Raw genomic sequence first — 71,399 nt, 5'->3', positions numbered from 1 at the left:
CAGTGTCAACTTTTTCCTCTGAATCCCGATGGCATCTTCATGACTGAGCGAGGAGGGAAGAAGTTCATTTCTTCTGATAATGGAGCAATAAATTCTCTTTCTTTTGGACTTCTTTTAGATTTAGATGTCCTGTGGCTGCTATCTGGTTCAAGTACTTCATACATTCCTTTCTTTCAAAAAATATCCCACTTACATAGTTCCTATTTTAATTACAAAAGTTACATTTTACTACAAAACTACATTTACCATACTATTAAAATGTTAATACTAATATATACAACATAATACACATAGTAAATATCTGCATAGGGCCATATAAAATGCACTTTTCACAAAAAAGATCATATCCAAACATGCCAAAATCGGCCTATGTGAGAAGTGCATATTATATGGCTCTATGCAGGTATTTACTATGCAAATGTTGTTGTATTGATTAGTAGTGCTGTATTAACATTTTAATAGTATGGTAAATGCAGTTTTGCAGTTAAAATGTAACTTTTGTAGTTAAAATAGGAACTATGGATATGGGATGCTTTTTTAAAGAAAGGAATGAGGTACTCGCACCAGATAGCAGCCACAGGACACCTAAATCTTTCAGAGAAAAAGAAAGAATTTATTGTTTTCTTATCAGAAGAAACAAACTTTGATCATTGCTCAGGATCAAAGACACCGTTAGAATTAGGAGGAAGAAGCTGACTCTGACCAGACAGAATCCTGCATTTGAATGGAATTTATGCATCATGAATGAGGTGTATGAATGTGCAACAGGCTGTTGTTTTTAAGGGTTAATCCTCTGTTAACGGGTGTCCTTTTTCGTGCTTATGCTGCCCCGAGAAAGGTACCCAGACAGTCCATAACTCTTTGTTTTCATTGTCTCATATTGTCCTAATTCGAATTGTCCAAATTATCATTACTCTAATTATATTACTATTTCTATAACCATTTTATTACCATTAAACTTCTACAATGTTAAAAACGAGTGATTGGCGTTTTTCACAGCCTAAATCAACCCACATCCACCCAGCCCATCACCTCCCAGGACTATCACAATGCTGGGGCTGAAAGATCCGGACACAAAAGCTCTATGCCCCCAGCAGGATGTATAAAAGGGTCTGGGAATTGCGGAGATTTTGGGATGCTCGGGAGCGGGAGGCTCCTGCTGCCGAGCGCGGTGTCCTGCTGCCCTCCTGCGGGCTGAGCCTGCCGCCGCCGCCGGGACAAACCCCGGGAAAAACATCCGGGAAGGCACATTTTCACAAGGAAAATTGACACACAGAACATATCGGATGGTGGGAAGTATTCTCTGCTTTCCTGTGCATTATATAATCTGTATACAATAAGTGAGTTGTCACAGACATCTTTTATGAAAAATCCTTTCCTTAGGATTTTTCCTCCTGAGAAGCTGAGGAGGCCTCAGGAATGAAATGTAAACATTGATTATCTGCTGCTGTGGAATGCAACAGGTGCATCTGGGATTGGCCCATGTTGGATGTTTGTAATTAATGGCCAATCACAGCCCAGCTGGCTCAGACAGAGAGTCCAAACCACAAACCTTTGTTGTCATTATTTCCTTTTCTATTCTTAGCTAGCCTTCTGATGAAATCCTTTCTTCTATTCTTTAAGTATAGTTTTAATGTAATATATATCATAAAATAATAAACTTTCTGAAACATGGAGTCACATCCTCGTCTCTTCCCTCATCCTCAGACCCCTGTGAACACTGTCACAGTGAGTTATGAAAAACAAATTATAAACAAAACAGCCCCCCAAGCCCCCAGCCAAACAAAATATATAATTTAGCTGTGTTCCTGTCTCAGAAATGTTCAAGATCTCCTGTGTCATTGATAGGGAAAAGCTATGCTTTTTGTTTTCACACCTGTTAACAGAGAAGCATCTTTTAAATTAAAAAATCCTAATATTGTAGAGTCCTAGAGGATGGATAATACCCTTAAGATCATCTGGTTAAATGATAACACTGCCAGAGGTTTGGCAGTATTGCGGAAATAAGCATGCCAGACTAAATGTGAGCTAGTGATGTGCTGTTGGGCTACTTGACAAAGTAAACTTAATTGTATCGGCCTCCCTACACACACTTTATATAATAGTCTCTTCTTAGCAAAGCAGAGACCCTGGAGAGAGCTGGAAGAAGAAGAATTAGACCTATGAAACACAGAATAAATTGTTTAAGGCCAAGAGAAGTGCAGAACTGCTAATTTTTTCAGTGTTTTCTGTGTCTCTTTCCTGCTCTGCATGCATTGATACCACCCTGAGTGTCTAATTCTTCCCATGTACCCTAGGAATCCTAAAATTCCAGCTCTGGACTGAGATTTTTCTGGGGGAGACCAGGTGCCCTCATGGTTATATGTAGCACAACCACATACAGTGCAGTCAGATGAACCTTTATGTTTCTAGCTTTAACTTGCTTGAAATCATAATGGAGCTGATGCCTGGAGAGGCTGACCTGGAACAGAGGCTGGACAGAGTTAAAGGAATAAAAGATATATTTAATAACAGGCCTTCAAAGAATACACCAAGAGCCTGGCCAGGGCTCTGCCCAAGATGGATCCAAGCTGGATGACTGGTCATGAGTGAGTTTTCACACTTTTGTAAGTTTTACATACAAGTTTTAATTGTCCTATTACAGCTTCAGGTTATGAAATTCCATCCTCCCAGTTTGCTCTCCTCAATTTCCTGTTGTTTACACTTTTTGTGCCTGAAGTTGCAGCAGTGTCCTTGGCTCTCTCTCTTGGGAAAGGATTGTTTTGTCTAACTAAACTGTGAAGAGAACTTGCTAAAAATTTATATGAAGTTCAGAGACACACACTAAGGCAGTACAGAATCAGGAAAATATGGAAAAAATCTGGAAAATATGAAAGCTAAAATTAAGGTGGTAATAATAGTAATAGTAATAGTAATAGTAATAATAATAATAATAATAACAATGATGATGATGATGACACAAAGAAGAATCCAGGTTTTATTAGATGAACTTATATGGCTAGGGAAGAGAAAGCCAAAAATCCAGATCTTTAGGTTCTCCCAGTCAAATATATTCCTGCTCCTTATAAATATTGATGAATATATTATTAGCAATAGTGCATTTTTTACCAGGAGATTCAGAATGGATCTAAAAAGACATTTATCATTCTTTTTTAAGCAGGGCACAGACAGGTCTTCCCCTAGAACACAGTTTTATCACATTCCTGTATGCTGTAACATATCCTCTCTTATGAGATCTGATACTGGAGAAAAGGCACTTTGCTTTTGCTGTCAGGTACACAATAGTTAATCCTTTCTGCAGAGGTCTTGCATTTCTCTGCAGATTACAATTAACTGAAATTTGCTGCAAGGTAACTCACAGAGCAGAAATTATGTACCTGAATGGCCAGGATGTAATTGAGTTATGTCTACAGCAAGTGAGCAATGCTCAGCCCCAAGAGTGGCATGCTCCAAAAGTACTGCACAGTACAAAATAATTCTGTGTATAGTTTGGATCAAGCTCTGCTTCCATCTGAATCATTTTTGCAATGGTGACATCCTTGCATGAGCACAAGTCAGGCCAGATTCACATATCTTCTGTGAGGTGATCAGTGATAAACAAACTAAGCTGTGCATGACCATCATGCTTTTATTCATCAGATCCCTCTAAAGGAACATTGGCATTCAAGCCAAGATCTTTGCTTGAATGAAAAATTATCCCCACTGGAATCAATCAAGGCTATTTGCCATAAGTACAGAAATCAATTTAGTATCTCCCTCTGCCAAGGGACTCTGGGGCTAAGCCTGCTGCTGTGAGCTCATCAGATAGATAGGGCTCATTATCCTTGTGGGGGATTAAGGACCACTCCTACAGCCCTGCAGAAGGCTTCTAACCAGCACTAAAACCCAAATGTCCCCCTAAGTGACTTGCATTTCTGCACAGGAATAAGGTTGCAAACACTTCTAGTGGTATTTCCAATACCAGAGAAAAATCCTGCCCTCAGACTTTTGGGCTATGGGGTCGTGCTGTGGCTGTATGAGGAGGGTTTATCCTCAGTATGAATTTTTTCTCTTCCCACTGTTTTGGTGAGGAGAAGTTGCAATTAATATACTTCAATTTCAAAAGAGGAAAAAAGTAATTACCAAAATTATAGTAATTGGGGCATTCATCGCCACTTCAAAAGATATTCTTTTCTTAAGCATCCTTGCTGAAAAGTACTTTCAGATTTACTAAAGAAATGTCCTCCCCCCATCATTAGTCTTCTTTAGAAATTAATCCTAAACAAATATTATGGAATGAGTATGAAGTCACTGAAATCAAAGGATACAAGTCAATGAATCTGTTATATTGAAAAGTCCTTGATCTTAAAGGAAAAAAAACCAACAAGGGATTACATAAAATTAAATCCACATAGTTGATAGTGTAAATTAAAATATGTTTGAGTTTTGGAAAATGCTCTCAGGCACATGGTGGGATTCTTGGGCTGTCCTGCATAGGGCCAGGAGTTGGGCTTGTGATCCTGATGGGTCCACTCCAACGCAGGATTTCCTATGGTTCTACTATCTAGATAAAATTGCAGTCATACCATAGAAAGACAAACAAGGACAAAAAGCATGGGCAAAGCCACCTGGTCATTAGAAAGGTTGCTGTTGCATCTAAAATACATGTGAGCTAAGCTCCAGGCAGGCCAAGACAAGTTTAAACTAAGCAAGTCTGGCAAGTCTTCATCCTGAGGTCTTGCAAAATCAGCACAAATCAGTACAAATCCTGTGGCCAGTTACTTGCAGTTTTTACCAAGCTACTACGCCACAGTAAAAACTTTGGTCAGTAAAAACTGAAAACCTTTGTCTTTAGAGAGCAAGGTAAGGTGGAGAAAAAGCAGCAGTCTGCAGCAGTGAAGCAGCAAGGCCAACAGGCTACAAACAACCCTGGCTGGAGCAGACAGAAACCGTGAGAAAGCTGACAGCTCTTTGTGGGAACAGTTCTGCAGTAGCAAAAAGCAACTTGTTTTTCCTGAGAAAGAGTTCTAAGACTGTAGAAAACAACCTAGTTTCCCTGAGAAAGAATTTTAAAACTGTGATAAACACTAACCACCTACATAAACTGTGTTAAACTGTTAGATAAAGAAATAAAAACAATCTCTCACAAACAACTTTTCCCAGCACGTACGCAGCAAGGGTTTGAGTGAGCAATCACAGAGTAAAAACTAGTTACTGATCAATTAAGGATAAACAAGAGCTGTTCTTAAAAAAACTCTAAAAAAGAAAATATGTGAAATAAACCAAAACCAAGCCTTTCTTTTTACACCATAAAACATGTCCTACACCCTCCTTTATCGAGCATCACAACAATGCAGTTAATTTCCTTTGTGAGCTGTCTGTTTTCTTTACCATAGTTCTGTACTTTCATTTGTTCCATATATCTTTCATTTGTAAGTGTCTTCCTGTGGAAAAAAAAAAAAAAAAAAGAAAAAAGAAAAAAAGAAAAAACATAAAAAAAAATAAACTCCAACATTTAAAATGTTGGGTCAGATAGGAAGCCAACATGAGTACAAAAGAGAAAACAATGTCTAACAGAGGTCTCAGAGGCACAGAAATGATGCATAAAGAGCCAGAAGTCACTGCAGCCCTTTTCACTTCTCCTTACATTTAGTGTTTGCAGATTCCCATTCAGCAGTGTTCCTTTGTTTCACCTACAGGTGCTGCTCTCTGTTTTCTCAGAGGTGCCACACAACATTGCAGAGTTCCCATGGGAAATGCAGAACTCACTGGGCCCCCACTCAGCCTAACTTCCCAGATTTATACAAGGAGCAGCTGAGGTCTCTTGGTTTGTTCAACCTGGAGGGGAGAAGATTGAGGGGATACCTCACTGGGGTTTGCAGCTTCCTTACAATGGGAAGAGGAAGGACGGACACTGATCTCTTCTCTCTGGTGATCAGTGACAAGACCCAAGGGAATGGCCTGAAGCTGTGTCAGGGGAGGTTTAGGTTGGATATTAGGAAAAGGTTTTTGGTGGTTGGACACAGGAACAGGCTCCCAGAGGAATGGTCACAGCATCAAACCTGACAGAATTCAAGAAGCTTTTGGAAAATGCTCTCAGCACATGGTGGGACTCTTGGGTCGTCCTGTGCAGGGCCAGGAGCTGAACTTTGGTGATTTTTATGGGTGTCTTCCAACTAAGGATATTCTGTGATTCTATGATCCCATTTTTCACATGCTTCTTTATAACCTGGACCAAATGGGTCATGTCCCAGCCTGAATGACATCCTACATTGCAGAGGGATGCAGGATGACCAGGGAAGAGACAGCAGGAAAAGCCATGAGCTGTCCCTGGAGTGCTTTAGGAGTGCAGGCAGGCTGCTGCAGCCCAGAAAAGTTGTGGGGCTCAGGAGTCCCTAGAGGTGTTTGGAAACACAGCAAAACACTGCAGCACATGCAAGAGCATGCCATGATCACTCTGGAAGGAGAGAAGCAGCAGCTGACCTTCCTCTTCCAGCGTGCCAATGCCCATAACTTCCACGGCCAGTGAGCCTGGCTTTTCTTACACCCAGACACCCAGCTCAGGATGACAATGCCTGAGCTGTGTTTAGCCATTCTGTGGCTGAGCCACTGGCTGCTTTCTGCTCCACATCAGGCAGTGGGATCTTGCCTCTGAAGGACAGAATCATCAAATAGCCTGATTTGGAGGGGACCTCAAAGATCAGCTAGTAACAACCCCCTGCCACTGACAGGAACACCTTCCACTATCCCAGGTTACTCAGAGCCCTGTCCAACCGTACCTTGAACATTTCCAGGGATGGGGCAGCCACAGCTTCTCTGGGAAACCTGTGCCAGGGCCTCACCACCCTCACAGTAAAGAATTTTTTCCTAATATCTGATTTAAACCTACTCTCAGTTTGAAGCCAGTCCCCCTTATCTTGTCACTCCAGGCCCTTGTACATGGTCCCTCTCAATGTCATGGTCCAGCACCTTGGTAGTGCCAGGTGGGTATTCCAAAGGGAGGAACCACCATGCAAAAGACATGGACAGAACTTTCCCCAGAGGATCAGTGTCACAGACATCTTTTATGAAAAATCCTTTCCTTAGGATTTTTCCTCCTGAGAAGCTGAGATGCCTCAGGAACAAAATGTAAACAATGGTTATCTGCTGCTGTGGAATGCAACAGGTGCATCTGTGATTGGCCCATGTTGGATGTTTGTCATTACTGGCCAATCACAGCCCAGCTGGCTCGGACAGAGAGTCTGAGCCACAAACCTTTGTTATCATTCTTTCTTTTCTATTCTTAGCTAGCCTTCTGATGAAATCCTTTCCTTCCATTCTTTTAGTATAGTTTAATGTAATATATATCATAAAATAATAAATCAAGCCTTCTGAAACATGGAGTCAGATTCTTGTCTCTTCCCTCATCCAAGAACCCCTGTGAACACCGTCACAGACCAGCCCTTGAAGAGACCTTTGAATTTGGAGAGAATTGCAACTGCATCCTACTGATCCCATTTCCATGACAGAGAGACAGATGTGTTGGCCCTTAATATGGATTTTTATGCTAATCCTTTGCAAAGACTAAGGCAGTAGCACAAACACTTCAGGGAGATGAGAGCAAGGGAATTGCTCTGTGAGAGATCCCTGGCAGAAAAAAAGCTGTGTGTTTCCTTGGCACTTATTTAATTTCTCACCTGGAATGTATTTAAGGATTAATAAGAAATAAACATAGCTATGGGAAGGAGCAGTTGACTGTGAAAATGCTTAAAAGTAATAGACATGGCTTTCCATGACCTTTTGTGAGATGTGAATAACACTGTTGAGTCTTCCTGCATCCCCAGAAGATCCATTTAAACTAAGAGCAAGCTCCCTGCAGTTTTATGGACTCAAAAACCTCATCTCTGAAACTGGTGAATTACCAATTAAAAGCAGTAATGGCAACTGCAGCAAAGAAGTCAGGACAGGTAGCAATAAGATCTTTTCTGTTTAAAGAAGACAATGAAAAGTGCATTTGCTTTCAAGAAACAGTGATCCTCGTAAGGCATTAAGAAGATCCTCATAAGACATTACTTCAAGCTCTTCATGGAATAGAAGGAAAGAAAAATAACACTTTGGATTTGGGAATGAGTCTCCTGTGGGGCTGGTTCACTGAAAGATCTAGTTCATTATCTGTGGAAATGTAAATGTTATGTCACCACCAGGGGGAAAAATGGAGTGAGCTTCTGTTTTAAAAGACAGAGCCTTGCATTTTCTTTAATTTAGCTGCAGTAAAATTAGTTGCAATCCTAATTCCCTCTTATAAAGGGGTGCTCCAAAATCTGTTTTTTATCTAAACCAGCAGATTACATTTCTGCACCTTTGCTGTGAAGAAGGTCTGCAAAATGTCACCTTACTTAAACCCCATGGACTATCACTCTCCTTAAGCAGCAAATTATTTCAAAAAACAAAGCCTATTTCTGGTTTTACTGATGTTTTTTCACACTGCTGGGGTGTTGTAAAGGTTCCTCAAAGAGCAAGGACATGGTCTGTGCACAGATGATTTCCTGTTTTGACCTCTGCTGATTTCTGCTGACTTTCCCTCCATCACCTGTGTCTGCTGCAGAACTAAAGCACAATAACACAGCTGCTTCCAGGGGTCCACAAGAATTTCTTTAGCAAACAGCTATCACTAACCACACCACTGTCAACATTTCCCATACATAAAACATTAATTGAAATAAGATTTAAATGTTGTTGTCTCTTGCTGCAGTTCTTTGCCCCAAAATTATTTATTACAGTCTGCACTTCAGAATATTTTTAGAACAAAATAAATATTTGCACTGGTCTGTGTACTCTTGTAACTTATGCTACAAATTAGGTTAAGGGGAAGTTAATGACTGATTTTGAAATGCAATAATCACTTCTCCTGTGCTCTTATTTTTGTTCAATCTGTTGTGCATAAAATATGTCTATATGAATTTTTATATATACAAATTTACAATGTATAATTTTCTCAGGTAATTTCATGTAATTTTATCACTGTAAAGTAGAAATTACCAAATAAAATGAATTACTGTATTAAAATTCAGCTCAGAATTTCCTGATGACCATTGACTTTAAATCCCCTTCATAATAAGCTTTTTGTGTTTAATTACAGCTTCTCTAAGTGATGGCACTTAGGCAATTAATTTTCATTTCTCCAAGAAGGCCATGTTCATAAAAGCATGTTCATTACCTCCCTAACCTGGTGTCATGCAGAACTGGAAGAAGACAGTGTGAGTGACAATTGCAGTGTTGTGCTTACAGGAAAACACTATAAATAGAGCAGCTAAACTTAGAGACACACCTGCTGTGCTCTCAGAATTTAATCCTCACACAAGGTGCTGAGTGCCATGAAGAAAAAAAGCTTACAGGAATCACCAGGCATTAAGATGATCCATCCACTGCAGAGTGGGGTATGGGTGACAGAAATGCCACTGTTGCTGCAAAACCCCTGTAATTTGTTATTTTGAAGCTTATTGAAACACAGTGTGCAGAATTTTCATGGCATGGATATATGCTAAAAAAATATAAGACCAGAAGATCATTACTGAGCCACACCATCATCTCCTATGTAATGTAAGAGGAGCATAAATGTGAATTTCTGCCACAGAGCTTCCAAAAGCACCAGGTCTTCCCAAGAGTAACTTCCCTTGGTAACTGCCAGGGAAGAAATTCCCTCAAAACCAACATTTTAAGCCACTATCTAGATCTTTGCAGGAAAATCCCCATCTAGGTATCTTCAGCAGTTCCAAATCTTTTTTTCTTGCCTGCCAGTTTTTCAGTGTAGTGCACTCTTGCTCTTAACAGAGATTTGTAATCCTGCCCTTTAGCTAAAAGAAAAAACAACATCATATACATCTCAGGAATGGGGAATTTAATAAAAATGTCAGGTGGTGTGAAAAAAGGGAAGCTGAAATGTGAAAAACTGGTGAAAGGGAAACATCAATTGCCTGCACTGCAGCTTCATGTGCATTTGTGTGCTGTGTATGTGTACACCATGACACAGAATCATAGAATGGCCTGAGCTGGAAGGGACCTTAAAGATCATCTCATTCCAGCTCCCTGCCAAAGGCAGTGATACCTTCCACCAGACCAGGTGGTTCAGAGCCCCATCCAACCTGGCCTTGAACACTCCCAGGGATGGGGCATTCACAGGTTATGTGGAAAACCTGTGCCAGGGCCTCAGCACCCTCAGAGGGAAGAATTTCTTCCTAATCTCTAGTCTAAACCTACTTTCTGTCGTTTTTGAAGCCATTTCCCCTTGTCCTGTCACTCCAGATCCTTGTAAATGTCTCTCTCCATTTCTCTTGTGGGCTCCCTTCAGGTTCTGGAAGGCCACAATTAGATTACCCCAAAGCCTTCTCTGTTCTAGGCTGAACAATCCCAGTTCTCTCAGCCTTTCCTCCCGGCAGAGCTGCTCCAGCAGGTCTTTGTGTCATTATTATTATTATTATTACTACTACTACTACTACTACTACTACTACTACTACTACTACTACTACTACTGCTATTATTACTGATGCCTTAATTTTAGTGTTCATATTTTCCTGATTCTGTACTGGCTTAGTATGTGACTCTGAACTTCATGTAAAGTGTTAGCAAGTTCTCTTCACAGTTTAGTTAAACAAAACCATCCTTTCCCAAGAGAGAGAGCCAAGGACACTGCTGCAGCTTCAGGCACAAAAAGTGTAAACAACAGGAAATTGAGGAGGATGGAATTTCATAAACTGAAGGTATAATAAGACAATTACCCCCATTATGTAAAACTTACAGAAGTGTGAAAACTCACTCATGACCAGTCCTCCAGCTTGGATCCATCTTGGACAGAGCCCTGGCCAGGCTCTTGTGCTGCCCAAGGTGTGTCCTTTGAAGGCCTTTTAATAAATATCTACTTTATTTCTCTGATCACCTTGGTGCCTCCTCTGGCCTGGCTCCAGCAGGTCCCTGTCCTTCCATGATGATATTAAAGACAAAGGACCTCAGAATTAAGACAAGAATGGAAAATTTCAGCCCCTTAGTCCAACATGGTGCTCTCACAGATATTAATTAAACTATTAAAGTTTAGAAACTCCCATATGAAAGCTGTCTAGATTTCTCATCACACTGCTCCAAGAACCTTTTCTCCTGATTACTAGATCATTTTGGTAGGTTTCAAGATGAACTGTGGCAGCTTATACACATTTGTTTCTATATCCCCACCATTCTTCAGAGCTTTTTCCATCCCACTCATTTGCTCAGAGTACTAAAACAGAACAATCATATTCCTTCAGGCCTTCCTGCTACAAGCTGAACAGAACAAAAGCTTACCTTCATATTTTTAGAGAAAGGACAATATAATTAATGGGAAAAGAGATGCATAGGGAAAAATCACAATTCTGCCTAGAAAAACGACAAAACTCTTTTTTATTTATCCATCACAGTCAGAGCAGTGGTCCATAAATCACTTCTAGGTCACATAATCAAAGAGGGACAAACCAGAGCAAATGTCAAACACAATGTAACATCTTAGTCCTATTATGAGGTTGTGTTTAGTCATTTCTAGGTGTATGAAAGAGGACTTTACCTACTTTTCCACTAAGTCAGAAGCTAAAAAACTGCATGAACCACAAAAATTGAGGGGGCTGTGAATGCTTTGTATCCTTTTTTCCCAGGATGGAAGCATGGTTGCAACTGTTTTATTTTCAAAAGAAGATAAGGGAAGGATACAGGTGGTTCTGTATGGAAAACATGGATTGCTGACAAGTGTGGGACGCACAACAATTACAGTCTTAGGTTCTGCTGAAGCTTGAGCAACAGGCAATGTAAATGCACTGAGCCCATGACCAGTTCCAAATACTTGCTTTATTTTCTGTTATTTTTATTTTAAAAGCACACAATTTTCAATGCCTTATAATTTTTGCTTTGCAAAATAAAAAGAACAGCTAAAAAAACATGTCTTACATCTGCCATAAACAGAGGCACACTCCAAGTAGCTGAAGAATTACAGCATGCAATCAGTCCATAAATAATCATGGCAGGTTTCCAAATCTAGTTTCCTTTTCTTCCAGTTCCATTGGTCTTTATTGCAGTAATGGAGATTGTCACTAGGAGCTGTAAATTCACTCAGGAGCTAAAGAGTGTTTGAGAGTTTTGCAGCATTGACTGGAGGGATGCTGTGTGGCAATCACTAGTACATCAACCCAAACAGCTATTACCCCTTCCATGGGTCCCATGAAACCTACCTGGAAGCTTATGGAGTTCTCATTTCCTACAATGGAAGAAATTGCATTTAGAAGACACTCTCAAGGGACTTCCAAAAGTCAAGAAAACGGCACCAGTCAGGCAGTTAAAAAATAGAGCAGGAAAAGGTGGCCATAAATAAAAAGCTGCAGGCAGACCTGGGTGCTCTGGTGCTCCACTGAGGGCTTCCCAGGGAGAGATAATTCTGCAGGGCAGGTCAGAGTTGAAGGAGGAAGACAAGGCAGGTTCCTGAAGCTGTCATCCCACGAGTGGGCACGTGTCGTTTCAATTCAAAATTAACATCATTTGGGGAGATTAACTTGTAAGTTACACAGTGCTTTATACCAATCAAAATATGGGAAGTAAATTAACACAAAGCCTTCAGTTCTTCTCAAGGGAAACACTCTCTAGCATTGTTTCCAGTTGATTTAGCCTTTAAATGAGCAAGGTTATAATTGGTAATTAAGCTTGCTGCATTTTGGGCATACAAATGAAGACAAAAAGTGAAGTTGCAGCTTCTGAGGGGAAAATGAGAGTAAGCATATGGGAAGCAAATGAGGCTAATATGACACAATTCACAACTCCATTTACATCAGCATGCAAGTCAGGCAGGCTCCTTTGGATTAGTTAACACTTCACTTGCTGAAATTCAGCATCAGGTGCTCTGTAACTAGCCCAAAGACAGCAAAGAGAAAAACATAGTTATGAGATGAGAAAGTGATGAAACACAAAATACGCTCAAGCCTCACTCATATTAAATGTTACATACATTTAGTATATGTAACATATCTTACATATCTTAAATGTAAAGATATGCCAAAAATGGCACTACTGGGTGTGGAAGAGGCTCTGGAGCTCAGCCTAACTTAGAAAATATATCTATATGGCTGCTAAAGCCATAAAGCAGCTTTGGATATCACTATTCATTGTATCTTGTACAATTTTCAGCTTTCTGGATTTGGCCAAGCTTTCTACATTAGCACATTGGTTGAGTATCCCACTGATTTGCAGCAAGAAACAGGAAGTTTCCATACATCCAAGTGAGAGACCTTATGGAAAACTGAGAGGGACAACAACTGAATGGACAACTACCCTTTGAGCCAAAACCCACTGAAATTAATTCGTTGAATTAATGAAGTTTTATGTGAGTGAACTCTATAACTACATGATTGCAACAAAATTTGGGATACTCATGAGAGAAATCACTTCCCAATAGCAGACTGTGATTTGCACTTTCTTCCAGATGTATCTCACTAGTCCTTCCAACCATGTTCTAATAATTTTGGTTGCTTCTGCCTCTATTCAGCCAGGCAGCTCCCTCCAGATTTTGGATAAATCAATTTCTCTTGGATGCTTTTCCCAATGTGAGCAGTCAGAGGCAGCTGCATTCAGGATCATGTTATGTACAAAACCTGCTGCAATTCAAAAGAGAAACATGCTACCTTGGCATCTCCTACACTCAGCAATAATTTAATTCTACTTATGAAAGAGATTTCTAAATGCTTATGATCCAGAAAACCTCTAGGTCAACAATCTTTCTCTGCTAGGATTTTTATAGCTGGTACAAAAGTGTGCCTTTGATAAATATATCAGGAAGGATAGAGAATGAGTGAACCAGTTTTTTTAAAAACACTAACCAAAATATTAAAAGCTGACGGAGCATTTGGCAGACTTGTGAAATGTTAGTTCTAAATCCTGTATGTCTTCTGAATATAAACAGGATCTAAGCAAACCTGCACTGAAAAGAAGTTTCGTTCAGACTTTGCTCAAGATTTCATCAAGACAGTTGTTATCTTTTCCTCAAAAAACAAGTAGCAGTGTTATTTAACATACCTGTTCACAAGTTCACTTTGCCAAGAACCATCCTAAGGAATGAATTTTTAAGTTTCTCATAGTGAGACCATTCCTTATGGCCACAATACTTCATTTCTTTTTTTTCCTTCCCAAAGAAGATGTGCTTTAAGGGTTTTTTATGTGTGGGCAGATGGGAGAAAGAAAGACTGGCAAAGAGAGATGGCAGGTAAAGTGAGGGAGTCAGAGGAAGAAATAATGATAATATCTTGCCTCTGCACACATTTGTGCCTGCTTTTTGTAGCCTTGGCTGTGTCCTTGGCTGGCAGAAAATTGACTTTCAATTAGTAGGCATTGCATCACTGTGATGTAAAAGGAGGCCTTGTGGGCTGGAGATAAAGTCAAAAGTTAATAAGTTCATGGCCAAAAGATATGTCTAGTCATTTAATGTTTCAAATTACATTCCAGTTTGGGAGGTCACACACTGTTTTGCTGAAACAGAGCCAGAGCTGCATGCTGGTTGCTGCACAGCCTGCTCAAGTAGGTCAGCACTGCCTCTGCAGTGTGTCTGTCCTCTCTCTGCTCTGCTCCATGGAGTGCAGCTCCTCTGTACTGAAACAGGACTTTATACATGTGAAAAAGGAGTATTTTATGATTGGCTTTTTGCAAATATTAAAATTAATATTATATGTGTTATGTTAGAAACTTATGCTGTATTAATTATCTCAAGTAGTGAGTTAAATATAGTTTTAGGTTATAACAAAATGTTAAAATAGAAACTATACTATGTAAGATACTTTTTTTAAAGAAAGGACTCACAGCAAGATAGCAGCCACAGGACACCTCAGTCTTTCAGAGAAAGAGAATTTATTGCTCCATTATCAGGAGAAACTAACTTCTTCCCACCTCACTCAGCCATGAAGACACCCTTAGGATTAAGAAGAAGAAGCTGACACTGACCAGACAGATTTAAATACAATTTATGCATCATGTATGAGGTGTATGAATATGCAACAGGCTATTGCTTTTAAGGGTTAATCCTCTGTTAATGTGTGTCCTTTTTCGGGCTTGTGCTGCCCAGACTGACTCCATGTTTCAGAAGGCTTGTCCGTAACTCTTTGTTTCTATTGTCTCATATTGTCCTAAATTCAAATTGTCCAAATTATTATTACTCTAATTATATTGCTATTTTTGTAACCATTTTATTACTATTAAACTTCTAAAATTTTAAAAACAAGTGATTGGCGTTTTTCACATACATTTACAGGTGGAAATCTCCTCTAGTTCCAGCCATTTCTAAGGCTTCCGATAACCATGACAGCCCATCATTTGCAAACTTGTGTTCTTTTCTCAGTGTTATGACACGTATCATAGCAAAAAGCAAGAATTGCTAAGCTTTTGTTTCTTCTATCCGAAAATACATTTTTTCCTTTAAGCTGCTGCACAGAAGAAGGAAGAATCATTCAAACAACATGGAAAATTAGCAAAGATTTGGGATAATGATAAATACCCGTATGCAAGTCACTGATCCCAAGATGCAAAGTCTGAAATGCATGAAAAATATAAAAATTGGTCAGCTGACAATTGTATGCTGAAGTGATTGAATGCACTGGCCTTTTTACCTGATTTTTAATGTCACAAGCCTCCTATTCATGACAACAGGTATTTTGTAAATATGCTGCTACAAGTATTTTGCTATTGAGGGAAATCTTTAGGCTGCTTGTATACATGAATAGGCTGCCCTGGCTTTAAAAGTAAACAAATAAGCCAACAGAAGATGATGAAGATGTCTAGGCTGAAAAGAACTGAACAAATTATTACTACAGGCATTCCTTTACACAGACATATGTATATGTATATGTATATGTATATGTATATGTATATGTATATGTATATGTATACATATATGTATATGTATATGTATATGTATATGTATATATGTATATGTATATATGTATATTTATATGTATTTTTAATTAAGTCTCTACCCCTCTTAACATGTTCTATATTATTTTAACAAATTTCTAGACATCATCCAAGATAAAGATATTTTGAAGAATGAAGATTTTTTTTCCCCAAGAATTATGAAGCAGACAAAAAATAAATATAGTAGATGTTGAGAGACTAAACAGTACTAGGATAATAGCTGATGTCTACATTGAATAATAAAATTTACATAAATGTACTTTTATTTCCCCTAATATCACAATATAGCTATGAGAATAATACCAAGCTAATATTGACAATCAATAGAATTGGATCATTATTTCTTCATTATCCTGGACTCTGGGCAAGCATTGCTATCAAGGGATATAAACAGTGCTGAATTTAAATGGTACATGACACACTCACTCATTCTGCTGATATGGTCTTTGGTAGAGGGGAATGAAAAATGCCCCTCCTTAACCCCTGTTAATAGGTTTTAGATCTTTCTCCAATATTAGGCTTATTTGGTAGTCAGACAAAAGTCACAATATATTTTTGCAAATTTAATGAAAGTGGGCATGTCGGGTGAGGAGATCTTGACAGAGCACATCCACAGAGAAAGAGTAGAGTGTGAGGGAATAAAATATTTATTGAGTACTAAAGCTATGTGAAGAGAAAGTTGTTTTTAGTATCTCAGCTCAAAGACAATCTCCCAGAACTTTACCTCTTCCTGCACACCAGAGTTTACTCAAAATGTACACATCTGTAGGAAATATCATCAGTACTAATGCTCACAAGCCCCTGTGCCAATTCCATTTTCTGGGTATTTCCATATGAATGAAGTTCAGAGTGTGGTTTGGCAGTGAAGATGGTAGTTAGCAATCCATCTTTGGTCCAGCTATAGAAGCAAATACCTTAACAGAATTGATAAAAATATATATTTTTTTAAAGCAGAATGTTATGATATGAATTAAGATATTTTAGGGTTAAAAAAGAAACAGACATAATGCTCATTAAATAGAACCAGCAGGCATCTGATTTGAAATGGGATTAGCTCCCCAATCCTGCTGTGCTGTTTTCATGTACATGGATGGATTAACAAAACAGGTTGGGTTTGAGCTTTTTTTCTTCCTCCCTTATTTCAGATCAGGACTATCAGCCACCACTTTTTCCTGACTTTGCAGACTAAAACTTTAAATGACTCCATCAATGGAAACTAGGCCACTGTCAATAGTGAGCCTAATACTAAGTGGCGCTCTCTGGAGATGAAGGCTGCCCAGCACATGGAGTGACATGTCATTTTAATGTTAATTGAGTAAAAAGACACAGCTAAACACAGCCTTTGCTTCTCATTAAGTTTATTGGGGACAACATGTGTGTTGGGCAGCTGCATGGAGCACCACCTGCACTTTCCAGAGGCTGATAAATGGAACCAAGATGGTCAAGAACCTGGTATGTCCAGGGATAGGGCCAGGAAACCCAACCAACAACAGGTTGTTGAGTCTAGTGAGGGATGTGGAGGGCAACAAGAGGTTCTTCATGAAAAAATGTGAGCTCACTACTTAACAGAACAAGGGATCTGGTGACACAGGGCATGGAAAAGGCCATGGTATGGAATGCCTGTGACTGCCTGTAAAAACCAGCCTGCAGAAATCACAGGCCCATGAGACCTGGGACCTAATGGGAAAGTCTGGAGCAATGAGGGCTGTCACAGATATCTTTTATGAAAAATTCTTTCCTTAGGACTTTTCCTCCTGAGAAGCTGAGATGCCTCAGGAACAAAATGGAAACAATGATTGTCTGCTGCTGTGGAATGCAACAGGTGCATCTGTGATTGGTCTCATGTGGTTGTTTGTAATTAATGGCCAATCACAGTCAGCTGGCTCAGACTCTGTGTCCAAGCCACAAACCTTTGTTGTCATTCCTTCTTTTTCTATTCTTAGCTAGCCTTCTGATGAAACCTTTCCTTCTATTCTTTTAGTATAGTTTTAATGTAATATATATCATAAAATAATAAATCAAGCCTTCTGAAACATGGAGTCAGATCCTCATCTCTTCCCTCATCCTTGGACCCCTGTGAACACCGTCAGAGAGGGCTTAACCCTCACTGGGGGAGAATCAGATAGGGAGTACATAAACAACCTGGCCATACCCAAAGCCCTGATACCTGATGGGACCCACCCATGACTGCTGATGGAGCTGGACAATGTCACTGTGAGGACAAACTCCATCATCATTGAAAGGCCATGGCAGCCAGGAGGGGTTTCTGAGGACTGGAACAAAGCAAACATCACCTCTATCCTCAAGAAGGGCCATAATGTATATGAAGGAGAGCTACAGGCTGGTCAGCCTTGCCTTGATATCTGGGGAGAGGATGAGACCTATAATCCTGGAAATCATTTCCAAACACATGAATGACAAGAAAGTGACTAGGAGCAGCAAGGATTTATGAAAGAAGAATCATGCCTCATGGCCTGAAAGCCTTCTTCCATAAAATAAGTAGTTGAGAGGATGAGGTACAAGCAGTACCTCATTATCTTGACTTTAACAAGGCTTTCAACACTGTCTCTGATAACATCCTTGCAGAGAAACTGGTGGTATATGGACTAGATAAAAGTACATGAGGTGGACTGAAAACTGATGCAACTGGGCTCAAAAAGTTGTGATCAGCAGCTGTTAGTTCAGCTGGAAACCAGTCCCTAAAGGTGCAGCCCAGGGGCTGATGCAGAGCCAAGACTGTTTAACATCCTCACCAGTCCAGATGATGGGACAGTGTGTCTTCAGCCAGTGCTATTGGCACAAAACTGGGAGGGGTGAGCTGCCCTTCAAATGGTCCCTGACAGGCTGGAGAAATGACCTGGAGTTCAAAGTTTGACACAGAAGTGCCAAGTCCTGAACTCCAGGAGGAATAACCCCATGCACCAGGGCAAGCTGGAACCATCTGGCTGGAACAGCTTTGCAGAAAAGGAGCTGAGGTCTCTGGTGGGCAGGTGGGACATAATCCAGAAAAGTGCCCTTGCTGTACAGAAGGCCAACAGCCTCCTGAGCTGGATTAAGCAGAGTGCTGCCAGCAGGTGAAGGAGGGTAATCCTTTCCCTTTCCTCAGCCCTGGTGAGAATATCCACACTTTGCAGGGCTGGCTCAGACACTGAGAGAGGTGCAGTGTCACTGCAGGCAGCCTGGGAGTCTTCAGGGACTGAAGGCTCTCACAGACACATTTTATGAAAAATCCTTTCCTTAGGATTTTTCCTCCTGAGAAGCTGAGACGCCTCAGGAACAAAATGGAAACATTGATTATCTGCTGCTGTGGAATGCAACAGGTGCATCTGTGATTGGTCTCATGTGGTTGTTTGTAAGTAATGGCCAATCCCAGTCAGCTGACTCGGACTCTCTACCCAAGACACAAGCTTTTGTTTTTCATTCTTTTTCTATTCTTAGCTAGCCTTCTGATGAAATCCTTTCTTCTATTCTTTTAGTATAGTTTTAATATAATATATATCCTAAAATAATAAATCAAGCCTTCTGAAACATGGAGTCAGATCCTTGTCTCTTCCCTCATCCTTGGACCCCTGTGAACACCACCACAGAAGGCATTTGTCCCACAGGTAGACACAGAGAGCGGAGAGTGCCCAGCCTGGAGCAGAGAATGCTCAGAGGGATGTCTTCAGTATGTAAAAAAGAACTCATGAAGGGATTGAAGAGGAGGGAGCCAGGCTGCTCATAGTGGTATCCAGGAACAAGACAAGAGGCAATGGGTACTGAGTGAAATATGGGAAATTTCACTGAAACCTTTTGACTGCGAGGGTGGTTGGACACTGGCACAAGGTGCCCTGAGGCCAAGCAGTCTGCAACCTTGAAGGCATTGAAAATCCAGGCAGACACAAGCAAGATGCTCTGGCTGACCTGCTGAGCAGGGTTGAAGGAGGCAATCTCCTGAGGTCCCTTCCAGCCTCAGCCAGCCCCAGCTGAGCGTGTGATTGCAAATATTGCAGTGTGTCATGCCCAGGTGATTCTAAAATTGACAGGCTACATTCTGCCTCGTTTTTCATTTTCTCCAGTGCTTAGGCATCCAGGCTGGATTAGTAATGGTCTCTTTGAACTCCCTGGTATGGCACTAACTCTTCCTTTTGCTGATGTGGGCAGTTTCTGGATGTACAATTGGTGCAAATACACCCAAATACACCCACCAGGGCTGGAAGGCAGGGCTAAGCCAATAGCCTGCATACAACATCCATGCTTACAGAGAAACTCTCTCCACATAAACACACAGGAAAAGCATTTGCAACAGGGAAAATCAGTGGCCAGAGTATTATGGTGGGTTCAGCATCCACACAAGAGCAAATTCATATTGCTGCTTGCTTCTGCAAGTGCATCCCCTCTGATGCCCTACTGACTCATTTCCTTAAATGTGTGTGTGTATAAATAGATCAACAGTGACAGCAATAAGAGGCATAAGTAGCAGCAGTGTCACTGGTTAGATGAGTTTCCAAAGAGGATGATTGTGTTGCAGCATAACTGGAGTTGGCTTTGTAGTGAAAAAGTCACACACTTCAAGCAGGTATGTGTTTCTTGAGGCAAGCCTTTCCATCACAGAGGAATCCTACCACTTGGAGGATCATTATCCCAAAAATACAGAGGATAGAGAAGAAATAATTCAAATAACATTTTTGAAAGAGAAGGTGGTACTTATTTTTGACAACCTTCACTAAAGGTTTTTAGTTTGTCATAGTTTGTATAATTTTACATTGGCATCTGATTTTTCCTTTTTTTACTGAAATTTTACTCTGGGAAATGAAAAGGGGAGGGAACCATGTAATGGATTAGCCCCTTCTGATATCCTGTTAAAGAACAGTTTAGGATAAAAAGAAATTGTTGGGACAGTTGTATTAGGATTCTGTTTTCCTTGCATTTGCTTCTACAGAAGATTAATATGAGGACAGCACACTCAGTATTCCAATAGCACAGGTGATGCTGCCAGTTTTCTAGGAAAATATAGAGCATTTGCCAAGATACCGAAACACCAGCATGCTTCAGAAGCCACTCCTCAATATGTATATTAGGCAGTGATACACTTCTCTCTGCTCTCTCAGACAGATAACTCCCTTATTGTGTCCTTTTCTTGTTGACATTTCAACATGTGGAAAGCCATTAAAAACCACAGAACTTTCATCATGCTGCAGGTGTGTATGGAGGTTTCATAATGCTCTATTGATGTTGTTACAACATATTATTACAAAGATTCTCCTTATCAAAAATCAGGACTTTCTGTGCTACTCAGTGGCCCTCACATTTAAGGAGTCACTTTGGCTCTTCCCAAAATTTCTCACATAATAATATTTACCAATTAGCCAAAACTTTCACAAAAGTTTTACTCAAACAGAATGAGACTAGCAGACTACCTTAGATGATTTTCAGAAGACCACAGTTATGTTGCTGCAAGGCTTGTTAGGAGCTGCATTAGTGTTTGTAATAAAAAGAAGACTAGAACTTGTGGGTTGCAAAAATAGGAGGAGTAAAACTGGTGAAGAGAATGGGGGTACAGAGCACAATGACTGCATTTTACACATTCTGCTCTGGGCAACGATGCAGAAATAAGTCTTGGGTGAGACAACAGCACGAACTAATTCCTTTGAAGTTTGTGAGGAACTTCCAGCAAAGGACGAGGCCAGAGGTGGCTGTGTGAGAAAAAACTAATGAGACAGTGAGGACAAGTGTTACTGACAGAGAGCTGCGCTCAGTGTGACAATAATGCTGAGCCATTGCAGAGTCAATTGTTCAGAAACTCTGAAGAGGACAATGAGCTTGCCTTTCATGCTGATGAACCAGAAAGCCAGAAGAGAGCCACAGACATGATGTCAGCAAGGAAGGTAATCCTCACAGGGCAGTTGTGAATGAGCTTTCGGAGAACACAGTGGAAGTCGCAGGAGACGCACAGAGGAGCTGGGAACAGCAGAGGTGTGAGGTGACACTGGGACAGTCAACAGGGCTGAATCTCTTAACTGACATTTCAGAAAGAAACAAAATGCTATCAGCTCATTGTTCAGGTATAGCTCCACAGAGACTGCAAGATTTGATACCTTGAGAGGCTGTGTAGAACAGAGGCTGGACAGAGTTAAAGGAATAAAGGAGGTATTTATTAAAAGGCCTTTAAAGGATACACCTTGGGCAGTACAAGAGCCTGGCCAAAGCCATAGCCCAGATGGATGACAGGTCACATGTTTTCACAATTTTGTCAGTTTTGGTCCATTTACACATTGGGATTAATTGTCCAATTGCAGCTTCAGATAAAGAAGTCCCATGTCACCATGTTCACAGGGGTCTCAGGCTGAGGGAAGAGACGAGGATCTGACTCCATGTTTCAGAAGGCTTGATTTATTATTTTATTATATATATTATATTAAAACTATACTAAAAGAATAGAAGAAAAGGTTTCATCAGAAGGCTAGCTAAGAATAGAAAAAGAAAGAATGATGACAAAGGTTTGTGGCTTGGACTCTCTGTCGAAGCCAGCTGGGCTGTGATTGGCCATTAATTAGAAACATCCAACATGGGCCAATCACAGATGCACCTGTTGCATTCCACAGCAGCAGATAATCAATGTTTACATTTTGTTCCTGAGGCCTGTCAGCTTCTCAGGAGGAAAAATCCGAAGGAAAGGATTTTTCATAAAAGATGTCTACCACAGTCCCATCCTCCCAGATTGCTCTCCTCAGTTTGCTGGTTTTTCTATTTTTTGGGCCTGAAGCTGCAGCAGTGGCCTTGGTTGTCAGGCTGGAAAAGGATTGTTTTGTCTAACTAGACTGTGAAGAGAACTTGCTAACACTTCATATGAAGTTCAGAGTTATATACTAATGCAGTTCAGAATCTGGAAAATATGAAAGCTAGAACTTAAGGCATCATTGTATTCGATTTAAAGACCTAGATGGCTGGAAGGGCAGTGAGACATGTACAGTACAAAGATGGAGAAAGAGAGGTTTATGACAGCAAAAAAAACAGGACCTGAATGTACTGTGCCAAGTATAAGCTGTGGTAGCTGCCCTCAAGGAGGTGGCGCAAAGGTACTGATTTAACTGGGCATGAAAAGACAGGCCAGCAATAGAGGGGAAGAGCCATGAATCACCACAGATATGTGCCAATGCCAAATTAATGGATAAGAGACCTAGAGAGAGGCTCACAGCCATGAGGACTTCAGGGGATGTGTTACAGATCCTGATTACAAGCTGATTAACAAGAACCAGCTGCTTTAAGAGAAACAGCCAAGAATTAGAAGGCACAATGGACAAAACACAAAAGCCAATATGAAATCCTGATTTTGGAAGTGATGGAATGACTTGAATTGTCAGATGACACTGAGAGGGCAAGGGAGATTCAGGTGGAATTGGAGGGCTGAGATCTGGGCAGGAGGAGGGTATGCTCAGCTTGGGACAGCACTTTCTGTGACTTGCAAACATCCAAAACTTTGTAGATTGTTGTGATGATCAAGAAGGAAAATGAGGCTGTGCCAAAAACAAGGCTGTGGCAGTGGACAATACATCCCGTTAACTTTGGGGAAAAAAAAAAGTCAAAAGAGCTTTAAAGAGCACAGTCGATCATTAAAGGAGCAAGAGGCATTGTAAAGGATATCTAAATCTATGGATGAAAAAGGAATGTATAAACATCACTTAGAAATTAAGTGCTATTTCATCATTACAATTAATCAATGAGATCTTGCTAGGATTAGGAAATCTTGTGTGTGTTCATCTGACTAGAAAATCAGGATAAACTAGTTACTAGAAAGCCTTTTACCAGAGTGTGAAGACATAGCAGTCACTCCCCTCCTCTGTCTCTCATTCATGACTTGTTTGAATACACACACACTCATCTATCACATTTCTGATCCATTGCAGCCAGCAACCTGCTCCAAGCCTTTCTTTATAAGACACAAATTGTTGCTCCAACCTTGTTTGCTGTGACTTTCGTGTAATTTTAGGTTGGCTCAGCTTCCTTCATTTTGTGGCCTATTAGATGAGAGGCAGATTTGTTTTTCTAACCTCAAAAAATACAGTACATGACTTTCCAAAAAGTATTCCACACTAGCTTGGTATTTAATTTCAGAGGCCAACCATGAAGCCAAAAACCAATGAGTAATGACCCATCCTTTCCTCACTGCTTTGCTGAGATGACATCTGTGAATCAGACCAGTGGTATTATGGTAAGCTTTTGAAATTTCACTTTGCTGAGTTTAGTTAACATTCTGAACAGCCTTGTATCTTCTGCCACTGATTAATGAACAGAATTAAACATGCACAGGAGGACACCTTAATGAAGGCATGCAGTTCAGTGAGCTTGGGAAGAAAAAGAGAGACAAGAGATATAGTCTGGTGGTGTGCTAAAGCACAGACAGAGGTGTTTTACAGAAAGAGAAGTGGAGAAACTGTCTGGTTTCATATGACAGAACCAGAGTGATGTGGAGGAAAGGGACAGGAGAAAAACGGTCACAAGGGGAAGAAGGTAAAAACAGAAAAAGGCAGGAGAAGAAAGACTCTGGTCTTTCTCTGGGTGTCTTTTTACCCAGGGAATTGGCTTAAATTGACTCTACTATCATTCTCTTGAGGGTTTGGGCAGTCATGTAGGAAACTGGACAGGAATCTGACAGATGCTGGTTACTTTTCAGCACATATCCCTGAAAAACCCCAAAAATTCCAGGGTAGAAAATGGGTAGAAGCAGTGAATAAATACTTCAGCCAGCACTGCTGCCAAAAAAGAGGATCATGAGATCAGGGCCTGGAGGAGAGATGAAGCAAAGGGGGCAGATGAAGGAACAGAAGGACTAGGAGCAAGTGATCAAACTGGTGGTTACATCAAGTCTGATGAAATTTCAAGCTGCTGAAAGGTCAGTTGCATTCCCACCCCAAAAACCCTTACACCACATCCAGCACTGATATAGCTGAACACAGAGACATTTCAATGAGCTGGTGAAAAAAGGCTTTGATTTTTCTCTTTAATTTTGTTTTCTTCTCTTTTGTACCTCCTCAGTGACTCATTTCACCTTGCAGCAGCCATGGGATCACCAGATCCAACACAAAGGAAGAAAAAGGGATAGGGAATGTGGAGCTACCCCTTTTCAATTAGGTTTTATGCCACACACTAAGGGGGCAAAGACCAGTCAATAAAGATTTTAAACAGGACATTATAGTAAAGGTTGCACACTGAATAAAGTTGAAAGAGGACTGGGAGAATAAGGAGATATAACAGATCACAAAATAGACGAGTGAGGGGTACAGCAAATCATTCCTATCCATACTTGTCTTCCAGAGGTGAAAGATAAAGTAAACTAGGAAAGGTCAGAGAACACAAGAACAAAAGATCTGTAAAAAAATGGACAGCAACAAGTAAAAGAAACTAGGAAAAAAAATCCATCAGAACGCAAAAAGAAGGAAAAACAAAAAAAAGGCAAAACAGATGAGTTGGAGAAAATGCATGTTTATTAACTGCAGACAGAAATGCCTGAGGAACATGGAGATCTGCCAGAGTCCCTGGAAAAGCCACAGTCGCCTGACCTACCGAGGGGAAAAATATCCCCAAGCCCAGGGGAGAGCAGAAGGGAGAAAGCAGAGAGGACAGACAAAGAAGTCAGGCTGATTTCAATGTTACTTCTTAATTTTCAGGGAGGCAGACCTACGTCATCTAGTCTGAGTTTAACATTCATATTTTTGACAAACTTTTTTCTTTTAATATGCAAACCCACACAGATACTTTCATTTGGGAAGTGTCAATATTATTTGTGGTCTCCACTGGGAATCTCCACTGCAGTATTTTGTCCCACCTCCCCCTGGATTCCTGTTTAACCCCTTATTTTTCAGTAAAAATGCCATTTAGCTTTAGAACTCCTAAATCTTCTCTCACAAAACTGGAACTCAGTATGTTTTATAAAACACTGCCACAGGCTTTCCTTTCCAAAATTTTGGTATTTGGAGGGAAGACCCTTGATGGAGCTCAAGCCATGATTTTATGATTCAGTGTCCAGAGTACTCGTCATCCATGCATTACCCCTTCAGCTGCCTTCCCCCAGTGCTTGTAGGCTGCACTGTGAACCAGAGTGAATCAGCCTGAAGCAGCATTAACTCTCTTCCTTTAAACCAGCAATCCAGTCCCTTGTGTCACCTCACAAACACAGAAACACCGAGAGAAAACAGTGTGGGAACACGACCAAGCAGCTGGGGGAAGGTGAAGCAGTGGGAATTAGTGGAACACTATCACTGCCAAAGCCTCCCTGTTAAGAAAATGCAAACTCAGTAGGGAAAAAGAAATATAGAAAGACAGAACAGATTTGTTTCCCACTAAAATAATTTCCCGGTGTAAGTAAACTGTTAGCTAGAATCACATTCACTGATAAACCAAGGGAGGAAATACAAATGCGTATGAATAAATATAAACCACACCACGGGCAGCAGCTACGATTTCACAATCTTCATCTTGGTTTGCTAGCTTTTCAGAAATTTGAGCCTGAAATATTAGTTCTCCTTCACTATTTTTACTGCAATGACTTCTATATTTTAGAGCAATATTTGACAAGAAAAGCAGCTCAGTTACTGAGAGCCATACGGTCTCCCACGTCATTTATTAACAAGATTCATGACTTTTTTGCCCTTGGATTTCACAGCAGCTGCTGCTGCACTGTGGCAGTGAGCTGTTGAGACTCAATAGACATCAGAATCTAGAGGGGAAAATACTTCAATAATTATAGATTGTATAAAGCTCCACCATCACTTGTCCAGTCTTCCTTTCTGTTTCATAATCTTCCAACCCAAGCTGATGTGCCTTTTTCTGTCTTATTTTTTCTTCTGCAATGAAGCCAAGGTGCTGCTGCTTTGCTACCCTTCATCAGAAAAGCAGATGACAAGGAGAGAAGGAAATGCATCCCCTCCCCCAGATCCAGTTCTCAGCTTGTGGCAGAAACAATTTGAGGAAGATTCCAGCGAGGTCTGTGATGGAATCTGTTAGCTCCATCATCCTCCAGCAGAAGCAAATCTAAAGTCAACTTGCTGCCTAAGAGCAGTAAAGGATGGAACCCCAGCACAGTGCAGGATTTCTTTTCCTTCAGGAAATCATAGAAGCATAGAATGGCCTGGCTTGGAAGGGACCTTAATGATATTGTAGTTCCAGCCATGCAGGGACACACCACACTAGACCAGGTTGCTCAAACACCAATCCAAACTGGCCTTAAACATTCCAGGGATGAGGCAGCCACAGCTTCTCCAGGAAACTTGTTCAGTGTCACACCACTCTCACAGTATTTTTCCTAATATCTAATCTAAACCTACTCTCTGTCAGTTTGAAGCCATTCCCCCTTATCCTGTCACTCCAGACCCTTGTAAAGAGTCTCTCTCCATCTTTATTGTAGGCTCCCTTTGGGAAAACTGCAATTAGGTCATCCCAAAGCCCTCTCCGTTCCAACCTGAACAATCCCAGTTCTCCCAGCCTTTCCTCCCAGCAGAGCTGCTCCACCCCTCTGATGCCCTTGGTGCCTGCTCTGGGCTGGCTGCAGCAGGTCCCTGTCCTTGCTGTGCTGGGAGCCCAGAGCTGGATGCAGCCCTGCAGGTGGGCTCTCAGCACAGGGGGCAGAGGGGCAGAATCCCCTCCCTGCCCTGCTGCCCATGGGCTCTGGGTGAGCCCAGCACACGGGGGGCTCTGGGCTCCCAATGGCCAGGCCAGGGCCAGCCTCTCACCCACAGCACCCCCAGGGCCTTCTCACAGGGCTGCTCTGGGTCTGCTCATCCCCAGCCTGGATTGGTGCTGGGGCTGCCCTGACCCAGGTGCAGCAGCTTGGACTTGGTCTGTTAAACCTCATGAGATTCCCAAGGGCCACTTCTTGAGCTTGTCCAGGTCCCTCTGGATGGCATGCTGTGCATTTGTCTTTTTTTATAAAATCAAATAAAAGCCCAAGAAAACACAATGAAAGAAACAATCAAAACTGCAGGGATGTGTTTCAACACAGGAGCCTCTGGGAGATCACTTAGCTCTCCCATAAATAATCCCACTTTGACGTGTAGGAATGTGCTGTACGTAATTTCCATCAATTGTGGAAATTCCCCAGACGAAGGGATCGACCTCTTCCCGGTGTTGCCAACCAACAGAAAAAGAGGGAACAGGCACAAATTGGTGCACAGGAAGTTCCACCTAAACTTGAGGAACAACTTTACTGCACAAGTGAAGAGATGCCACAACAGGTAGCCCAGAGAGGGTGTGGAGTCCCCCACACTGGAGATATTCCAGAAGCATCTGGATGCAATCCTGTACCATGTGCTCTGAATGACCCTGCTTGGGCAGGGAGCTGGGACCAGTGACCCTCTGGTTCCTTCCAAACATACCCAGAATCTGTGATTCTGTGACCAGCTCTGATTCAGTTGTGGCTTTCTTTGGAGAGCCAGCAGAGCCCTGGCTGGGTTTTAATATCGTTTCCTGATTGGAATCTACATTCCACCACTGCACCTTTCTTGTTTTTAGCCCCCACCTCTAACAAAACCTACTCGCCCCGGCTGCCAGGCGTGCCCAGCATCAGTGTGTGAAAAATGCATGTATTTTATGATTGGCTTTTCGCGAATATTAAAATTAATATTATGTGTGTTGGCTTAGAAAGTAATGTTGTATTAATTCTCTTAAGTAGTGTGTTAAATATAGTTTTAGGTTATAACAAAATGTTAAAATAGAAACTATGCTATGTAAGATACTTTTTTTTAAAGAAAAGACTCACAGCAAGATAGCAGTCACAGGACACCTAAATCTTTCAGAGAAAAAGAATTTATTGCCTTCTTATCAGAAGAAACAAACTTCTTCCCACCTCGAAGGTGCTGTTAGGATTCGGACAAAGAAGTTGACACTGACCAGACAGAATCCTGTGTTTGAATGGAATTTATGCATCATGTATGAGCTGTATGGATATGCAACAGGCTATTGTTTTTAAGGGTTAATCCTCTATTAACGTGTGTCCTTTTCCGGGCTCGCGCTGCCCAGAAAGAGGTACCCGGACCGTCCGTAACTCTTTGTCTCTATTGTCTCATATTCTCCTTATTCAAATTGTCCAAACTATTATTACTCTAATTGTATTACTATTTTTATAACCACTTTATCACTATTAAACTTTTAAAATTTTAAAAACAAGTGATTGGCATTTTTCACAAGTGCCAGTGGTGCAGCCGCGCTCCGGGTGAGTCACGCCGGGCAGCGCCAGTCGTGACAGGAGCCCCGCCCGCCCGCCGCCCGCGCGGCGCAGACCAACTGCTGCGGGGGGAGCGCGGCCTCTCTCCGCCGCCCTGCCCGCCCGGAGACCCGGGGAGAACGGGAGCTCCTGGCTCACCGCGTTTCGCTGCCCAGGTCCGAGGCCACTCCAGCCGCCCGGGTGCGGCGGGACGCGGTCCGAGCTCCCCGGTGTCCCCCCGTGCCGCCGGGCGGTGGTGCCGGCCCGAAGCGGCGGGCGGTGCCCGGCGCCGAGAGCGGCGGCGGCGGCGCGGGAGGGCGGACAAAGCGGAGCGCGGCCGGGGCGGGCGGCGGTGAGAGGGGACGGGGCTGGCGTTGAGGATCGGGGCTGGGATACGGGACCGGGGTAGGATTAGCGGTAGGGGTTAGGGCAGAGCCGGGGGTATCGCGGTACGGGCGGCGGAGGGGCGCCCGCGCCGCTGGTGCGCGGAGGGAGGGAGGGAGGAGTGGAGGGAGGGAAGGGGCAGCGCTGATGGAGCTGGTGATGGAGTTGCTGGGGATCAGGACGGGACGGGGCAGCCTTCGGGCGAGGGAAGGGGGAATCTCGGTCCGTGCGGCCTGGCCTCCGTTTCTCTGAAGGGAAACTTTGCCGGGACGCTCCCGCCCCGCTGCGGGCCCTCCCCTCGGCGGCGCGGCCCGGGTGGCCCCGCAGTGACCCCGCCGTGCCGTGCCCCCCTCCGCAGGGCACTATGAACGAGGAGCAGTTCGTGAGCATCGACTTGGACGATGACAACATCTGCAGCGTCTGCAAGCTGGGCACCGAGAAGGAAACGCTCTCCTTCTGCCACGTCTGTTTCGAGCTGAACATCGAAGGTGAGAGATTCCGTGGGAGCTGGAGCCTTGCTGGGCCGGCCCGGCCGGGGCTGAGCGCACAGACGGCTCCTCCAAAGCTTCCGTCGGGTTTGGAAACGCCTGTCCGTACATAAAGTTTTATATCAGTTTGTTTTCTAGCTCTAAAGGTGGGTGCTGCTCCTCCAGATGTGAAGATGAGCCCTCTCTTTCCAGAGCCTCTGGAATGCCCTGATGTTTTTATTCCATCTCCTAGCATTAGACCGCTGATGTTGGATTTGGGGTCTGAATCATGTTCTGCCTTTATTTGCTCAATAATTAGAGGGGGTCTGTGTATAAAGCAAGCTTAAGTTGCAAATTTTATAGCATGATATTCAGGGTTTTTGGAAGCAGATCACTTTGCTTTCACTAGATCTGCTCAGGGGAATGGAATTATTGTTTTCATATTTTCTTTTTGACATTATGATACAAATTTTGAAATTCGTTTTCATAAAGTGTTGGTATGTGTAGTGTGATAAAACACGATTCATTATCAAAGCTTCCTAAAGCCAGCAGATTGCAAAGTAGGAATTTTTGCCATCTTTTAAAACACTAATCTTGTAGAGCCATTTTGGTCTCCAGAATAGTATTTTCAAAATTTTAAACCAGTTTTGGTAAAGAATTTCCCCATCTTGTTGCTTTTCTTCATGCAAGAATGAGCAGTAGATTATTTTTGTCCCTTTTTAAGTCAAATTGCTTGTCTTGGGAGCAGCAAAGTAACTTCTTCCCCTTACACAGAGTGATCTTTGCCAATTATATGTAGATATGACTACCCAGAGTAATTTATGTTGCTGTGAGGCAATTGAATACGAGGATCTCAACAGTGTTATGTGATTAGTCCCATCATTTCTGTTCTCATTTCTTGATAACAGGTAGTAGACTTTTGTTGCTAGTAGAGGCAGTGTATTTCAATGTGAACACTACTCTGATACTTCAGAGGTAATTGACATGTTTTTCCTTTTGTTTAGAAGAGACGTGCCTGTGTACTTGTAGTTTTTGTTGAAACTCAAGAGCAGCTGTCTAACCTAAGTCAGTTTCTTTGAGTTTTCTTACTGCTTTGGAATGTTAGGTTTAGACTTGTCAATATGGAGAGAGGATGTTTCTCTCCATAGGCTTTGAAAACATACCAGCACACTGAGAATTAAGTGCTTCCATTACACTGCTAATCTAGTTTTGTTTTGAAAGTGTTGAAAGTGATAGAACACATTAAAAAATTGCTGGATGGTTTCTGTGCTCTGTTGTTTGAGATAAGCTGTGGATTTGTCAAAGCTGCTTGTTATGGCTGTGACTTTACAAAGTGATCATGTGTTTTAAGTGGAATAGGTTTGGGATTTTTTGCTCTAAATAGCCTTGGTGCTAGGAAAGACTAATCTGTGGAAACCTTTACATAATCTTCTAAATTTCCAGTTAATTTTAAAAGGAGGCTGCATGGAATAGAATAGTGATAAAAGCTTCCCTGAAGTTATAGGCCGTTCTTTTATTTTGCATAATAAAAGTATACATATCTTTGATCATGTTAACATCAAAATGCCTCAATTTCTGATAGTCTCTCTTTTGTGTGCCACTTTGAAAAGATGTTCTGTTACTGCTCATAGGGAGGAGAGGCTTGAAAGTGGCAGAGGATGTGTCAGTGACTTTTTATATAGAGTCATTATAAGGCTTTTTAGCTGAACTACTGCATGAGTCAGCTCTTTACCATACCTCTGGTCACACTTTTCCTACTTTTGACCTATCTCTACATTCCTGTATTTTTTTGTGACAAAGTCTGATTTTTCTAAGTCTTTTTGCAGCCCTGGGTACAGCACGAACTGTAATTCACTAAAGCACAATGTTATGCTGGATGTTTTCACTCTGACCTCCTGGTTATGTTTTAATGGAGTTCAGCTGCATTAAACCTTGTTGAACAGAATCAGCTGCAAGTTGCACCAACTCCTGTGGATGTGTTATCCCACACTTCCAAACGAGTGTCAATCTCGCTGGTCGTTTGTCTTTTTATGCAGCATCATATTTAAAACTGCCAGCAATTAAAACCCATACATAAATTAAATATTTCAGGAAGTGAAGTAGGCAATTCTAAAAAAGATACTCATGCAACAGCTAACTCAGGCTTGCTCATTTTTGGTGTGGAGCTGCTCCCTCGGAGAAGCAGGAAATAGCTGCTGTTGGAGAGCAGGCAGGCTATTAGTCACAGCTCAGCATCTTGCAGGATGCTTGAGTACTCCCACAGTTTGCAGCACCCTGTTAGCTTCCATGTGGTAAGTGCTGTCTGACTTAATTGGAATGTGTGGCACCTCTTCCATCTTTCCTGACCATGCAGTCTGCACCAGCAGCTGAGTTGGGATAGAAAGGAGAATTACAGATGGATGTGCAAGGACCAGCAGTGGGTTTGGCAATACTAGGTTTGCAGTTGGACTCGGTGATCTTGAAGGTCTTTTCTGACCTAAATATCTGAGTCTAGGTATGAAATTCTGGCAGTAGGCTTTTTTCTTTTTTTAGCAGGGCATCATATTAACAAAAGTGCCGAAGACAGTTCTGTTTCCCCTCATGCCAGCAGCATGTGACTGCTTAAGCCTGGAGATGGCAAATCCATGTACTGGGAACTGATGCAGCTGAACCCTTGAAACAGACTTTCTCAAGTGTCTGTGAACAAAATACTACAGAAATATAATTTACTTAGCTGCACTTAATTACAGTGTAATCTGGTGGTGGTGAATCTCTGCAGCTCCTGGCATCTGTGAGTTCAGCAGCTGGAAAGGTTTGCCTGTGTCTCGATGGTTGAGATTGGCTGATTGTTGTTGATTGGCTTGGGTCAGTAAGAAGAGGAATTAGAAATGGGGAATTGGAGACCATCCCCATCTCTAATAATGATTCAAGTCTGGATTAATATTACGACATGGCTCAGCCCTTACTTTCCTGACTTTGGAGTGTTTATTTGTAACCTTTATTATGTTTGGACGGTATCTTGGTAGTGTTACATAACTGGGGGAAAATTGTGTTTCTTTTATAGTCCTTTATAGAGAATACTGCTATACAGAAAGCTTAATCTGTCTTCTGTCTTGATTAAACAACTGTTGAATTTCTATTTAAGGAAGTCAGTTACTGTGCCATAAAACCTATCATTTTTATCAGATATCAGGTCTCCATCATTATTTTTATAATAATAGATTTTTAGTATTTAAGTGAAATAAACTGTGATTATGCTTTTTACTAAGTTCTGTTAATTCACAGAAGCTGCTGGTTTGAGTGTAACTGGAAGATCAGCTGTGGTGTCAATCCCAGAATTTATTCAGGAGGGATACATATGGATTATAGGATCTATTTCTCTGAAGCTGACTGACAGAGTGATAGCAAGGGGGGAAGAAAAGAGAACGTGGGCATTGGAATAACCAAAGCCAACATGCAGGTTTAAACTGAACCCTGTTAAATGTCATCTATCTTTCTTGAGTAAGGAAAGAGCAACATGCTCAGCAGAGTTTAGTGGTTCTGGTGTTCAGCCTAGAAGGGGTGAGAGCAGTGTTGTCTCTGCAAAGGGCAGTATTTTTTTCCAGTTGTACTGGCTCATCCAGCTCACTCAGTTTGAGGATTCACACTCAGGGAAGCTGAGTGTACTAAGCTGCACCTAAATACTTCTGTTGCCAAACTGGCTTTTGTGTCTGAAGGTTCACAGTCAGATGATACAACAGAATATTAATGTGCTTCTTAAGGTTTAAAATATGCAAAGCACTTACATGTGAAATACTAAACATATTGAAAAATGAAGCTGATTGTGGGCAGTGTTTTTAAAGTTGTACATGGGGTTTAGAATATCCTGGTGGGCAGGATCTGCTGGGCTTCAAGTTGGGCTTTGTTTGCCTTGTACAGATGAAGGGAGCATCAGAGAGGGTGCATTGTTTGCTTTTCTGAGTGGGTGTCACAGTAGTAATCAGTGGATTGAAACAGGAAATGTTTTAAATTCATCTGTGACTGGTTTGCATAAGCCAGGAAATCACGTGTTGTGTGTTAGTGGAAACAAAGTTCTTCTTTATAATTTCATTAGCATATGAGAAAATACTGAACTCTGCTAGCAGAGATGCAGTACTAACAAATCTCAGTGATACCAAGGATGGGGAGAAATGCCTGAAAACTGAAAAATACATGCTTGTGTGTGTATAAAAACTGTCTGTAAATGTATACATCAACAAAACAAAATCCTCTGCCTGAATATGGTGTTTTGAAACTCTGGTTGTAGCATTTCCAAGTTGTGGATGCTCCCATCCCTAGCAGTGTTTTTAGGACAGGTGAGATGGAGCTCTGAGCACCCTGCTCTAGTGGAAGGTGTTGCAATGAGATGATCTTTAGGGTTCCTTCCAGCCCAAGCCAGTCTGTGGCTCTGTGTGATTGTGTGTCCCCTGTCTCACCCCTCACACAGCAGCAGCCAGAGCTTCCTGACTGTGGGGCTGCTTGGAGGTTCAGGTGTCTTCCCATGGGAGGGCATTGCACAAGGCAGCTGTGTCCTGGGATCCTCTGGACACCTGTGGAAATTCCAGCTTCTAGATATTGAACACCAAACTTAGAAGTCTACCACAATTATGACTTACCTTTACATTACTTTACATAGTGTATCTGGCTTTAATTTGGTTTATGCTGGTATTTCTTAATGAAGAATTATTTAAAAACCTGCATTTCCTCACATTCAAGAGTTGTAATGAAGGCAAATCGTAATAGAAGTGGAAAATGTGATTGTTTGAGATGATTTTTTACTCTTTTGCTTGTCCAGTGCTGCTAGCAACAATAATATCTTGGAGAGTGCTGGCTGACAAGCAAACTGGCTCACTTCCATTTCTGTTTAGAGCCGAGCAGCTGAATAGCAAATGACAGCTCCCATCCCAGGTCCTGTAATATAAGAGACAGTGAAAGTACTGGGCATCCATTCCCCTGATTTATGTTGAGGTAGTTAGGTTTCCATGGTCCTTTCAAGTGCTGATAGACTCAGCTTTTGAGGCAATTTCAGCATCAGGTTAGTGCATCTGAGTCTCCAGTTTGAGACAAGGATGTTATAAATAAATCTGTCTTGCCACACAGCTTTTTTCCTGTTAAGGTCTATAAAATCTTGTATAATTTTCTCATTCTGTGTTCATTAAAAAAAAAAAAAAAAAAAAACGAGGGGGTGGGTTTAGTTGTTGCAAACGTGTAAGCATTTGAATTTCAGGGTTTTTTCTCCTTTTTCTCCTTTTTACACCCTACAGAAGAATATCTCACTGAACTAAATGTGTTGTAAGGTATAGTTGAAACAAGTGGAAATCACTGATTTAATTCTGTTCCAGAATATTACACATCCCTATTTTTTCAGTGTTAATGAAATGATAAACAGTAAAATAGATTATTCTGGCAATAAAAGATAAAAATTTCCATCGTTGCTCTTTAAACTAGACAGATGAGAACTTGTTTCAAGGTAGCATTTGCAGGCCAGGGGTATGACTCATTTCTGCAAAGTTGAATGGACATGTGAAATTAGCTGCAGTTTACACTGAAGCTCTTAACTACAAATTCAAGTCAGAGCATGATTGGAGATGCTGTTCTTACTCTGAATGCTGTACAAGTACCACCGAGTAATGCTAAGATGTGGAGCTGGTTCAATAAAAGCATTTTTGCATTCTTCATGTGCAGATTTGGGAGGTTTGTCCATGCCAACAAGATAATTGAGTATTTATGTTACCTGGCATCATCCAGATTGCAGAAATACCAGTTTATGATTTCCACTCTCTTCTAGGTCTATTTAACTGATTATTCTTGCAAACTATGTGATATAATATTTTCAGTAGTGAAATTTTCGTCAGTCATTGCTTTGTTTAATACAAATTCTTCTTAGTAAAGTAGTTTATAAGGAACATGATTTTTGAAAATATATTTAAGGGGCCAGCTGGATTTCTGTTCTGTCTGATATCTTTGCTCTGTGCTAAAATACAAATGAGCTGATAGGAATGAAGTGGGAGGTGATTTGTGTGCACACTTGATGTATGGAAAGTACTAGCATTATCATATGAAAGCAAGGAGAGAACTTTAATTTATGAACAAGATAATATCTAGTATTTGCAAAGTGTCTGGTTTTAGAAGTTAATGAATGGCACTGGCATCTTCCTTCTAGCCAGTCTAATAAATCATAAGATTTAACTCTCAAATGAGATTGCATGTAAACCCTTAAAAATAGCAGTTGGCTTTACATCTTGTCAAGCAGATGTACTGGAGATGCACATCTCTAATGATCCTGCTTTTCAGTGTTGGCACAATTGTACAGCTGAAGAGTATCAGGTTTTTGTCATTTAGACATGTGGATAACTTGTTGTCTTAGGTTATCATGGGCTGCTTCTGTCTCATGCATTTTGAACAGGTCTTGGGATCTGCTTTTCTGGGAGCCCCCCTCTTTCAGCACTCTTGGTAAGCAGCAGTGGCTTAAAATAAACAGGCATGAGCATTGAATGTCTTGTGAAGCCTTTGTGTCTGCACACAAGGTAAACCACACTGGGGCTCATCTGACCTTTGTGCTTCCAGTGGACACTCACAGATGTCCAGGAGCTGTTCCATGAGCTGGCTGAACATCCCTGTGTACAGAGTGCTGCTGAGGGGAGCAGCAGCTGGAACATCTGGGAGCACACAGTGAGGACCAGGGCTCTGAAAGTGAGCAGCCACAGGCAAGGGTTCTTGCTTGCTCTAGGGTGAAAGGAGAAGGGCAGAGGTGTCTGTCACAAATCTCTTTGCAGTTCAGTGTTTCAGATGAGGTGAATTTTGCCTGACAAGCATTTCTTCACTGCCTGTGAAGGAATTACCTGTTACCTGTTAGGTCTCCACTGCCAACTCAAACTGGAGGCAGGAAAGATGCTCAGGTATAAATCTTACCCATAAGTATTTGTAAATTCTTTAAGGAGGCTTTAAATAACTAATGGCATACTACAAACTTTTCATTGACTAATCATGTGTCTACAAATATTCCTGTTAATTTTAGTTCATCTTAGATTCAGGGAGGATTTTCTACTTCAGCTGCTATTCACCATTGCAAAAAATAAATTAGTTTACAGCAGCACATTAGAAAATGCTAAGAGGGGAATGTAAGCTTATTTCCAACTGATGGATCTGAAAGAACAAATAAGTTTGGTTGTTATTTTGTTGGGGTTTTTTTAAGAGAATAGCAGACAAATGAAAAAAAACTCACTGTTGAAGATAAGCAGGCTAATGATCACTGATTTATTTTTTTCTATGGAAACATTTGTGAAGGGATGTGGAGTAATCTTGTTATTCAAGAACATTCCTTTTGAATTTGACTTATTGATTAGTATTATAATCTCCAAATAGAACAACTCTGCTAGCCAGCTTTATATAAACAAACATTTCATTTGCCCATATGAGCAATGATTTCACTTTTAGTTCTGTGTCTTTATAATGAAGAAGGTTCTCAGTGAATCAGTTGCAAAGGCAGAAATTGTCTTTGTAGGTTTCTTACCCTCAAAAGAGACAGAAAGCAAAAAACTTTAATGATCAAAACTCATTTACTTTCAAGTACAAATGCCTTAAAATGGGGTAGAATTTGTTGAGTAGTGATTGCTCACCTGGTTATCTTGTAAATATTCTCTCTCCTCAGCTTCTTTACAGTTAGGAATAAATAGAAGTTTAAAAAAATATGTATTAAACTGCCTGATTGCTAGTCATGCATTTACAAAATTACCTTGTAGGAGTGGATTAGGAATCATGTTGACTGGCTGCCTTGCATGGCTTATAAATTAAAAGCCAGGGTTTGGTTGAGGTTTTTTTTTCCCCTAAGCATTAGGCACTTATGGAGGAAGTCCTGTTCTTCAAGTCAGTATGCAAAGATATTGTGAGTGAAGTGATATGTTCATATTTCATCTAGGACACATGAGGTACTAGAATCAGAAACAAACAATGGATTGTAAGCAGTTATGTTGTTTTATGATTTGTCTGGAGGTTTGGCATCAGCCTGTGAATCATGTGCACTTGAGGAATGATCTCTGGCATGAGCTTGTTTCCTAATAGCATCTGTTCTGTCTTAAGTTTGTTAGATATGGTCTTCTAGATATTAGTGAATTCTGTGGGATTTTTTTTTTTGCCCTGCAAATTAAACTTTTCTTCTCTGCATGGTTGGTGGGTGGGGTATTTTTGTCGGTTTTTGAGGGTTTTTTTCCTTCTCTGAAAAAGTAAACATGAAAATTAGAGTGTACTTGGACATAGTCTGCAGTCTTGTTCTTGGAAAGTAAGACAAGGAGCAAATATACATACCTGCAAGTGGGGGAGTGGGGAGGGGAAGTTGATGGTTTCATGATTGCAGATTTGAAGAACCAGACAAAAAGTAACAAAGATTGAGGCTGATATTGGCAAACAGAAATGTGGAGACAGAACTGAAACCCTGTGAAAGTCCCCAAAACTCACAATAGCTGTTTATCAAAATTACAGTGTTGCTTCTTGTTTTGTACAGAAGTCTTGTCATGCTTTATTAATCTGTTTTGAATAAAGCAATAAAACTGAATGATTTATATATATATCACTCTGTCCATGCCAGCTCACCAGATTGTAGCTTTTTCTGCAGTTATGATGAAGGGAAAAATATGAAGTAGCCTGAGTGGAGCATGAAATCTTCCCAAAAAGAAATGGACATCTTTTCTGCCTCATGAGGCTGATGGTATTGCCCACAACAGAAGGATTTGTTCCAGAGAACCATCCCTTAACTTGCTGTGATTCTGGTGTGTGGTTGTTAGTTTGTGCTGGCACTGCAGCTGCTGTCCCTGCTCAGCTCTTCCAGAAGGTTATGGCTGATGTTCTCTGCATGGGAAAGGACTAATTGTCACCTTAGGACAAAAGAGAGGTGGATGGTTGTTTTAGTTTTGTGTGTGATTGTCACAGTAAAAATCCAAACCAGTTCTGTGAAAGCTGAAGCAGGTCTGTTAGCAGTTCTCTGCAAAACCGGTTTGGATTTGCACATTTTCAGTTCCTTACTTTATTCAAGATTCCTTAGATAGGACCCCTTTGAGGGTTTTGTGGTGGAATAAGAGAAGGGGTAGGATGTAAATTCTGTGTACGGGAATGTTTTGCAATAACCTGCCCTGTGCTCAGAAAGAGGGACATTATGGCATATAAATAGCAAAGCCTAAACTCTTGAAGTAGCTTTTTTTTTCTTCTGTAATAATTGCTCATTTCAGGCACTCTATTACTGAGTTCAGATAAAACAGATCTCTTTGAGCAGCGTGCCTTTAGAATGGGGAAGTTAGCAATGTTCAGAACTCTTAAAAGATAAATTCATCAGAAGGAAATACTTGAATAACCTTGAGCTTAAGACTTGGACATAATTCATTTGGGGCTTCATGAGGTCATGCTGCACTCGTTCTTTCTTTGTGTAACAATTTATGTACTGGCTATTTTGTGTGGTCTTATGCTCCTCTCCTACTGGACAAGTAACATTAATTCTCATTGAAATAATGAAGCAGCCTCAAAGGAATTTCTTTTTATAAATGATACCATCAGTATTCTGTCATTTATTGTGCAGGTGTGTTTGTTAAGTGGGTTCCTGAGCATTATTGTGTGGAAAATTGTGCAAAGCATGTTTTTCAGCCCATTGATTATTTTCTATAAGTAAAAGAAAGCACTATGAGCAGCAGCAAAGTAGAATATTGAAGAATCACTTGGGTAAAGCAAGTAACATTCAACAAATCACTCTAGTTTTCTAGGGTTTGTAGTGCTGTGAATATATTTGCCTTATAATTTCACTTGACAGTGTTTGCTTTCCCTTGATGGCTTAAAGACTTAAGGTTTCCATCATGCTACTTGAGTTAAGCAGGCTTGCTTTATTTAAATGGTGCTGATAAGCCATGAAAACAAATGACTTGTCTTTCTTGTTTTTAATAGAAATGTTTGTTGGGGTTTTTTAAGTCTCCATAAAGAGGTAAAATAGCATTGCAAGTAGGCAGCAGATTATGCAGAGTTTAAGAAAAGTTGTTATTTGTTTGCTGAAAGTGGTTGATAAGTATTTTGAGATGTGGAGAATCTTGACTGCCCACTGAAAGGAGGAATAAAGTGCCCCCTTACTCTTACCTCTGGAGTAAAGAGTGTATCTGAGTTTTGTTTCTTCTAATAGTTACCTCATGAGCAGAAGGAACATCTGTTTTCATGATTTTACCTTTTCCTCTGCTCCTAAGAACAAAATTAATTCCACTGCTGTTTTCTTTTATTTTCCAGTTTTTTAGATATTTTTGCCCCATAAATTGTGTGCGCTCTCAGGAACTCAGCCAGAAAATAAATGCACTTAAATTTCAGTGCTGCCCAAAGAGTGGAAAATCAACAATTTGTGATGGCTACTCTAGATGTTTGAACTCCCCAACTTCAAACAGCAGATACCAGCAAGTGAGATAATCAAAATGAAGTGCTTAGGTTTGTTTTCAGTTTCATGTTAAAAATTTTACCTTTTCAGATTAATTTTGAGAGTAGGGTGCGATTTTGTGAGATTCAGTAACTTAACAAAAACATTGTATCATTTGTTAATTGTATGGGTGGGGTGATTACAATTTACCACAAGAATTTAAGAGGGTAAATCAACTGGAACTGAGACTTGTTGTAACATGTAGCATTGTTCTGACTGTCTGTAAATGTCTCTGTTACCAGATTTTGTTACCTGTTGTATTTCATGGATTTTCTTATATTTTAGTCACTTTTAATAGCTAAAATATAGGATTGCTGCAGGTTGGTTCATGTTGTCTAGATTCAGAGATCCAGTTACATTGTTTGTTGTTTTAAGTACTTCAAAATACTACTTTTAAATTAAGCACTTTCAACCTATGGTTCACAGGTATGTTATTGTTATTTGCAGTGACAAACTTGTTTGACAGAATTGGTTTTCATTGTATTGAGACCCTTCCAAGTAATATATGGGGCACTGAGATAAATGACAAACTGTTTATTATTCTGGACTTGGATTCTGAATCTGCTGTGTATGTGAAGAAAAATAAATATCCACTGAAGTAGCAGAAAGTAATTTTGTAGTGGGGCACTATTAACTTTCTGGAATAGTCATTTCTCATACCATCTGTGTTCACTCACCAAGTGCAGATCCTCACAGATTGTGTTCCTTTTTAACCTGTCAATCACTAGCTGTTACTTAGAGGTTTGAGTTACCTGCTGTAGCTATTTGAACAGTCTTTGAGGGAGGATGAGCAGAGAGGAGAATAAACATCCATCTTGTGTGATGTCATGGTTTGACCCCAGTGGGATGGGAGAGAATTTCTGCTTGTGGGCTGAGACAAAGACAGTTTTAAAGGGAGAGCAAAAGCTGCCTGTACAAGCAAAGCAAAATAAGGAATTCATTCACTGTTTCCCATGGTTGTGCAGGTGTTCAGCCATCCCCAGGAGAGCAGGGCTCTGTCATGCACAACGGTGACTTGGGATGACAAATGCCATCACTCCAAACATTCCTCCCTTCCACCTTGTTCCCCAGCTTTATACACTGAGCATGATGCCATCTGGTGTGGAATGTCCCTTGGGGCAGTTGGGATCAGCTGTTCCACCTGTGTCCTTCCCCAGCTCCTTGCATGCCCCCAGCCTCTGTCAGCGTGGTGAGAGAGGCAGAAAGGGCCTTGACTGTGTAAGCCCTGCTCAATGATAATGAAAACACTGCAGTGCAAACCCAAAACACAGCCCCATATTACACTGAGATAAAAATTAACTCTATCCTAGCCAAAACCAACACACCTCAAATGAATTTCAGGACAGTTTAATGTTGGCAAGGATTGACAGTGTTGGAGCTTGCTTCCCTAGCTAGGCTGCAGGCCTGTACCAGTGCAAAATAATAAACTATTATTATAGTTTATATATAAACTATTATTATAGTTTATATATTATGAGATCTGACTTATGTTTGACCACTTGAATGAGACAAGCCTGCACCCTGCAGTATTTGAGCAGATGGCTCATAACATTATGCATAAAGATGGGAGCTTTGTATGAGTGCTGTCAGACTGCTCTTCAGGATCATTCTATAGAACTTGCTGGAGCACAGTTGGGTTTATTTTACCTCTGCAGCTTATACACTTGTGTGTAGGGGGGATGCAGCATGTGTGGAGTTGTCAGTTTGCTTCATCTCTGTCACCATGCAAGAGGCACACGCTGAAGTCCTGCTCCAGAGATTGTGATGTGCAGAACACTTTGTGTGACAAGGACTCAAGCCTGAGGGAAACTTCACAAATTTTGGACTGTGATGTACCCTTGTTTGCTTCAGTGATAAGACTGATCACTAAAGTTTTTGTTTTCTTGGTTGCTTGTGTGTTAAGATATTAAAAAATTATCAGTAAGTGAACTTCTTTCTGTTGTGTCTTTACAGGAGTACCAAAGTCAGACCTTCTACATACAAGATCTTTAAGGGGGCACAGAGACTGCTTTGAAAAATTCCACTTAATAGCAAATCAGGACTGTCCACGATCAAAGCTCTCTAGAAGTCCTTATGCAGAAGTAAAAAATATCTTGAGCAAAAAAATTAACTGGATCATACAATATGCACAAAACAAGGATTTAGACTCTGATTCTGAAAGCTCAAAACCATCCCAACACCAGCTTTTTAGCTTCAGACATCAGACTGATAGAAAGTTACTCCCACAGTTTGAGTCCCCAGTACCTAGATACTCTGCAAAATGGATAGATGGGAAATCTGGAGGCATCTCAAGCTGCTCACAGACTCTGCTGGAACCAAGAGAATCCACGGATTTCAGACTCGGTGCTACCTTCTGCTGCAGCAGCGTTTTGTGGCCCAACCGCAGCCAGGTCCAGAAAGCTGAAAAAGCTGAAGGGGATTCACTTGCCAGTGTTCATAGGAGACATCCTCAGCACAGCAGGGAGGAACGTGAGTATGCATCCATTTACACACAGCCTAGCAAGCAAGGGCTTTCTTTCAATACCTGTTGACCACTTCATGTCTCCACAGAGCATTAATTCTCAGCCTGAAGTCCAGCATGTAAAAATTATGGCGAAAAAAGAGCTACCTGGCTGAGCAAATAGGGTGGTTTGGCTGGTGGTTTTTGTTTTTATTTTATTTTGTTTATTTTATTTTATTATTTTATTTTACTTTATTTTTATTTTATTTTTATTTTATTTTACTCTTAGCTGTACCCCAGTGTGACACAGGACATGTCTAATGTATGCAGAACATTTAATTTCCATGTCATTCCTGGGAGTTGCACAGCCCTGCCTGTGGAGGTGGAGGTTACTCAGCTCCTGCAAATCTCTCTCTTATTGAACTTGCACAGTGCCCTGAATTCCATTTCACAGAGATCTGCCCTAAACAGCAGGGGAAATTAGAGGTCATGTAGCAGAACAAACTTGTGAAATAACAGCAGACTTTCCAGTGCATTTTACTGGATTTGTTTTTTTCTTGTATTTTTTGAGCTTAAGAAACTGCGAAGGCCCTTTTGCCACTATGTGCTCTTAAAGGCTGTAGCAGAAGACCTGAACTATGTTTTGATGACTGTGGGGATGGTGAAAATAACAGAAAATGAGTTTCCCTAATTCTTTCCTGGGAGAAATCTTTAGAAAAAGCTAGGATATTTTAGTGTCTTTGAAATCAGGGTGCATGAAATGTGTTAGGAATAGATTCCTAGAGGTATGTGCTGTTACCATCCTGCTTTTTAGGCAATGCTTGGTCCTGAACTGGGGAATGTCCACTCTTACATTTGGAGATGAGGCAAGTGATTGGAGAGGGTTTCTGAATTTCAAAAGACCTGAGAAAGAAAACAAAAGCACTGATAAAATATTCCAGGGAAAAACAGGTGACGAAAAACAAGCTAATAATGAAATCAGAAGAGTCAGAGAAAGAGGTACTGTAAGAAGTTGGAATTGGCTTCTTTAGCCTCCCTTTTCTTTTTTGACAAACTGACAACTCTGTCCTTGCAAAGCTGAGTCATTTCTCATTCTTTATGAAAGGATTTTACTTAACTGCTGCATGATGTGTCATGTTGCATTTGTAGTGAATTAGTAGCCTTAAAGCCATAAATCAAAACAGATACACTGGGCTGTTTGACCACCTGTCCACTGGAGTCATAAATTGGGATTACATAAATCAGGACAGCATATAACAGGGGAATTATGGAAGCTTGACCTGGTTTATGGGGTTGTCTAATTGAAGTTAGTGACTGGGAATTTATCCCCAGTCTTTGATTTCAGGATGGGAATCTAAATCTGTATTGAGCACAATAACAGGTTTTTTCTTCTGACTACACAATGCAGCTTTGAGGCATTTTTGCTTGTATTTTGCAGTATTTACCTTTAAAAGACATTCATTTAAAGGCTCTATGATTAAGTTTGTCTGTTAGATGTAAACTTAGACTGCCAGAATTAGGTACCTTCTTACTGCAATACTTTCAGTCTTAACAACATAGCTGTCTACTGAAAAACAGTATTAATGGAAATGTAAATAGCTTGGCCAGTATTTTTTCAGAGTTTGCCTCAGCTGTGGATAGAATAATATTTTACCATTTAAATTCAGTGCTCTGTTCCTTTTCCCTTTCCCTTCTGTATCAGAATAATGTGCCATGAAACAGTCCTGTCCCAAAACACTCACATGAAACATGTGAAACATGTGAACCAGTGTTTGATTCACATGAAACATGTGAACAAGTCTGTCTGCCCAATGGCAAAATGTTAGTGAAAATACTGAAGAAAGGGGGAATTAGCATCCTATCACTGGGTATAAAAAGGGGGGAAATCTTGAAATTTTAAGCTCTTAATTACTATATTAAATTTAGTCAGGGTTTTTATGGTGCTTGAAGAGTGGTAAAGTGTGAGAAGGGACTTTTCAGGTTTATTGATAGCTGAAGGTAGGCAGGAGCACCATTTTACCTGACTGATGGAGGAGAAAGGTGAATCTGTTTTATTCTTAGCTGGGATTATGTCTTGAGTACCAAGTCTTAGCTATTGCCAGCTTCTTTGGCTTGGCAGTACTGTCAGCAGTTTAACATCCCACAACTGCCAGCTCTGAGAAAGTTTGAAAGGGAAGGCTTAGGATAATCAAATAATCCAGTGGGTAGCTAAAACCCATCTTTTTCAGAATTCAGGACTTTAAATTTGCCATGTAGAAACCTTTTGCACAGAGAAATCTCTGGAAAAAAGCTACAGCATCATTTTTTCTCTCAAGTATGCAATGAGAGCTTTGCTAAGCTGCAGCAGAAAGAGCTTTGCTGAAGTTTAAAAGCAGTATTTTGGAATTGCAAGGTCTTAAAGCTTGTGCCAGTGGCCAGTGCCCCCTGTGGTGCTCAGATTGTCACTTTTCACCGTGGTGACAAGGGCATCTCAGCAGCAGCCATGGCACCATGTGTGCCCACTGCAGGGTTCAGGGAACCCTCGGAAGCAGACCAGTGATTCCCTGCTGCTGATCAAGGGCACTGAAGAACGCTTCCACAGTTCCCTCCTCTGTGTGTTTTCTGTGAAGGTGATCAATGCACACAACCTGAAATACAAAAGGGTTTTTGAATGACACAGAGGATCTTATAGTTCTCACCAGGAGCACAGAATGAAACCTATTTTTATATGCTGGTCTTCATATCAAGGCAGGATTGTCCTTCATCATTTGTCACTGAGATACTCAGTGGTAACTGTGCAAGTTATTCTTGTGTGCATAAAGCACAAACCTTGATGACCAAAACAGGGAGCCACATGCTGAAAATTCTGCCAGGAAGCTGCTTCTTGCAGGCTGGGAAACATAGCAGGGCTTAGCTCAGAATTGTCCCCTTTTAATTGTCCACAATTAAACAGATGTGCTTTCATGGGTTACACTGGGGAAGTCATGTTTTGCAGTCAGAGGAGCCAGGTATAGTATTTAAAAGTGCCAAGTATAATATCTAAATGTGCCAAGCAGTTCTGACTCTGGATGCTACTCTTTTCAGGGCTTGATTTTCCACCTTTTTAACACTGAAGAGAGGGTTTTCTAATGGAGTAAGTAAATCCTTGTCTGTGTCAACATTAAAGAGAGATTTTTCAAATTTTCCCCAAATCGCTGATAAGTACTGTTGTGCCTGATTTACTGCCATGCATCTGTTGATTATTAGGATGCAAATAGGAGAAATCTTGAGAAAATAGGAGTCTGCTTAAGGATGCTCGTGTGACTTCGGTAGTAGTAATAACAGATTTTTTGTTGCAGTGACTACAATGACTCTAGGAGAATTAAAGCAACTTAATGAAAAACTGCTCAAGCAAATCCAGGGTGAGAATTTTTCAATACTCTTTGTTTTGTGTTTGTGGTGCTTTGTCATAAAAAAAAGTCTGGTTTTAGAAAAGAAATTTTGATTTCTGTCAGTTATGTTTTCAATGGATGACTCTTGTTTTGCATGGGAATGTGTGATATAGAGAGATTGAATTATGTAATCTGCTTTGGTGCTGCAAATTGTCACAGTATTCTCTTTAAGAATTTGACTAGAACCATAGAATTGTTAAGGTTGAAAATTACCCTTAGGATCATCAAGTGCAGCCATTAACCCAGCACTGCTAAGTCCCCCCCAGAACCAAGTGGTTCCTAAATGCCACATCTCCATGTCTGTTAAATCCCTCCAGGGATGGTGACTCCACCACTTCCTGGGCAGCCTGTTTCAGTGCATGAAGAAATGTTTCCTGATATCCAATCTAACTTTGTGTGGTGCAAACTAAACCATTTCCTCTCATCCTGTCACTTGTTACCTGGGAGAAGAGCCCTATCCCACCTGGCTGCATCCTGGTCAGGCAGTTGTAGAGAATGATAATGTCCCCCCTTGAGCCTCCTTTACCCCAGGCTGAGCCCCCTCAGGTCTGTGACAGTGTTCACAGGGGTTTTTCAATGAGGGAAGAGATGAGGATGACTCCATGTTTCACAAGGCTTGATTTATTATTTTATGATATATATTACATTAAAACTATACTATAAGAATAGAAGAAAGGACTTCTTTAGAAGGCTAGCTAAGAATAAAATAAGAAGGAATGATAACAAGGGCTTGTGGCTCGGCTCTCCATCTGAGCCAGCTGACTGTGATTGGCCATTAATTAGAAACAACTCTATGAGACCAATCCCAGATGCACCTGTTGCATTCCACAGCAGCAGATAACCATTGTTTAAATTTTGTTGCTGAGGCCTCTCAGCTTCTCAGGAGGAAAAATCCTAAGGAAAGGATTTTTCATGAAAGATGTCTGTGACAATCCACCTTGGCTCAGGTTGTCTATGACTAGAAACAAAGTGATGCTGTTCAGTTTGCCGTGCATACAAAGCTGTGCTGGAACCAGGAAAAGCAGAGCTCCTGTGCACGATCCCACTTAAATAAATGTCTGTGCCTCTTCCCTGTCACAGACATCTTTTATGGAAAATCCTTTCCTTAGGATTTTTCCTCCTGAGAAGCTGTGAGGCCTCAGGAACAAAATGGAAACAATGGTTATCTGCTGCTGTGGAATGCAACAGGTGCATCTGGGATTGGTCTCATAGAGTTGTTTCTAATTAATGGCCAATCACAGTCACAGAAGCACAGAATCACAGAATTTTCAAGACTGGAAGAGACCTATAAGATCATCTAGTCCAGCCGATGTTCTAACTGTTCAACTAGATCATGGCAGCAAGTGCCACATCCAGTCTTTTTTTAAATTCTTCAAGGGATGATGCCTCTACCACCTCACTGGGTAAATGATTCCAGTTTCTGACCACTCTTTCTGTGAAGTATTTCCTTCTTACTTCTAACTTACATCTCGCTTGACGCAACTTGAGACTGTGTCCTCTTGTTCTATCCGTTGTCGCCCGGAGAAAGAGGCCGACCCCCAGCTCACTACAGCCACCCTTCAGGAAGTTGTAGAGAGTGATGAGGTCACCCCTTAGTCTCCTTTTCTCCAGGCTGAACAACCCCAGCTCCCTCAGTCGCTCTTCATATGGCTTGTCCAGCCCAGTCAGCTGGCTTAGACTCTCTGTCTGAGACAGAAGCTTTTGTTATCATTCTTTGCTATTCTATTCTTAGCTAGCCCTCTGATGAAACCTTTTCTTCTATTCTTTTAGTATAGTTTTAATGTAATATATATCATAAAATAATAAATCAAGCCTTCTGAAACATGGAGTTAGATCCTCGTCTCTTCCCCAATCCGAAAACGCCTGTGAACACCGTCACACATCCCCAGTGCTGTTTGTCACTGCCTCCTGAGGCTGTGTGAGTGCAGGGCCCCAGTGCACTGACCCCATGCTGTTGTTGCAGATGTGTTTGAGGAGCTGGCCCAGCAGGTGCAGGAGAAGGACTCGCTGGCCTCGGAGCTCAACGTGCGCCACATCGCCATCGAGCAGCTGCTCAAGAACTGCTCCAAGCTGCCCTGCCTGCAGATGGGGAGAGCAGGGACCAAATCCAACGTCCCCATATAAAGGGAAACAACTTCCATCCCCCCTAGAGCAAACTGTCCCTAACAGCATTGATAACCTTGAAGTACACCTGCACCCAGATTTAGAAGCTTTTGAGAAAACTTGGGCAGCTTTCTCTTTGTATTCATAATCCATGGGAAGTCTTATTCCACTTTGGGTTTAACAAAAAGGGCAAATATTTTGGGTATTAAAATCTGCTGTAATAAGGTTTATTCACATTTGGGGATTATTATTTTTTCCCATAACTACGCATGAGCCTTGAAATGAATTCTGTGTTTTGTTTATAATAAAATTGTTTCTAGCAAAGAATGACCTGAAGCCTGTAAACCTGCCTCCTTCATACAGAGGACAAGATAAAAATTTTAATTTGATCAGGTCTGATCCTGTTACATCCAAGAGAGCTTTAAGGGGAGAACAGTATTAATGAAACTCATGTCTTCTTATTTATTATGAGCAATATTTTATTATTGAAATTTTATACTAAATAAATATCACTATTTTAGGTACTTTTCCAGATCTCTTTATAAAATGTCTGAGTTACTCTGTGTAACGTTTATGCCTTGTGTATGATTGTTTATCCTTTTTCAGGTCTGTATCTTTCATGATACAATTTTAAAAAGTATTGTTTCCCAAAGAGATGAATTTCACATGTTGAAGAAAAAACTAGTGGTGTATCAATTATTTTTATCAGCTTTATAACTGAAGAATTTGGTTCGTGAGATGTTTAAAAAAGCACAGCATTTGCTTTAAATTAAAAAAAGAATCCATACTTTGGTTTTAATGCATAGAAGTTGTTTTATATATGTGAAATTTTCAATGCTGAAAAATTACTTTGACAAAACTCAATAAATTTGTAATACTACACTGCCTTGTTATGATTTATTTATGAAGTTGGATCAGACTGATAAAGTGTTTTAATTCTGAAATGCAAGTAGTAATGATACATAATAAATCAGAACAGCCTTTTGTATTTTTTAAACTCATGTCTGTCTACCATGACAAGAAATCTTACTCTCTGCCAAAAATACTGCAGGGCTGCATTTGAGTAGCTGAAAGTTGCTGAGTTGCACTGAAAAAATCTGGGGGAGGATGGGATGAGTGGAAGATACAGACACACACACAAAAAAGTTAAAAGTCTTATGTGGTTTTAGCTCTTGAAGTGACAATGGAGTAACTTCTATAGCTGAGCTGAAGGCATGACCAGCATGAAGAAAGGTTTAGGTTTGATTTTAAACTCAAGCTGAGAAATAAGCCAAAGTTCAGAGCATGTTTATTGATTGGCCTATGTTTAGTGATAACTGGGTGTCATAGGACAGGTTGGGTTTGTGTTTTTATTATTTTTTATTGTTTTCTTCCATATCCTCCAGCTGTTCCAAAGCCCCTCTACAAATGCAGGAGTAGGGGCTTGAGCTTATCTGAGTATTGTATAGTTCAGGAGGGGAAAAAATCAGCAGCATCATTGCTTGTGTAAGTGGGCAGTAGAAAATCCCTGATTCTAGTTGTCAGAAGATGATTAATCTCCAGGTACAAGTGTGTTGGTAAACCTTGTTGATTTGGTACCAAGGTAAGGGTCAGGTAAGAGAAGCCTCTCTGAGAAGGACCTGAGGGTCCTGGTGGAGAACAAACTATCCCTGAGCTTCCTTGTGGCCAAGGAGGCCAGTGGGGATCCTGGGATGATTAGGAACAGCACTGCCAGCAGGTTAGGGAGCAATCCTGCCCCTCTGCTTAGCCCTGGTGAGGCACCTCTGGAGTGCTGTGTCCAGTCCTGGGCCCCTCAGGACAAGAGAGACAGGGAGCTCCTGGAGCAGCTCCAGCAGAGGTTGCAGAGATGATGAAGGGATAGAGCATCTGTCTTACAAGAAAAGGCTGAGGAAGCTGGGGCCATCCCAAACCTCCCTGGCACAACCTGAGGCCAGGGTTTGGGTAGGAAAGTGAGTCCATGGGGATGTGGAGAGGGTGGCTGGAGGGCCAGCAGCCCTGCATCCCCTTCTGAGGAGTCTTTTCCTCAAATGTACAGGGGCACTGTGGGGAGAGGGCTGTGTCCAGCCTGGCTGGGAGGGCTTTGGGATGTTCGTAGGCCCCTCTGCTCCCCTGCCTGACATTGCAGAGCTAGTGGCCACTGTGTGCGTCCAGCATGCAGGGCCACAGCAGCTCTGAGCACTGCTCTGCTCTGGGGTGCATACAATGGGGCTCAGCAGGGCCCTGGGCAAGGGTCCAGGTCCTCTGTGAGCCCAGGGCCTGGTACAGGGGCTCTCAGGATATCTGCCAAGGACATTGTCCTCCCAGAGGTTCCTTTTATCTCCAGGTGGCTGCATGCCAAGCTCCCCAGAGCCCAGACCAGCCCCCAGCTTCCTGCAGCCTCTGCCTGCCTCCCTCTGCCCCAGGGCAGCTGTGGGCAAACAGTCCCTGGCATTTCCCTCCTGGAGAACAGCCAGCCCAGCCTGGCACAGTTGTGGCCAGGCGAGTTGGGCCTTGAGATGTTTGTCTTGGGGTGCTGGACTTTGTCTGCCCTGGTCAGAGGATGCTCTGAGATGGGGAGGGAACTCAGGGGGAGCAATGAGGCTCCAGTGGGAGCCACTGTCTCAGGTCTCTGCAGCAACATCATTGATGTGTCAGTGTTGTCATCTTATTGTAGGGGGTCCACACTGTTTTCTCCTTATTGCAAAAGTTTCACACCTTCTTGCTGTTTCTTATGGTCAGCTCCTCAGAGCACTGACTCTTTCCTCTTCACAAAGCAGCCAATTCCCTATTCAACCAGCCACCCCACTCTTTTACAGCACTCTTCTTCTCATTGCTTACAGCTGTGGCCTGTTAAAGTCAGGCCTGTTCCTGATCTTTGATAATTGGCCCAGCTGCAACTCCTTAGGGGTAAGGTTACTTTCTACACCATCTTTATTTTCTTATATTCTGTCCCCCTACATCTCAACAGTGGATTCCCAGGGCATGGAGCAGCATGAGTACCTGGGCAGAGCCAGGCAGTACAGGTGGGACCTGCACTTCTCCCCTGGGGTGCCCACAGTCCTTCACTGCTGTGTGTGTCCCTGGACAGGTCCCAGGGGTTTTGGCCTGGGGCAGTGAACTCAGCATGTAGAAGAGTTGCCTCATCTCAGAGAGCAGGGTGCAGCCTGCTCAGGGAAGATGTGGGAACCCAGGACATCCCTCTGGCTGTCCAGGATGGCCAAGACCCCTGCCAGGGGGCTCAGAAGCCCTGGCACAGAGCCCAAAACACCTGTGGTTTTGATTATGACCCGTGGAGCAAGTTACCAACCTTATATGAAGATCAGCAAGCCACAACAGTTTAAGTAGAATATTAGTGAAGTTATCACAGGGTAGAAAAGTAGATTTTGGGGGTTTTGGTATGGGGGTTCAGGAGGCAAGATGGAGGGAACTGGCTGTGTCCAGCCTTCCTCCTTCTTCTTGGCCTTCATCTTCTGCTGTGATGTTGGCACTTTTAGATTGGTTTAGAGTAGAAGCTCACTGTCTAACATAGGTGATAGCTATTGGAAAGTGATTGTAAACATTGTATACATAGTTTTTAGTATAAAGACATAACACAGCCCTGGGGGAGGCAGAGTGAGGGGAACTGTCCTGCTGGATGGATCTTGGCAGGACAGGAGAAAATTTTTTATAGATAAGACACAATAAACAACCTTGAGACTGAGAACTGAAGAACTCCAATTCATTCTTCAAGCGCCCGGGCTGGGAAAAGAGACTTTGAAGAATCTTGGGGTCACAGCGACCCAGAAAGGCCCTGAGAAGAAGGCTGATGGCAGTGCAGGCAGCAGAGCCCAGGACAAAGGGCTCCTGTGTTCACCCAGTCCTTGGGCAGATGCTGGGGGGCTGGATGTGGCTGCTTCTGCTTGACAGGTGCCTGTGTGGGAGAGCTGGAAGCTCCCTCACCCTCCTGCTGCAGGGAGTGAAGAGGGCTGGATGCTGGGAGTGCAGCACCACAGCTCTCCCTTTCTCCCTCTGGGGGTGCAGCACCCATCTTCTGGATGTGCCCATGTCTTGGCATGGCACTGATGTTGGCTGCTCTCCCCTCACAGCACACGCCTGGCCATGCTCAGCAACAACCTGACGCACTGGAGAAGCTCCCGCTGCTGCCATCCCTGACTAACCAGCCACACCAAGTGCTCGCCAGTGACCCTGTTCCCTTTGCAGACCTGCAGCAGGTGAGCAGGGCTGGGCTCACCCGAGCCCTTGGGATGCTCCCCAGGGACACATCCTTGTCCTGGGGGAGCAGTAATGCCTTCCTAGCTTGCCCAGAGCCCTGGCATGACTTGGATTTATGAGGATCCCCCAACACAGGAAAGAGGGAAGAATGATGCACAGAACTCCATGATATCAAAAGGCTAATTAATTACTTTATTATACTATATTATACTGTAACTATATCAAAGAAATACATACTATACTACATCATACTTCTCACTAACTACTGAAAATTTGTGCCTGTCTGCTGGCAGTCCCAACACCCACACATGGATCCAATTGGTCAATTAATCAAAAAACCATCACCAGAATCCAATCAAGCAATCCCTTCAGGTAAATAATCTTCCAGCACCTTCCACATGTTCAAAAACACAGGAGCAGCAAATGAGATAAGAATTGTTTTGATCATTCTTTTCTCTGCTTCTCTCGCTGCTTCTCTCTGTTCAGAGGACATGTGAATACCACACATGACTTGTTAGAGCTGAGGGCAAAGCCTAGGTCAGGTTTAAGGCCTTGTTAGATGTGGGGGCAAAGCTCAGGACAGGCTTAGGGACTTGTAAGGGCTGGAGGCTAACCTGCAGCAGTGTCTTTGGGATAACTGGGGGTTTCAGTAGCCACCAGTGACACAGCCATGTCTTCGTGCCTGCAGGTGTCCCGGATAGCTGCCTACGCCTCCAGTGCTCTCTCACAGATCCATGTCAACGCCAAAGAAGAACTGGTTGTACAGTTTGGCATCCCCTGAACCTGCCCTCACCACTGCTGCTTCAATGCTTTGGGTTGTTTTTGCTTTTTTCCTCTTTTTTTTTTTTTTCTCTTTATATCCCTTCCCTCCCCATGCTGCTGCCACAGAACTTGGACAGATACCCTGTTTCCTACTAAATGCCAAGGCGCCCATCATTGGCACGTTGAGCCCACCTGAATTGCTTGAGGCTTTCTCCTCCTCATGGTTGGATGTGTGCGGTGGGGAGCAGGCTGTGTGAGCTGGATGCTGCCTTGCACAGGGACAAGCACAAAGGGAACAGCTGGTGCAAGGAGGCCCTGGTGTGGATCAGCGCCATGTGCCAGGTCACCAGGATGGGTGGGCTGGAGCCAGGCAGATGTGATGCTCTGCATGGGGCCTGGTGGCTCCAACACCATCCCTTCTCCTTTTTACACATTTAGACCTTTATTTTGGTTGTTTGTTTTTGTTTGGTTGTTTTTTTAAATTACTATTATTTTTTTGCCACAGTAGATAATGCCATGTTCATCCAGAGCGTGTCTCCACTCTTCTCTGTCAGACACAGCATGGACAGGATGCAGGAGCCATGCCCTGGTGGGGGGTACACACATGTCTGTCCCTTGTCACCTCTTTGATCATGTCCCATGAGGACAAGGGGACAGAGAAGGTATAATGACCCAGCTAAGGGGAAGGAAGCAGCTAAGATTCATAAATGCTCATGGTCGAAAGGAATGTCAAAACTCAGAGGCTTTGCAAATAATCAGAAAGTTTTGTTACTAAATTACACACTTGGTCTTAATCTCATTCTACACTCACATCCTACAGCGCAGGAACTACAACAAGGTTGTTTTTCCAATGCCGCCCTACAGTTGTTTATTACCTGCAGCCCTGGCTAGACTAAACAGCCAGGATTATCTATGTTTGAGACACACAGTTTATCTCTCGGTGCTGTGGGAACGGGATGCTCAGTGTGTCGCGGTGTCGGGCAGAGCGTGCCCCCTGCAGTCCGCCGTGTGTGCCGGCCCCGGCCCGGGCCGCCCCCGGTCCGCCCCCGACCTGCCCCAGTCCGCCCCTGTCCGGCGGTGCCCAATGGGCCGCAGGGGGGCCGGGCCGGCGCGATCCTTCGAATATCAGCGGTTCGGGATCGGCGCCCGGCTAGAGCTGGAGCCTCGGCAGCGATGCAGGAGATGAAGATGGACACGATTCCCCAGCCACGGTACGGGTAAGGCTGACACGCGGTGGTTCCCTCGGCGGGTCCCCTTCCCTAAGGGCGGGCGTGTGGCTCTTCTTTTCTCGGGAGGCTTCGCCAGCGGCACTCGGCGGCCGCGTTCCTCGCGGGTTCCTTTGCTATTTCCAGCGCAGGTTCGAAAGAACCTTCTCCTTGTGCCCTTCCTGTGCCGTGCTCAGCCTAGCCCATCCTGCGGCCCTGAGCTCCTCAGGCAGCCCGGGCGCTGGGGAGATTCCTTCCGAGGGTCTCCAGAACATCAGCGAGGGGTGAGCGTCCCTTCCTCGCCCGACTCCTCCCTGGTCTAGCTGGTGACCCGTAGGGTCCGGGTTCCGTTCAATCTGTGTGCGTATCGGGGGTAGATTTTCAGGGATCAGCTGCATGCGACTCCACTCAGGTTTAGAAGGAGACGGAGCATCAGGGGCCATTCTCTACCGAGCCCCGGCTTCCCAGAGCTGCGCTGGGGCCGAGAGCGGGTCTGTGCCGGCCCCACTGGCACCCTGTCACCCGGAGTGACTCGGGCAGGGTGACGGCAGTGAGCGCGTCCGGGCTCGGACGATTCCCCTCCCCGTGGCGAGGCGCCGGAGGTTTCTGTGCCGTGCGTCTTTAACGAGTGCGGCCCCGCCGCGGTGACGTGGGGCCAGGAAGGGGAACCGCTACCTGCCGGCCCCGCTGCAGAAAGGCTTAACTTTTCTTTTGTGCGTGGCCGCTGGCTCCCCGGCCCTTCCCGGCTTGCCAGCGCTCGTGGCAGATTAACACCAGCTCCCAGCGTACGGCTCCCGGCCCGACCCCTCGCCAGCCCCCTGGGCCGCGGGTGCCAAGCCAGGCTCGCCAACACCCGGGCGCTCGGGTGGGCGGCTGCTCTTCCCTCTGCCCCGCGCCTCCTGCGGGCCCGTCCGTGCCGGGGGCTGCCGTGGCTCACTCTCCCCGCCTGGGTGCTTCCTTGGCCTGGGACAGCCCCCGGCTCATTGGCCCGTCGGGAGCTCCGGAGCGCGGGCTTGCGTAACGCCGTGTTGTGACCGGAGCGGCGCAGGGAAGGAGGGGAAGGACGATGCCGCCGCGGCCGCCGCCACCTCCGGAGCTCGTTCCCCGGTCCCCGCCGCCCCCCTGCAGCTTCTCTCGGCGGGGATGGAGCTGGAAGGCGCTCCCCGACCGCTTCCCGCCTGCCGTCATGAATGGCACGTCCTCACGGAGGGTCGTGGCGCTGTCTCAGGTGCTCAGGGTGGCCCGTGTCACCAGGCCATGCCCGTGCAGATCCTACACCAGGCACCAGTGCTTTCGCAAACTGGTTCTGGTAAAACCCAGCTCGACGGGTTCTCCTGAGGGTCTGCATCCAGTGCTGCTCGAGTGCTTTGCCCGGTGCCTTTGGGTGGATTTTTAGGGAGAAGTCTTGGCTGTGCCACCGGGGGGAGGGACAGTAGTTGCTGAGTGATCCAGCCATGGGACAAGGAGCTGGGTTTTTGCCAAATTGGGATGCTCAGCAGGACAGGTCCTCCCTCCATTCTTCCCAGCTGGACTGACGGCAGCGGGAGCTCTGTAGTCCCCAAAGCCACCGTGCGTGGTTGGCTGTGCTGTGCTGAGCAGCTGCAGATCCCAGCCAGGCTCCTGGCCCGTCACGGTGCCGGTGTCCAGGTGCAATAATACAGGCTGAGGAGCCCCCTCCTCATCTGGGTGACTTTTTGGCTCCCAGCAGTCCCCTCTCCTGGAAGACTGCCAGGGTGGCACCGGGGGCAGCCAGTGTGGAGGCAAAGGTGGCTGTGAAGGGGAGCTGGCAGTGATCCCAGCTCATCCCCGCTCCCACCCAATGCAGCTGTGAGCTCCCTGTGCCCCCAGCAAGTGGTTCTTTCACTAGCAGCAGTGGAAGGGGAGCTGGCAGCTCTTCAATGGCTTGGCCACTGCCTTGCTGGGCAAGAAATGTTAGTGACATTTGCAGGCGAGGGAGGTAGGCGCTGCAGGAGAATGAGGAGCCCGAGCAGCAGTTTTCCACTGACCCCTTGTCAGAATCCTAATCTGTGGGAGTGGACCTGGCTGCTGCTCAGCATTGCTCCCCACTCTGAGCTTGTGGGGAAGCAGGAGGGTGCTGGCTGCTCCTGCACAGCTGGCCAGATGCAGGGACACATCCTTCCTTGGGGGGCACAAATGCCTTAGGTGCTGGGCCTAAATAATTTAGGAACTTAGTTACTGTACTTTACGTTTTTTGTTGTTTTTAGATGTGGGCAGGGACCTGATAGGCTGGCCACCATGTTTCTTCAGGGCACAAGAGTTGCTGCTCTCCTTGATTAGGAAAGTTCCCCTTCCTGTGCTGGAGGGGCACGATGCTGGGGCTTGTCAAGGGAGGGATTGTGGCTGGGGCAGGTCCTAGGGTAGTCCAGTTCCTACTGTTGCTGGGCAGGTGGGTGTTTGCAGGAGAAGCCTTGTTCACCCTTCCTGTTGAGCAACCAGAAATGCTGGAATGGCTTGGTCTGGTCATGAAAGCTGCCAAGGGAGATGGAGCTGAGCCTGAAGCAGGCAGCAGCTGTACTGCAAAGGTGTTGTTGTGTCGCAGACATCTTTTTCACTAAAAATCCTTTCTTTAGGATTTTCCCTTCTGGGAAGCTGAGGCCCCAGAAAAAGAATATAAACAATGGTTATCTGCTGCTGTAGAATGCAACAGGTGGATTCTTGATTGGGCCATCTTGAATGTTTATAATTAATGGCCAATCAAGGACCGAGCTATCTCAGACAGAGTCCGAGAGAGCTGGCTTTGTTATCATTCTTTTCTATTCTATTCTTAGCTTAGCTAGCTTCTGAGGAAACCTTTTCTTTTTAGTATAGTTATAATGTAATATATATATATCATAAAATAATAAATCAAGCCTTCTGAACATGGAGTCAACATTCTCGTCTCTCCTTGCACCTGAAAACCCCTGTGACCATGGTCACATTGTTGGATCTGTCTCACAAAGCACTGCTGTGCCCAAGCAAAAACTCAGAATAGTTTGGGTTAGAAGGGACTTTTAAACTCATTCAGCTGGAGTGCCCTGCTATGGACATGGAGACCTCTCACTACACCAGTTGCTCCAAACCATGTCCAGCCTTGCCTTGAACACTTCAAGGGATAGGGCAGCCAAGGGCTTCTCTGGACGACCCTCACAGGGAAGAATTTCCTCCCAATATCCCATCTAACCCTGCCCTATGTCAGTGGGAAGCCATTTCCTCTTGTCCTGTCACTCCAGGCTTTTGTCCAAAGTCCCTCTCCAGCTCTTTTGAACCCCATTTAGGCACTGGCAGGGACTCTAAGGTCTCCCTGGAGCCTTCTTTTCTTCAGGCTGAACACCCCCAGGTCTCTCAGCCTCTCCAGGGAACAGGGCTCCAGCAGTGTGATAAATGGGACCTGTGCCAGACTCCCAGATGGGGAGCTGTGGGGATCGTGTTCCTCTGTTCCCTGGGAAGGGGTGATTTAAAGGGGTGGATTTACTTTCACCTCCAGACCAGTCTTGCTGTCCCCTGCCAGGACTGGAGGTGATGAGTGGCACAGCACAGTGTTGTCTTGGTTTCTGACTGTCCCACCCCATTTCTAGGTGAACAGCACCAAGGTTTGTCCTGATCCCGTCAATGATCTGTCCCAGCTCCAGGACTGCAGTGTCTTCATCAGAATTATCCACAAAATGTGAGTATGGGGAGCTGTGCACATTTCAGACCATACAGCTGGGTCTGTGCTGTCCCTGGAGCCATGGCCTCAGCCCCCAGGAGCTAAGGGCTCCTGTCTTGGGCAGGGTGGGAGTGGGGGGTCTTGGGGTATTTATTCCTTCTCTGGCCTATGAGATGCTGGGATCTGCATCTCCTCTATGGCACTGCACAGCTGGGGTCTGCCTGCAGAGCTGCTGGGTCCCACAGAGCTGCCCAGGGAATGTTTTGGTCAGAGTTCCTGTCCTTTGAGACCTGTTATCACATCTGGCACTTAACATCTGGGTTCACTCCTGGCGCTGTAGAAAAGACCTGAGTGCTGCTGCCAGTGGCACAAAGGTTCCTGCAGCTGCACAGGTGATTATCCATTTCTGTTGGTGCTGCTCTGGTGAGGGAACACCCAGCAACTTTTCCTGAGTGGCAGCCTTGGGATCCTGAGGAAGCCTTGTATCTGGAAAGCAGTGTAAAGCATGACAATTTCTGCCTCATGAGGTGCTTCTGTGGCCTGGGGATGTCAGGCTGCTGCTGAGTATGGTGTGGTCAGGATGGAGCCTGTGTGCTCTGCCCTGGGACCTGACATGGCTGGCCAGGGGTGGGAGGAATGCCTCCTTCAGGAATTGTGTTTGTTCCCTGGGAGCAAGGGGCAACTAAAATCTACAGGCCATAATGGGCATCAGAGGTGGGACGAAGCCTGGTGGTTGAAGAGCTGACAAAAACAAATGGAGAGGGTGTGAAGCTGCCGTGCATTGCTTTCAAACCCTTCCGGTAGGAGGCTCACTGGGAGCCTGTCTCTATAATTACCTCCTGCACAGGGTAAGGAGAGCCTGCCTGGAGCAGGGATCTGCCTGCAGTGGGTGGGGAGGAAGGAGCTGCCTGCACCACAGATATATTTAGTCAGACCTGGTTAATCTCCTGGCTCTGTGCTCCAGCTGGGATTAGCAGGGATCCTGGTGGCGTGTGCTCTCTAAAGAGGCCTGGCCATTGCTTGATAAAGGGGGGTGGCAGCAGGGCAGCTGCCACAGCAGCTGGCTGATCTGAGAGCTCCTGGTGGCACAAGAGGAAGTCTGTGAGGAGGAGCAAATCCTCGTGGCAGCCCCTGTCCCAGGCCAGGTTCTTGTTTTTGGCACGTTGGGAGTAAGTGGCAGTACTGAAGCAGTGCTGATCAAGCATGATTGGTGTGGGTTTTGGGCATGCCATTTCTGAGCTGCAGTTTGGTTTAATAACCTTTGTGGGTCTCCTCCAGCTCAGGATATTCCATGAACTGGTGGCTGCTCAGGAAGAGTGTAGTCACAAATAAGTGCAAGACGAAGCTTCAGCTTCCCAAAATCCAGCAAGAAAAGCCCGAGGCTGCATGCACAGACTGGCCCCTGTGGTGCTTCCCAGCCAGTGGGGCCACCACAACTCCCTGTGCTGTGCTGGATGCTGGGGCTGGCAGGCAGAATGGGAAGCAGTGCCAGGGGGTGTTGGCTGCCTGGCTCCAGCAGGGGAATTCCGGGGGATTCTGCTCCCTGTGGTTGGTCCTGGCTCTGCTGGCCCTGGTGTGGGGGCAGAAGGCAGAGCAGCGCCCCAGAGCCAGCCCTGGCTCAGCAAACCCTTCTGCACAAACCTCAGTGTTGGTCTAATCCCTCCAGAAGGAGTTAATGCAAGCCTTGCAGTCTTCCAGCCACAGGATCAAGGAGGGGGAGTCTGTGCTGGAGCAGCCACTGCCAGAGAGGATCTCCTTCATCCATGGTTTCCTCTGCTGGTGCTGGGGAAAGGGACTGCCCCTGCTCAGTGCCCCTGACCTCTGAGAGAGTCTGGCCTGCTGTCTGCAGCTTCCCTCTCTACAAAGTGACCCCCTGAACCCACATCAGCATCTTTGTGAGGTGCCAGCAGCTTTCCTGCAGCAGCCTGTGGAAGGGAAAGCTTCCTGATGGGAAACTTCCAGATGGAAATCCTTGCCAGAGCCTGGGTTCAGAGCAAAGGAGGTCCTGGGTGTGAAAGGCAGGGTGCCAGTGGCTGCTCTGGTGATGCTGCCTTGAAGCAGTTTTCCTAGCTGGGTACCTAGACTCAAGTTCTTCAAATCCCAGTGGAAAACCTTTACCTAAGCAGAAATCCTGGGAGGGGAAATGGGAAGTATTTTGTACTCTTGCTCAGCCTTTTCTGGAGGGAAGACACCATATCCCACCTCATATCCCCCCTTCCAGAGATGGAACTCTCTGTGTTGATGTTGGTGGGGAGGCTGGGATTTAGGATGGGGTTCCAGGGAGGGGAATGAAAGTCGATCAGAGCTAATGGCCAAGGCTGACCACTGGGATCTCAGCTCTGGAGCCCATCCTGCTCCATGTCCCTTCTCCCTGGGGCTATCTGCTTTGCATTACTGTGCCCTCCTGGCCATGAGTGCCAGCTCAGGGGAGGCAGCATGCCCAGTGGCTCCTGTGTGACTGGGAATTCTGCTTCATGTTACAGAGAACGTGGTCTCTGTACAAAACTCATGGACAGGAGAGAGGCCAGGATGAATTGACTGAATATGATATTGAAGAAGGCAACCACTGACTGGTCCGGCTGTTTGTCTCTGCACGGTCACACGTAGGATGGCCTTGGGACAGCCCACACTTCAAAAGATGAGTCTGGACTCTTCAGATTTTCAGTCCTTGATGTTGTTTATTATTCCTTATCTACAAAATTTTCTTCCAGCCCGACAGAGGTCTCACCAGCAAGGCAGCCAAGGGCACTCTGACCTCCCACTGGGCCGTCGTCTCTTTTTATACTAAAAGCTACATACATCATATTTACCTTTATTTCCCAATACCTTTCACCCACATTAGCAAGTGCACCTTCACCAAGAATCAATCCCAAAGTGCTAACATCACCACAGAAAATGGATGGCAAGAAGAAGAAAGAAGGACAAGACACGCCCTGATTCCTCCATCTTGACAGCTCTAGAGCAGGCAAGATCTAGAGAGACAGTGTGAAGATGATGTGGGCTCATCCACTTCTGCTTCACAACTTTGCTTATGCAAACACCTGTGAAGGATGCAAAAAGGTTATCCGAAGTGACCGGTCCGGCTGTTTGTCTCTGCACGGTCACACGTAGGATGGCCTTGGGACAGCCCGCACTTCAAAGGACGAGTCTGGACTCTTCAGATTTTCATTCTTCAGTATTGTTTATTATTTCTTATCTACAAAATTTTCTTCCAGCCCGACAGAGGTCTGACTAGCAAGGCAGCCAAGGGCACTCTGACCTCCCACTGGGAGGTCATCTATTTTTATACTAAAAACTACATACATCATATTTACCTTTATTTCCCAATACCTTTCACCCATATTAGCAAGTGCACCTTCACCAAGAACCAATCCCAAAGTGCCAACATCACTACAGAAAATGGATGACAAGAAGAAGAAAGAAGAAGGACAAGACACGACCTAATTCCTCCATCTTGTCTCCATAACCCCCTGTCCTGGTTTAGGGCAAATTTGGTAGAGAATCTCCAAAGGAGGGCCCCTCCAGAAAGCAAACCCACACGGCCCCTTCCCCCAACTGGTTCGGGAAGAATTCCTCAGCGAGAAGTGGAAAGAACCTGTTTATTTAACAGGCACAGCATCCCCCAGCACACAAAATGAACAATACCGGATGACACCTCTCTGAAAAAGGTGACAAAATCAGAAAGTCTCTTTCGGGGGCGTTTGCTCTGTTAGTCCCTCTGGCGCTGGGGCAGCTGCTGCAGCTAAACGGTGCAAATCCTCGGTGTTCCCAGGTCCCAGTCCGGAGCAGGTTCAAGATGGTCGAAGAAAAAGGAGAGGAGAAACAGTCCAGGAAGGAATTTGGACTGTTTAGCTAAACTAGCTAATAAGCAGGAGCAGAGGCAAGAACAGAGAGAGAGCGAGCAAAGCAGATAGCCAAAAGCAAAACCAAAAAGTGAAAACAGCTCTATGTACTGCCCGTCTCTGTGTCCCTGATAAGAGAAACCCAAACAAAACTTTCACTCTTCAGAGACATGACAGAGTGAAGGGAGACAAGCACATCCGATGATGATCAACAAGTCTCAAATTCATTGATCCGGTTTACATGCTTTTATAATAGCGTTAATCAAGCTCATACATATTGCAAAAGCTAAGCTCATCATTGGCTACAGGTTAAATGTCATCTCCTCCTTTGTGGCTACATTCTCAGGATGCTTGTGGTTTTCTGTTGAGAGTAGTACTTGTTTTTACATCCCGTTGTTGTTGTCTTACAGTTACCTGCTCAAGGGCACAGTGTCCTTGCCTGTTAATCAGAAGGCTGAGAACTTACTGCTTACAGCTGCATTTTTACTGCTTAACCAGCGGTATATGATCATGGCTTTTCCCCTCAAGCCACGTCTGCACAAAACTCTCCACACTTTCCCCGTTTTCTTTTTGTGCAAGAAGGTTAGTCTGCCAGGTTTTTTCTATCATTCAGCTAACTATATTTTGAATACAATTAAAAATACAAGGCAAAATAAGCAAAAGCATTAAAAGCACACCCAGTATCCCTATAGCATATGTCACAAGGTTCCTCAGCCACTGTCCCGTTCTCGGCTGTTTCTGATGGCCTGGAAAGGCTCGGGATGGCCTTGGGACAGCCCGCGCTCCAAAGGACGAGAAGAGTCTTCAGGTTTTTTCTCAGTCTTCAGTGTTTATTAGTTTTTATCTACAAGATTTTCTCTCGGCCCAACAGAGGTCCGCACAGCACGCCAGCCATGAGCACACTGCAAGCCCTCGGGGCGGTCACTTATCTTTATACCCAAAACTACGTATAAGATATTTACCTATTTTCCCCAATGCCTTTCACCCTTATTGACAAGTGCACCTTTAGTAAGAACCAATCCCAAAGTGCCACCACCACCACAGAAGATGGAGGCCAAGAAGAAGGACAGGAAACGCCCCAATTCCTCCATCTTACTTCTCTAGACCCCCCCTGTACCGAAATTCTAAAACCTGTGTTTCACACTATAATTAACCTATCCCTTCACCATTTATCCCCGTGAGATCCTCCCATCCTCACACAGGTGTTGTCTCCTGTGCAGGATCAAAGTCCAGCCACCAGAATCTTCTGGCAACATTCCAGGACCTCCGAGCCCCCCAAGGGTTGTCTCGGTGACTCTGCATATCAGGTCTGATGTGCTGAGATCCCACAAGCCATGGTCCAAGTCCCAAGCTTTTAAGCCATTCGTCGATTCCTAGACCTTCTTCTTCTTTGAGATTGTGAAATCCCTGCTGCAATTCTTTTATCTTAGCATGAATAGATACAGAGTGATCGGACAAATTCATGCAGCACATTCCCTCAAACTCTTCACATCCATGTCCTTGTGCTAAAAGCAAAAAATCTATAGCGGCTCTATTTTGCAAAACAGCATGATTAACACTTTGCACATCTGCAGTTAGCATATCTAAAATTTGTGACATCTTGTTTAACTCATCCTTGGCCCAGCATCCCAATTGCTTTGCTAAGTTCATAGCTTTATTTGCAGCTCCTCCTGGCAAGATAGTTGAAACTATCACTTGTTTTAACTCACTCCAAAACTGTGGGTTTCCTATCTGGCTGCAGTCTAAGTCATGCAGGCTGCGTCTCTCCCTGCTTGAATTTTGACTCAATTGCATTAATAAAGACACACTGGGGTGAAACAATGACAATTTTCCCAAATAGCAAGGTCCACCCTGTGGCCTGGCTGGTATACCATTCCAAGCTCTGTCTCCACAAATTAAAAATATCCCTGTGGGTAATTTCATCGGTGCCGTGATGTTAGTGCCGTTGCATTGGCTGTAAAGCTGCTGAGACACTGTACCCAAATTCAGGGATGAATCTAGGGTAGCCCATGTTCCTCTATGCTGATTTAAATTCTGGGGATCTAAGGGATCGAAACTGAACCATCCGCCATTTGAGTTGTTAGTCATACTGGCGTTTGCACTTCCGAAGAGATCCAACTGCTCTGGAGGAGAATACAAGGTAGTATTAAGTGATAAGATTATTAATCATTGGCAGTAACCGTTACTTTGACTTGCAGTGTACCCTTGTTGCATGGGTAACCTAATGTTTGTCATATTGTGCATGCATAGAGTTTGGTTATCAGACTGCAAAATTTCCAAGGAGACCACACTGGGAGTCCCACTAAGCATGTTTGAAATGGGTTAGTAACCCCTCCAAGGCTAAGACAAAGCGATGATTGGTTAGTTTGATTAGCAAGCGTTATCCATATATTATCTCTTGGTTGATTAAAGCGCGTTACTCCTAGTGCTCCAGCCGTCACAGCACTGAGCAGTATAACAAAAATAAGCCTCATTTTTCTGTTTTCTTTCTCGCTTTCTTTTTCTTATCAACCTTTAACTTTACCACTCCTAACTTGACCGCTCCTGACACTTGTAGTCTCCACTCCTGTAGTTCCTTAATGCATTGGTCTAATGCTTTATCAGGATCTCCTTTAAGGGGTGCTACAACAGAATGCTGTGTTAAGGGCACCAATTTTCTACACCTTGAGGAGGCTATGTATGACCTACTTTGAACATTAACCTGATGAAGTGAAGGGAGACGACCCATCCTTGTTGATCAGCATCGAACTCCAGATTTATTGATCCAAAAAGGCACGTTTTTATAACCGTGTTAATTAAGATCATATATATTGCAAAATTCGAGCTCACTATAGTCTACAGAGCAAACACTAACCCCTCCCTTTGTTTTCAATACCTGTGGTTTGTTTATTGAAACCAAGATTTTTGTTCTCACCCTGATATGAAGGGTTCTCAAAACCTCCATGTCTGTTCCCATAACAGCCAAGGACAGAATGTTTACCTGTTATGAGAAGACTGTCTGAGAATCCTGCTGTTTATAAAAATGTGCCTGAGGACCTAGTTATTTACAGAAATAGGCTTGGGAACTGCTGCTTTACAGCTGCCTTTTACTTTTCCATCAGCTGTATATTTTCATGGCCTTTTTTCCTTCAAGCCATGTCTGAGCAAAATTCTCCAACAAATTCCCGCTTTTTTTTTTTCTTTTTTGCACAAGGAGGTTGGTATGCCAGGTTTTTCTATCCTTCTACTGACCATATCTTGAATACAACCAAAAATACAAAGCAAAGTAAACAAAAGCATTTAAAAGCATACTTAGTATCTCTATAAGGTTCCCCAGCCACGGTCTGAGCAATGGCTTTTACCCCAAAGGGTTAAAACCACCCCCAGCTGGGCCATAATGTCCCACCCTATAAGGCATTGCACAGTAGGTGGTAGCTGGACCACTGAAAAAGTCGCTGTGAGCTGTTTTCTGTCTATGTGAACTCGGAGGGGAGGCGAACGGCTAGCCAGGGTAAATCCTCTGACCCCAGTTACTGCAGTGGCTGCTGGCTGCAAAGGCCAGTGTTGAGGCCAGCAGCTAGGACTAATGATGCTGGAATCTGCTCCAGTATCCAGTAGGCCTGAGAATGACCTTTTTTGTCCTTGAAATTTTCACATCCACCCTTTTCTTGGGTTTCTCAGGAAAGTTCAAAGTCAATAAGTTAAGTCCTCCGGTGGATTCAAAACCATTTCCCCCCTCTATTGTCCTTTTATGGGTTGTATTCCCTTAGTCATTTGTTCGAGTGGTACCAACTGAGCAATCCTTTGTCCCTTATTAATCTGAAGTGGGGGAAAAGGGGTGTATGCCATCACCATAATCTCTCCCGTATAGTCCGCGTCAATAACGCCAGGCAAAACAAATAGTCCCAACATAGATGCAGATGATCTTCCGAAGAGCAAAGCACCCACCGCTTTATCCTGTATGATAATAGGTCCTTGAATCCCTGTCGGGATTTTTTGCGGGTGTGGAGTCATCAGTGTAACATCTACTGCGGCTGCCAGGTCCATGCCGAGGCTCCCTGCTGTGGCGGGTTGGAGGCAGGAGGAGGTGCTGATGCTGCAGCGACGACTTCTGTTGGTGCCTGGTCACTGCGGTTCGTACTTCCCGGTCTCTGCTTGCAGGCACTCGTATTGTGCGTGTCCGAGTGGCATTTTTGGCCCCAATTAGCCGTCGGAGGCAGTGCTGCCGACGTTTGAAGAGGTGCAAGAGCAGCTAACACCTGACTTTGAGAGGATTTTGCCTGTTCTTTTAGGTCTAGCCCTACTTGTTTGATTGCATCTACTACAAAGGCTCCTGTTGGCACCAAAGCCATCCTTTCTAATGCTTCCTCTATAGTCCAATCGGCACCCAGAGTATTAATCACTCTACTAGTAGTAGAATTACAATTTTGGAGAGCACTCTTTGAGTAATGCCCCCCTAAGATATTCTGGCACCCCAGCTCTTCAATTGCGGCAGCAGCCTTATCAATAAATGAGCCAAATGACTCTTCTGCCCCTTGCTTAATTCCCATATACATGGGTACCCCTCCTGGTTCTTTTACCCTTTCTATAGCGAGTCTAACTAACGTCATAGCCTCCCAGCACTTCTCCTGGCCCAATAGAGCTTGTGCCTCAGTAGGAAGAAAAGCTCCCAGGCCCATAAGCTCATTAACAGTGATGCCATGGAGAGGGTCACCCGGCTGCCTCTGAACTGCCACACACTCGTTAACAAGAGCTTGCCAATGAGTATTAAATAACAATTGCTAATGTTGGGTAAAAATCAATTTAGCTAATCCATGACAATCATTAATGAGAAGGAGGCTAGTATCAAAAATATAATCCAGCATTTGTTTGGCTGGCTCACTTTTAACTCCAAACTGACTAACAGTAGCTCGTAGTTGAGACAACAATTTCCAATCAATAGCAGTAATAGTCGCCTGCATGCCCCCCCCGTCCTGAGGACTGAAGATAAACGGACAAACCAGCTCAGTAGCCACACTTATAATCTCCTGATCTCCCTTTTCCATTGCATCTCTTGCCAAGGCAGCCCACGCGTCCCGTCTTTCCCTCGCAATAGCTGCCGCTAGGTCGTTTTCCAACCCAGGGATCAGCTGATTGCTTTTTGGGAACTGACTAGGCGGTTTTGGCCATGGCTGTTGTAATACAGCAGGTACAGGAGGCTCAGAAGCGCTCTGTGTAGCCTGCGGTGAAATGGGTAATAAAGCGCTCTGCGCAGCCTGGCTTGTCGAGGGGGGCGGCGAAGCGGGTAATAAACTGCTCTGTGTAGCCTGGCTTGTCAAGGGGGGCGGTGAGGCAGGTAATAAACCGTCCTCATTGCGGGGCCCAATGGAGTTCCCGTCTCCTTATCGAATTCCCTATCTTGGTCGTAATCTTTATTATGGTCATGAGCGACAGTAGCCTGGTGAGCAGCCTTTTTTTCAGCCTGAAACTGCAGTAATTCATTGTTAACGACCCGCCATAATTTACCCAACTTCTTGGCAGTTTTATCGTCCTCTAAAGTAGCCTGCCATAATATATATCACCGAATTTACGCCACTCCGTTAACTTGCGAACCGTATGGGGGTTAAGGAAAACGCCTTTATCATAACCATAAGCTAAAAGTCCCGGTAATTCTTTCTGCAAATCTATCCCTTTAATCTGCCTTTTCTGCAAAAAAGCAATAAAAAGATCATATGCGGCTTGCCTCTTCATACCTATAAATCATAAGCGCTTTTGCAGCTCCTCAAGGTTGCGGCTGCACGTTTCAGCCAGGCTCGCCTTTACGATCACCTAGAGTACGGCGCGTCTCGGCGTCTTTTTTCTCCGCTTTTTTTTTCCTTCGCGCTTTTGCTGTCCCGGCTGCTACTTCGGAACCGGACCCATTTCTTCACTTCCCGTGGTGCATCACAGTATGACGATCGGGGTCACCATTTGATGAAGTGAAGGGAGACGACCCATCCTTGTTGATCAGCATTGAACTCCAAATTTATTGATCCAAAAGGCACGTTTTTATAACCGTGTTAATTAAGATCATACATATTGCAAAATTCGAGCTCACGATAGTCTACAGAGCAAACACTAACCCCTCCCTTTGTTTTCAATACCTGTGGTTTGTTTATTGAAACCAAGATTTTTGTTCTCACCCTGATATGAAGGGTTCTCAAAACCTCCATGTCTGTTCCCATAACAGCCAAGGACAGAATGTTTACCTGTTATGAGAAGACTGTGTGGGGCTGAGGGGTACCCACACTGAACCCTCCTGGTTCTGAGGCACTGCCTCCCCCTAAATGCAGTCTCTGTGTCACAGGAAAAAAATGGTTCAGTCTATGGCCACACAAGAAAAGTCCAGCCAAAAGGCCACTCCGTCATCTCTCCCCCACTCAAGAGTCTTCTGCACTTCCCTCGTGGCCCATTCCCTCTTATCTTATCTCTTATCTCTCTTCTCATTCAGCTCCAAGAGGATCAGCATTTTGCAAGGTCTCAATCATGCAAGAAAAGGGTTAAAAATTTCAGTCTCTGCCTGTCCCAGAGCTCTGGAACTCCCACACTGCCCTGGCTGGGCACTCCCCCTCCTTCTCCTCCTGGGCCAGCGCCGCCGCTATTGAATTCAGACGCCGGCTCTCCCTCTCTCTCTCCTGGGGTGGGAATGGCTGCCTGATGTCTCTTGGTCTCTTCCACCCTTCCATCCTTGGGCTGGGCCTACCTCATGGCCACATGGCTTTTCCCCTCCCCGCACACAGCTGGCAGCTGGGACAGGGGGAGAGATCCAAAGCCTTTCCCGACGGAAGTCCCAAAGAGAGCATCCCAGGGACGAAGCTCTGGTTTTTAACTCCTGTGTGTTCTCAGAGGTGTGTCCAAACCCCACTGGCCACATCAAGTGCCAATATCAAAATCTGAGCACCCATTGGTTTGACCACAGCATCCCAGAATTCCCACTTCCTGGTCAAACCAGCACACTGAAGAATAATCCATTTGTTGTGTGCGCTCCTTCTGCATCTTCCGCGCACACGCGATCTCGGGAACGCCTCCTGCCTCCCCTAGACTGACATCACTGTCTCCATCCTGTTCCACTTCCGATGTCTCCCCTCTAGCCTGATCCATCTCAGATTCCCTCTCCTCCTCCGACGCTGTATCCACACCCCCACCAGTGCATGCAATTCCTGCTCGGCTTTGCCTGTGCCCACGCCGCAATTCGAGTGGACTTTCGCATCCCGACTTCCGGGTATGGCATCATCACCACGCGCCTCCTGCGTCTCTCTACGGGTGCCGGCTGGGGCTCTGCAGCTGCCCCGCCTGGCTTATCCCCCACGTCTGACGCTGTCGCCTCGGCCTGAGAGCCTTCCCTGGGTGTCTCGCGAGTTCCATGCCTTGCCTGTGCTTTTGGCACCGTGCCACCGGGAACCGCCACCGCTGCCGGTGCTGCGCTCACGCAAACCGCATCAGCTCCCGAGTCTCCCACCACCTCCAAACCCCCCTTGCTGGCTGACCCCGCCGCCGCCTGAGGCTGCCACTGCCGGCTGCCCGCTGCTGCGAGACCGCGCCTGCCGCGAGAGAGCTTTTCCCCCTCTGGTCTCACTTTGACCCCCCTTCCCGACTCTACTGTTCTCCCTCTCCTGTGTCCCTTTGGCTCCTGCGAATCGCAATGGCATGGCCCAAGAATGGCACAGTCCGACTCCTCGAATTCGCCTGGGGAATCCTCAACGCTGAGCTCTCCCGGGAGTGAGATGGTGTCTGAGTTGGAGCCTGAAAACCCTGAAAATGTGTGGGGTTCCTGGGCATTTTGGAGGTCCCGTGGACTTTTGGGGTGGTGGAATTGGAGGCGATGAAGTTCCCTCCTGCTCCTTTTCTACAGGAGCTGTCTCCACTGGGGTAATTGGGACTAGAGCCAACCTCCTCCTCCAACTTTGCTCCCCTCCCTTTGCCCCTGTGGGAGTTCTAACAAGCTGCTGTTTGGCAATCTTCCTAGATTTTGCTGAGGTTACATCCAACATCACCCTTGCTGGTGATAATAGTTTCATGCCCGTTTCATCCTTTCTGGTAGCTGAGTGATAAAGATGCCTATTAATTTCCTGCCAGAATCCCACTTCAAACAACAGATGCGTCTCCGAGTACAGATAGTTACAGCGTACCCATAACAAAAGATCTTTAAGTTCTTTCTTTAAAATTGCAATGGGATGTGCCTCTGCCACTCCCTGTAAGGCGGACAAAATACTTAGCTGTTCTTGGGAATATGTCCCCCCCATGTTCTTGATTTTGACCTTCTTACCAAATTTGAATCGTCAGGGCAGTCCGAAGATTCCTGGTCACCAGCCAGCAGTTCACAGGAGAGAGGATCCAGGTGCCCTTTCTAGCTCTGCTCTGGACTGTTCTGCTACGAGTCTCTTAGGCAGAAGTGGAGTGCGATGATCTCGATGGCTGCTTCTTCGGCCTGTTCTTCAGGGCTGTTGTGGCTTGTCCTGGTTTAGGACAAATTAGGGGAAATCTCCAAAAGGGAGCCCCCCAAAAAAACAAACCTCCAACCACCCCTCCCCCAATACCGGGTTCGGGAAGGAATTTCTCGGAGGAGCAAAGTGGAAAACAAAACCTATTTATTGACAAGAAACAAAAGAACACTCCCCAATACAAGAAAAGAAAAGAAACCAGGCAGTGTTGTGGAGGGCGCTGAGCTTCTCTCGCAGACTCTGGGGGGTCCTGGATGTCTCAGGTCAGGTCTGGAGCTGGTCCAGTATCTTGAGGGGAGGGTAAGAAAGAGGGAACGAAAGAAAAGAAAAAAAAACAGCGCAGAAAGCAGAAAGCAGAAAAAAAAAAAAAAAAAAAGCTACCAGCTAGGGGCCGAGGCAGGAGCAAGCAAGCGAGCAAGCAAGCAAGCAAGCAAGCAAGCAGCGGCAAGCCAAACCAAGCAGCCCAAAAGCCCAAAAGCGAATGTGCCTGGTCACACTCACTCCTCCCTCCCCGCCCCACCGCGGCAAGACAGCCGGGGGGGGAAGAGAGAGAAAAGGCACAGCTGCCAGACACAACACACGATATTGGGATAAAGGCTGTCACCCCACGACACTCCACCCCTTATCCCATATCGTGAACATACAATAAAAAACTTTCATTTCACTTACACCTTTGACATTTACGCATTCCTCTCATCTTACTTGCTCAGACCTTTGACACTTACAGTTTCCTTCTGTCTCACATTCAACAAACAATGACATTCATATATGAGTCTCATCCCACAATCAGGTCTCCCTGAGGTACACACCGTGTTGTTCCATCTTTCTGCATTATCCACCATGTATAACCTGGTCCTTGAGCAAAGACAATCCCACGGATGGGTTTATCTGTACTCGAGGCAGGGTTGATCCATACTGTCTTTCCCAACAAACCTCTGACATGGGCCACTGGGGCTTTATCCCCATCTACTATATTAAGGAGCT

At 44.1% G+C, this 71,399-nt stretch overlaps 2 protein-coding genes and 1 long non-coding RNA gene across 5 annotated transcripts; all 3 read left to right on the top strand.

Annotated features, from left to right (window-relative positions):
* Window positions 1-29,386: 29,386 nt before the first annotated feature.
* C2H21orf91 (chromosome 2 C21orf91 homolog) lies at window positions 29,387-49,211 on the top strand. Of its 3 annotated transcripts, none has more exons than XM_059466540.1 (5): window positions 29,387-29,447; window positions 29,838-29,967; window positions 42,332-42,847; window positions 46,136-46,198; window positions 48,192-49,211. In XM_059466540.1, the coding sequence occupies exons 2-5, from the start codon at window positions 29,844-29,846 to the stop codon at window positions 48,350-48,352; spliced, it is 864 nt and encodes a 287-aa protein (XP_059322523.1). In that variant the 5' UTR covers window positions 29,387-29,447; window positions 29,838-29,843; the 3' UTR covers window positions 48,353-49,211. The 3 variants fall into 3 exon arrangements, with proteins under 3 accessions (XP_059322523.1, XP_059322522.1, XP_059322524.1); XM_059466539.1 differs by lacking the exon at window positions 29,387-29,447 and adding an exon at window positions 29,481-29,500; XM_059466541.1 differs by lacking the exon at window positions 29,387-29,447 and adding an exon at window positions 29,504-29,512.
* Window positions 49,212-50,826: 1,615 nt separating this feature from the next.
* Window positions 50,827-53,303, top strand: LOC132070151 (ragulator complex protein LAMTOR1-like). The gene is given in 6 exon segments (XM_059466780.1): window positions 50,827-50,964; window positions 51,171-51,174; window positions 51,279-51,333; window positions 52,396-52,433; window positions 52,436-52,521; window positions 53,211-53,303. Coding segments are annotated over 6 exon segments (414 nt in total).
* Window positions 53,304-54,438: 1,135 nt separating this feature from the next.
* On the top strand, window positions 54,439-60,838 carry LOC132087326 (uncharacterized). Its single transcript, XR_009420501.1, has 3 exons — window positions 54,439-54,501; window positions 58,065-58,153; window positions 60,619-60,838. It is a non-coding gene; the product is annotated as an uncharacterized LOC132087326 (long non-coding RNA).
* Window positions 60,839-71,399: the final 10,561 nt, after the last annotated feature.

Source organism: Ammospiza nelsoni, chromosome 2, assembly GCF_027579445.1.
Source record: "Ammospiza nelsoni isolate bAmmNel1 chromosome 2, bAmmNel1.pri, whole genome shotgun sequence".
Classification (NCBI taxonomy): domain Eukaryota; kingdom Metazoa; phylum Chordata; class Aves; order Passeriformes; family Passerellidae; genus Ammospiza; species Ammospiza nelsoni.
Note: the sequence above shows the minus strand (reverse complement) of the source record. Positions and strands in the feature narration are given on the sequence as shown.

Coding starts and splice junctions, on each gene's coding strand:
- C2H21orf91 (XM_059466540.1), top strand. CDS start 29,844: ATGAACGAGGAGCAGTTCGTGAGCATCGACTTGGACGATGACAACATC. Junction 29,968..42,331: donor TTTCGAGCTGAACATCGAAG/GTGAGAGATTCC, acceptor GTGTCTTTACAG/GAGTACCAAAGTCAGACCTT. Junction 42,848..46,135: donor TCAGCACAGCAGGGAGGAAC/GTGAGTATGCAT, acceptor TTTTTGTTGCAG/TGACTACAATGACTCTAGGA.